At 39.8% G+C, this 72,089-nt stretch overlaps 4 protein-coding genes across 4 annotated transcripts; 1 reads left to right on the top strand and 3 right to left on the bottom strand.

The window, feature by feature from the left end:
• Positions 1–10,506: 10,506 nt before the first annotated feature.
• LOC116181340 lies at positions 10,507–11,991 on the bottom strand. Its single transcript, XM_031501668.1, has 4 exons — positions 11,289–11,991; positions 11,086–11,241; positions 10,880–11,041; positions 10,507–10,831 (listed from the first exon to the last, which is right to left on the bottom strand). The coding sequence occupies exons 1-4, from the start codon at positions 11,331–11,333 to the stop codon at positions 10,667–10,669; spliced, it is 528 nt and encodes a 175-aa protein (XP_031357528.1). The 5' UTR covers positions 11,334–11,991; the 3' UTR covers positions 10,507–10,666.
• Positions 11,992–15,721: 3,730 nt separating this feature from the next.
• Positions 15,722–20,663, top strand: LOC116180692. The gene is made up of 4 exons (XM_031500808.1): positions 15,722–15,812; positions 15,844–18,946; positions 19,349–19,353; positions 19,506–20,663. The coding sequence occupies exons 1-4, from the start codon at positions 15,722–15,724 to the stop codon at positions 20,483–20,485; spliced, it is 4,179 nt and encodes a 1,392-aa protein (XP_031356668.1). The 3' UTR covers positions 20,486–20,663.
• A 6,891-nt stretch (positions 20,664–27,554) lies between these two features.
• LOC116180651 (therostasin-like) lies at positions 27,555–28,515 on the bottom strand. The gene is made up of 3 exons (XM_031500750.1): positions 28,255–28,515; positions 28,116–28,206; positions 27,555–28,065 (listed from the first exon to the last, which is right to left on the bottom strand). Exons 1-3 carry the CDS (start codon positions 28,325–28,327, stop codon positions 27,948–27,950), a joined length of 282 nt encoding a protein of 93 aa, XP_031356610.1. The 5' UTR covers positions 28,328–28,515; the 3' UTR covers positions 27,555–27,947.
• Positions 28,516–35,919: 7,404 nt separating this feature from the next.
• LOC116180786 lies at positions 35,920–36,754 on the bottom strand. Its single transcript, XM_031500914.1, has 3 exons — positions 36,595–36,754; positions 36,449–36,545; positions 35,920–36,401 (listed from the first exon to the last, which is right to left on the bottom strand). The coding sequence occupies exons 1-3, from the start codon at positions 36,680–36,682 to the stop codon at positions 36,272–36,274; spliced, it is 315 nt and encodes a 104-aa protein (XP_031356774.1). The 5' UTR covers positions 36,683–36,754; the 3' UTR covers positions 35,920–36,271.
• Positions 36,755–72,089: the final 35,335 nt, after the last annotated feature.

Raw genomic sequence — 72,089 nt, 5'->3', positions numbered from 1 at the left:
TATAAGGACATCATTACTTTTATAAAAGAACAAGCCCAAATTTGTGCACGCACTAGCACCGTAGTAAATAAATTCGCAAGTAGCAGTAGTTCAAAAAGTTATCCCGCCCAAAGTAGTAACAGTAATAGCAAATCAAAATCTACCCATGTGTTTCTTGCGCAGAAGCCTACACCGGCTAAATGTGCATGTTGTAAAGGTACTCATTACATTTCCGCTTGCCCGCAGTTTTTGGAGATTACGCCTGAAGAACGGTACCAAATCGTGCGCGCAAACAGTTTATGTTTAAACTGCTTAGGGTCTCATAAAATAATGAATTGTCAAAGTAATTATACTTGTAGAAGTTGTCATCTTAAGCATCACACTTTGTTACATTTCAAAACTAACTCTCGTAGTAAATGTTCCACTTCAGGCACCCCTATTGATAACACCTCTTCAACTTCAAATAGGAATAGTAGTAGCAGTGCAGATAACGCTCATGGTGAGTCGAATTCTTCCTCAATCAATTGTTGCACAATTACGTCAAATACTAATGGCTCTAATAATACAGTCCTACTCTCCACAGCAAAGGTCGATGTTTTGGACGTGTTCGGCAATACTCATGAAGCTCGTTTTTTATTAGACAGTGGAAGTCACGCTAACTTTCTCTCTTTAGACTTAAGTCGTCGCTTGAAATTACCCCTTGCGAAATGTGACACTTGTAATGGGTTGGAGTTTAAAACCAAATTTACACATTCTTTACGTCCTAGAAAGAATTTTTTTTTGATTACAATGTAACTTAGATATAAAGTGCAAAGGACAGATTCTATTTTTAAAGTGCTTTTGTTTCATTTTTATGTGAATGCAATTAATACGGTGCGAGGGGAATTTTTATGCGGAGTAAAAAGTGCAGGGAGTCGGCGTTCAACCATCGAGTAGAAAAGGTGGTGATTAGTGTCTGGAAAATTGAAGTACGCGGTATACGCCGTTAGCGTACTACGATTTCAATACGCAACAAAAAAATCAAAAGTGGTAGTGTGACGTCGCCGAACGTTTTAAAATTGATATAGCGTACCTAAATAAAGTTATCGAGATATTTTACGCCCACATCGTTAGCTAAGAGTGAAATTTGGGGTCTGCGTGCCAACGTAGTTTGTTTCCCAGCATGGAAGAAGAGCCTATGCAGCGTTAGTTTTTCCCGCCGGCGTATTGTTTTCCGCCAGCGTTTGTTTAACTTAGCTTTGCGTCTTGTTTGCAAAGCCAGCAAGTATTTTTGGGTTTTTCCACATTGAGAAGATTAGATTTGGGAAAATTTGGCAGTCCACCACCACCAGTTTGATTTCCTGTAACGACAAAACCGAACGCCTGGAATGCGAGGTCACCAACCTGTTCCCAGCGGATGTAAGGCGATTAGATAAGAAGCAATGTCATTACCAAGACGAATTAAGGTAGAATTTGCAGTTTTATATTTGATAAACTTGATTAAATCGTGAAGTTTGCGTATTTTGGATCGATCTGAACAATTTTATATTTGACTTTTGGGGTTTTATGTATTTTAGGGGATGGTATAACAATTAAATTTGATTAAGGTACCAGTTAAAGGAAATGTCCGTTATTTTTGATTATTAAGCTTTACCGTTCTTTTAAGGGCGGAGATATTTATTATGTTGTGAATCCATTGACTTTCAAATAAAGGTATTAAAGATAATTAATGTTAATTCTCTGTAATTTCTCAAGGAGGTCAAGAAATTTGCGTTTAATTAAAGGAAACCCAAATTGTTGCATTTACATACCAATCTCAGAAGCATATGAGAGTAGTAACGTCAAAATAACATTCTTCCAAATTTTAGTTACGTTTTTATGATTAATGAATTTTGTACCGTGAACTAGAATAGAACGAATTATCTTCCTATTAGCACCCATTTTATTATCTGAGCTAGCGGGTTAAAGAGGTACAGAAGGTAAGTCCTAAGTACTTTGAAGAGAGAAAAAGAAGATTTTTCACACCGACACGAACCTGAAAAGAAATTATTGATATTTCGTAAAGGGAAACATCCACGGCAAAATCGCGTACCTACGTTCAGTTTGTTAGGAAACCTTTACCAAAATAACGAGGAATTGCGAGCAAGTTAAGAAAACCGCCGCACACTACAGTTCTTGGAATTGGTTCGACTAGTAGCAAAGTACACGGAAGTGCGAGCGCAGTTATAATTTCCAAAATTAATACGCATAAAAGATATTGTTTAGATATATTAGTAGTAGATCAAATTACCAATCAAATGCCTCCAATTTCCTTCGATATAAGTCGTTTTAATTACTTAGTTTCAATTCCCTTAGCTGATACTGAATTTCATATTCCTCGAAAGGTAGATGGAATAATTGGAGCCAGTTTATTTGCACAATTGTTGGGCCGAGAGCGGATTTCAGGCCCTCCAAATACACCCTTAGCTCTAGAGACTCAGCTTGGATTTGTTTTAATGGGGGTTGCACCCACCATATCTCCTTGCACACATAGTTTCTTTATCGGTTTGGAACCTCCGTTGGAGACACTGGTACAACGATTTTGGGAAGTAGAGGATGTGCCATCTTTAAATTTAGTAAGTCCGGAGGACGTCAAGTGTGAACACCATTTTCGATCTACTTACAAAAGAAGAAGTGATGGAAGATATACCGTGGCCTTGCCTTTTCAACTCAATAGTTCTTTGTTAGGGGATTCCTATGCGGTAGCACTTCGTAGATTTTTGGCCTTAGAACGAAAACTAGATATAGATGGAGATCTTAAAATACATTATGCAAATATTATTCGAGACTACCTAGCCCAAGGTCATATGTCGAAGGTTACGAACCACATTTGCTCGGAACCGCATTATTTTATTCCTCATCACGCAATCTTTAAACCTAATTCTAGTACTACTCCGGTTCGAATTGTTTTCGATGCTTCGTGCAAAACTACCTCTCTTTATTCTTTAAACGACCTTTTATTTGTCGGTCCTAAGCTACAAGCGGATGTTTGTACGATGTTGTTGAATTTTAGACTATTTGCAATAGCTCTTTCCGCGGACATTCGCCAAATGTATAGGCAAATTAACCTTTGCGAGAACGATCGCAAATATCAAAAAATACTTTGGAGATTTTCGAGCCAAGAATCAATAGAAACCTATCAACTAAACACAGTATCGTTTGGTGTCAGAGCGTCCCCTTTTTTAGCCCTTAGGATTGTTCGTCAACTAGCAGAGGATGAAGAGTCAACTTTCCCCATAGCTGCTGAAATAGTGAAAAGAGATATGTATGTTGATGACCTCGTCACCAGCATTCCAACCACGAGTTTAGCCATGACCGCCTATTCGCAATTAAAGGAATTATTTGGTAGAGGTGGTTTTCAGTTAGTGAAATGGGCAACAAATTCTCCAACACTAATAGAAAACATCCCTGAAGATGATTGCATTACTAATCCTATTGATTTTGACAGCTCCAACTTTAAAGTTTTAGGTTTGCAGTGGAATCCCAAGACTGATTTCTTGTCATTCTCTTTCGACATTACCAATAGACCTTGCACCAAACGCACTATACTCTCCACCGTTGTACGGTGCTATGACCCTTTAGGATGTCTGGCTTCTGTGATTTTGAACTTGAAACTCTTAATCAAAGAATGTTGGGTGCTCCACCTAGATTGGGACGAACCATGCCCTAACAGTATAGCACAAAGATGGCAGCTAATTAACACCCAACTTTCTCATCTTTTAGAATTTGAAGTAGGTACCTCGGCATATTGGAGTTACGAACAATCAGAGCGTAGCATTGGTAGGATTCGCAGATGCATGTCTAACATCCTATGGTGCGGTGGTGTACTTGCAAAGTATTGCTAATACAAATCAAATTCACCTTCTTTGTGCGAAAACAAAGGTCTCGCCCATAAAACTAGTCACTATTCCACGGCTGGAACTTTGTGCTGCTCATTTACTCGCCAGACTCCTGCATTTTATAATCAATTGTTATCAATCTCGTTTGAACATTGCCAAAGTGTAAGCTTTATCAGATTCTACAGTTACTCTCAACTGGATCGCTACATGCCCAACCAAATTGCCCATGTTTGTTGCAAATCGGGTGACTCAAATTAATTCTTTAATCGATCCTTTATCTTGGTATCACATTGATGGCAAAAATAATATAAGCGATTGCTTATCTAGAGGTCTAACTCCCTTGCAATTTATCAGTCACGTTTCTTGGAAAAACGGTCCTGATTGGATGAGATTAGATTTTTTGGAATGGCCAATTCGAATTGTACGCACTGAAGATAACGAATCGGAGGAAACTATCGCCTTACTGATTCCTGCAAAAGAAGAAAATCCATTTTTTTCCAAATGGATCAAATTAGTGCGTACTGTTGTTTATGTGCTTAGATTTCTTAGACGGTTACCCTACAATGTCATCATTTCCGCCTCACGACTTAATGACTGTGGAGATGAGACTTATTCGTTTGATTCAATGTAAGCATTTCTCAGTTGAACTTTCTTTACTAAAAAAAGGAATTCAACCCAAATCTTTTAGATACCTTACCCCTTTTTTAGATGGAAATATTATTAGAGTAGGTGGTAGGCTTCGTAACGCCGACTGTTCTTTTGATGTAAAACATCCTATTTTATTACCGAAGAAAGACCGATTCGTAGATTTACTTATCGATCACTATCACAGATCCAACCTACATACAGGACCATTTAGTTTTAACCGGGTCCGTTAATTTAGTTTTAACCGGGTCCGTTAACTTGCCCCCCCCCCCCCCACTGAGAGATTTCATAGTCGTATTATTTTGAAATGAATGCGCTCGTTATGCGCTCATATGCGCCACCGATAATAACTCTTGCGCCATTATCGTTTTTTATCCAAAAAACAATAATGGCGCAAAAATATCTTTTTACGGCGCATTTCAGCGAATACCTGAGAGTACAATTTCGTATGAAAAGATGTTAAAAGAAAGTAACTTTTAAAAACGTTAAGTTGACCCCCCCACTTTTTGAAAATTTGTCACGGCTTAACCGTAATGGCGCTAGCTTTAATTCAAGTGGCGCAATTGAGCTCATAACCAAATGTATCAGGTGACCTAGTTACAAGGGACAAAATACGTATTGGGGGGGAGGGGCTACGTTCACTTGGCCCCCCCAAATGTTTTTTCGGATTTCTAAAAAACGATAATGGCGCAAGTGTTATTATCGGTGGCGCATATGAGCGCATAACGAGCGCATTCATTTTAAAATAATACGACTATCAAATCTCTCAGTGGGGGGGCCAAGTTAACGGACCCGTTTTAACCTTGATTAGGCAACGGTATTGGATACTCGCAGCACGTAGCGTTATAAGACTTAGAGTGCAGAAATGTAACATTTGCTTTCGGATGAAACCCAAACCACAATTTCAGGTTATGGGAAACCTACCAATAAGCCGAATGCAATCCCCTAGCCTTTTTCCAGACTGGTTGTGATTACGCGGGCCCTGTATCGATTATTCCATATCGGAAACGAGGAGTGCGTTCAATTAAAGCCTATATTTGCTTGTTTGTATGTCTGACGACTAAAGCGGTCCATTTAGAATTAGTTAGTAGCTTATCCACGGAAAACTTTTTGCAAGCCTTCAAGCGATTTATTAGTAGGCGAAGAGTAGTTTCAGATATTAACTCCGACCACGGTACCTACCAATTTCATTGGTGCAAGGACATCCATAGATGAATTGTATAAAGTCATATATTCTCCTGAATATAACAAATCCATAGGAAACGAATTAGCTAACCGTGGAATACAATGGAAACTAATACCTCCTGGAGCTCCTCACATGGGAGGGTTGTGGGAAGCGGGCGTGCGATCTGTCAAAAGTCATCTATACAAAATCTTACGCGACCAATTATTAACTTACGAAGAGTTTAATACTTTGTTAATACAAATTGAGTGCGTACTAAATTCACGGCCTCTCTGTGTGATACTAAGTTCAGATCCTGCTGATCCACTCTGTCTGACGCCTGCTCATTTCTTAACCATGGACCCGATAAACCACTTCCCCACCGTCGATTATACTAATCATAATATTAATCGCTTAAACAGATTTCAGCTACTTGATCGTATGATACAAGACTTTTGGAAGAGGTGGCGGTTAGAATGCCTTACTGAAATGCAAACTCGATATCGCTGGAATACTGAAACGAATCCTATTGAAATAGGGACTGTTGTCCTATTAAATCAGCCAAATGTTCCTCCATTATCTTGGCCTTTAGGCATTATAGAAAAAACTTACCCAGGAACTGACCAAGTGGTCAGAGTTCTCCATGTTCGAACCAAAACTGGTGTTTACCGCCGGCCAGTAATTAAGGTATGTCCTTTACCCACGCAATAAATGTTTGTCAGTTTTCTTTAAAATAAAATTACTTTTAGTTGATCTTTCTCTTAGAATTTGATTTGTTAATTAAACGTTGTTAAAATAGCAACAATTATTTTTTGTTCAGGTTTGTTAGTTAAATATTGGTAGAATAATAACAATTATTTTTTGTGTTCTCTTTGGCATCCTGAAGCTCGAAACCGTACTTCATCCCGGGGGTAATGTTAACGCCGTATTATTTTTTGGGAGCTTTATTAATGTTAATACAATTTGAATGCGAAGAGTGGGGCAAAGAAGGAAAAATTTCCCACATTCGAAAAGCTGCATCGAATCGTGTTTGTTTTGAAGTAATATAGTTTTCCAAGTTTGAAAATCAATCCATTTTTTTTTTTTTTTTTGTAAACTCGGTTGTGCTGGACGAATTCAACCCTTCCTTATTGTAACCCTTGATCTCCTTATTCCCCCCCGTGCATTGTAAGTGGGCGCCCAGCACCGACTGAATTGTAAGTATATTTATATTTTTTCCATATATTTTGTGTTTTGAATTTATCAAAATATTAAATAGCTAAAATCCGACCCCTCGGACTGGGACCAGCTCCCTCGTGTGAGACATGGTGCTATCTTTATCACATGTTCAGAGGATTCTTTTTCCTAGAACGTCATGCAGCTTCCAGCCTTCAAAAATGTGTGTGTTAGAGAGTTTTAGGAGAATTGGGATCAAAGAAAAGTAATCAGCAAGACGATCCAATATCCAGGCACAGCTAGAGGAACACCCAAATCTGATTGTGCTACTACAGCAAACAGCTCTGAGCACTGCCTAAAGAACCATGTTTGAGACGTTTAAAACACAACCACGAGGTGAAATATTACTCCCCACTAAAATGAACAAATTACGGTAACCCACATCACACCTTACTTTAACTCCATCAGAACGACCACATAGCAGAGACCAAAATGTACCACAACAATAAGTTGGGCGTGGGTCAATTATGAGGACCGTGGAAAAATTCGGTCCTAATTTCGGTAGTTGGCACGGTGTGCGAGGTCATATTTACTGGGGTATTTCGGCAGTTGCCCCCGAGGTATTTCGCCGGTTGGACCGCGATCTTTTCAACAATATCTCCAACCCATCATCTATTTTAGACACGCCACCTTGAAATGTCCATGAACTTGGCAGGCCTACTACAACAGACCATGGTTCTGCTTACTCATATCGTTAGTGCTCCGTTAGTGCACGTTAGTGCCGCTGAAGAAATCGTTAGTGCACAAAGGGAAACTTACTATTTTTAAAAAATATTTGTGGGCCTGCTAACTTCATGCCAGCAGACCCATTTGAGAAAATCGATTCAATCTTTACACTAGTTAAACTAGCAGCGTTAGTGCTCGTTAGTACCGCCAATATAAACGTTAGTGCTCAAAGTGTAACAGCTCAAAAAGTTGTAAAAAGGGGTCTGCTAACTTCATGCAGCAGACCCACATTTGTCAAATTGGCTCTGTCCTAATGCGAATTTGAAGCGGCTCGTTAGTGCTCGTTAGTGCTTCCCATGCGAACGTTAGTGCTGCAAGGGATCCGCGTCAAAAAGGTACCAAACCACCTCAAAATTAAACTTGACTTATTGGAACCTGCCAACTTTACGCCAGTAGACCAAGGAACTAAATCCGTTTGATTTTCTACTTTATTCGGCCGGTAAGTATTAGTGCTCGTTAGTGCCGCCAATATAAAGGTTACTGCTCAAAGTGTACCAGCTTCAAACGTTTTAAAAAGGGTCTGCTAATTTCATGCAGCAGACGCACATTTGTCAAATTGGCCCTATCCTAATGCGAATTTCGCTTCGGCAGCGGTTTGTAAGATTTTGTGTCCGCCGAAGCGATGCTCTTCAATACCGTACTCCAAAATACCTCAATAACTTAGGTAAGAACTTATTCAACAGTGCACTCATATATCCTCAAAATTTGAGATTTGCAATGGCTTTTTAGAGTGGCTACTGGAATCGTACCATGCTCACACGAAGCTATCAGAAGACAGAATGGCCGAAACCAGGAAATGTACAAGAAGAAAAATCAAGTTTCAACAATGTGACAGGAAGAGAAGAAAATATCAGATCCCAATAAGTCAAGTACAAACAATAAATAAGTAAACAAGACTATAGGCAACACATAAGACATACAAGGATTTAATTAACGTTACAAGTTATCTAGAGGAGCTACGGAAATAGCAATAATGAAGAGCTGGATAAGGAGCAAACGATTTTGTATCGTTGGTTTGATTCATACAAAAATTGAAAAAAATGTAATGCCTGTCTCGTGATCATGTGTCAATTCTACATTTTTGATCCTTATCCGAAATTCATTTTTATTACATAACAAATGACTGACACATTCCACTGTTCAAAATATACACCTATCTCTAAATGCTAAAACCAAAGTTCCCACCAAAGGAATTAAGTAGGATTAATTGTTTTTAAATTCTGTGCCATATGACGTTGGATAATAGTATATTGAAAGACAAGTGTTACAATGCGACCTATTGTAATACGACTAGGTATAGGAGTATTACAATAAAGCATTGTAACACGCGTTTTTCATACTATTTTTTCTATTTCGGTGCTTTAATTTAATTAAAAAAATCATTATCAGAAACTATAGGAAACATTAGAACTAATATGTTTTATGTTGGGAACACTTTTTATGCCGTTAAGTTTTAGGTTGGCAGCGTAGTAAGACTGACATTTTGAAGTTTAAACATGGAAGTACCCAACGAAGTACCTACTTGTACTAACTAGTAACTGCCAACTTAAGAGATGAGTTACCAAAAAAAACGACTATAATCACTGTCTTTGTACAACTGTTTTCGGCCGAAAACAGTTGTACAAAATCATCATTGTGACACCGAAATAGAAAATAGTATATTGAAAGACAAGTGTTACAATGCGACCTATTGTAATACGACTATCTTGTGGCACGAGTGGCGACGCGAAGCGTAGCCACGAGTGTCCGCAAGATAGGAGTATTACAATAAAGCATTGTAACACGCGTTTTTCATACTATTTTTTCTATTTCGGTGCTTTAATTTAATTTAAAAAAATCATTATCAGAAACTATAGGGAACATTAGAACTAACATGTTTTATGTTGGGAACACTTTTTATGCCGTTAAGTTTTAGGTTGGCAGCGTAGTAAGACTGATTTTGAAGTTCAAACATGGAAGTACCCAACGAAGTACCTACTTGTACTAACTAGTAACTGCCAACTTAAGAGATGAGTTACCAAAAAAAAACTACTATAATCACTGTCTTTGTGCAACTGTTTTCACCGAAAACAGTTGTACAAAATCATCATTGTGACACCGAAATAGAAAAAAAAATTTTATTTATCGCACCAATACGTCATTCAACTTTGAGGAACTTGATTTTAACAAGTCGCTACTGTTAGTGATCCGAAAAAAGAAAATCACAATGAGTTCTATTGCCAGTTTATTTACTCGCGGTTTAGTTTGAAAAAACGCTCGGAATTGTTTATTTGAGTAGGAAAATAAACGGCCTTGCTACGAATTAGACCAACTTCCGTTTTAACATAAAATGAAACCTGCAGATAACCCAACCTTTGTTACTAATGCAATTTTCATTACCGCTACTTCACTACGCGATTGAAATCACTTATTTTTTATTTATTTATTATCCCTCTCTTGTTCTGGGCCCTCAACAGGCTTGCGCCCAATTACAGAGTGACCCGTTTATTACTTTTTAGAGTTGCCTCTGCAGAAGGTCTTAAGTTGTTCTATACTACTCCGGTATTTACCTTAAAAATTAGGAAAAACTGCAGGAAAACCTCGGAGTAGCCGACAGAATGCTTGAAAGTGATCTAAAGAAATTCCCATCTCTGCCACAGATGAAAAATTTACCTCATCACAGGTTCGAACACCCGACCTCCGAATTTATAGTCCAACGCTCTACCACTGAATCATAAAGCCGGTAAATCCATATTTGGCGGAACCTTTTGTGAAAATTAAAAGGAAAACAACACGGTAATTACAACTTGTATCGCGCGTGAATTCAAAACCTATAAACTTTTGCTGGCAGAATCCGACCCCTCGCATGCCGACCTGCTCCCTCGTGCGGAACATGGTGCATTCTTCGTCAGTGGAAGGGTGCCTGTTGATAAGACCTCTTTTTTCTTTGAATATCGTGCGGTTTCCAGGATTCAAAGGTGTGTGCAGCCGTCATTTTCATTTAAAATGAAATGGAAATAAAATACTAGAATTTACTGCTCTACTTGTATCTAAAGATATCAGCAATAGTTACAACGCATATTACGCAGTTATCGCACTACTTTCATTCCATTCTAAGCTTGTATTTGATGGCGCAGTACCAGTTCATAGAGAAACAGTGTTTCCCGTAGTCCGTGAAAAACCTGATCGCTATTTTCCACCTTCCTTCTGGGATGCCGGGAGGAAACTTAGTACTGTCAGGCACCCAATCTCTTAATGTATATTTCACCTACATCGACCGTTACAAAAATAGTGGTCACGCCTAATTAAAACTTACCCCCGTTTTTAATGGCCATTCGACGGGAGGTGTCGTACAGGAATGTATCATGCGATTTATATCAAAGTACTTGAAGCTAAGAGCATCTTTGGCTGTCATATTGAATTGCAAAATGTCCAGGCGATATCGGTTACTCAGCCATTTGTATCCCGTTATCGTCACCTAAAAATTATTCTGTACAGCACTAAGGGTAGGTCAGTTCTTACCATATCTCCTTCAGATACATCAATCTTGAACGTTACCGCGAAGATAAACGTACGCGTTGTTCGGTTATACTTGTAGTTGGTGCAGGAAACGTTCGCAAAGGTAGAATCGTAATATTCGACTTCGATACGTTCTGGAATAACGTCGTACGCATTTTGCTTAAAGAGATCTAGTTAGTGGTGTTTTTGAAAGTAATTTCCCTTACATAAAACGCGTTCACGTGGAGGAAAAGCGCGAGCAGCAACAGCATTTTTTGAAGTGACTCAGTCTCTGAACATCATTTTGGTAATTCGCTTTTGATTCGATTTTAATAGCCCATACAGACACGCGATTAACAGATTTTTACATCCGTCCAACTGTTTATCGTGTCATCGAAAAAATTCGATTTGATCTTTGCTATTATACCATTACTGTCGGAACGGTCACCAAACTGCGTTGTTGTACTATATTTCATGATACTATCGGCTGTAGGCGTTATTTCTATTAACGCCTGTGGTGCCTTCGATGTTTAATGTCCTACTTTACTAATGTAAAAATGAACCCTGAAAATAGGAAAATTGTAACGCCGCCAATAAAACTTTCAGGTTTGGGAACTCGATCTGCCGAAGAACTAGTTGTTCCTGCCTTTTTGGCATCGGTTAATTTCGTTGGTCGATCTTCTTAACGAATTAACTAGAATAATATGTTCAATATGGAATCATACTTGGAATAAGGATTAAACTTATGGAAAGAAAATGCAAATGTTGTTACACCTTGAGCCTAAACCTTGAGCCTAAACTACAAAAGAGCTGGGATTTGATAACGCGATCTCAAGGAAATCCTCTACAAAAAGCACGTTTATTGTCAGGAAGTTCTGCGGAATCTGGAGCATTTTTGGATGCACTACCAGCAAACAATTTAGGAACACTTTTAGACAACGACACTTTTCGAATTGCGAGCAGCAATTCAGCATTTTTTGAAGTGACTCAGTCTCTGAACATCATTTTGGTAATTCGCTTTTGATTCGATTTTAATAGCCCATACAGACACGCGATTAACAGATTTTTACATCCGTCCAACTGTTTATCGTGTCATCGAAAAAATTCGATTTGATCTTTGCTATTATACCATTACTGTCGGAACGGTCACCAAACTGCGTTGTTGTACTATATTTCATGATACTATCGGCTGTAGGCGTTATTTCTATTAACGCCTGTGGTGCCTTCGATGTTTAATGTCCTACTTTACTAATGTAAAAATGAACCCTGAAAATAGGAAAATTGTAACGCCGCCAATAAAACTTTCAGGTTTGGGAACTCGATCTGCCGAAGAACTAGTTGTTCCTGCCTTTTTGGCATCGGTTAATTTCGTTGGTCGATCTTCTTAACGAATTAACTAGAATAATATGTTCAATATGGAATCATACTTGGAATAAGGATTAAACTTATGGAAAGAAAATGCAAATGTTGTTACACCTTGAGCCTAAACCTTGAGCCTAAACTACAAAAGAGCTGGGATTTGATAACGCGATCTCAAGGAAATCCTCTACAAAAAGCACGTTTATTGTCAGGAAGTTCTGCGGAATCTGGAGCATTTTTGGATGCACTACCAGCAAACAATTTAGGAACACTTTTAGACAACGACACTTTTCGAATTGCAATTGGACTTCGACTTAGCGCAATTCTATGTGAACCTCACTATTGTCATTGTGGAACTGAAGTAGAATGGGGTTATCACGGTTTATCCTGCAAAAAAATGGCTTCAGGTCGCTCGAGCCGACACACTTCGTTAAACAATATTATACAACTAGCTTTAAAAAGTGCAGGAATTCCATCATTATTGGAACCCCCTAGTTGTTCACGGAATGACGGGAAACGCCCAGATGGAATGACATACGGACCATAGAAAAACGGGCGACAATTAATATGGGACGTAACATGTGTAGATACCGTTAGCCAAAGCAACATTGTTTCATCGACGTCAGCTGCTGGACCCGCTGCAGAATCCGCAGAAAAAAAAAGATGCTAAAATATGGTAATCTACTAGATCGTTTTATTTTCTACCCTTTCGGTATTGAAACACTTGGTGCTGGGGACCATCTGCAAAAAAATTGCTTCAGAAATCTGTAAAAAAAATTTTTGAAAAACCTCAAGAAAAACGTTTTATATTTTTAAAACAAAGATTCAGTTTAGCTGTTGAGCAGGGAAATGCGGCTTGTATTTTAGGCACTTTAGCGCAAAAGGCAGCATTTAATTTTTTTTTATATTTTAAGTATACGGTAATTTTTTTTATAACAATTTTATTTGCAATATGTTAATGTTCTAACCTTTCGTTAAATTTATACATTAAACAGTTTTTACAGGTAAAAAATTAGAATTTTAGTTAAAAAATATAAACATGCCATTTTACGCAGGTGGCTGGCGATTATTTCTGACGGTTACTATGCATTTAGTCCAGTCAAATTAGCTCTAAAAGTAGTATAAACTGGATGTAGTCATTGCACTGAACGAAACCAAGCCTATTCTATGTAAAAAAATCTGCTGAATCGGAATATCATAGTCCCCCGGCCAGAAACGCCCGGATCATATTGTTATAAACAAAAAACGAAGAAAAAACGGGAAAATGTCGTGTTTTTTCACATTTGACTGCCAATATCTGGTTAACTATTGCTCTGAGTGAAAAAATGAATAGAAATGAACTTGTTTAGAATAAAATTTTCTATAAAATACAATTGGTCCGGAACGCTCATTTTCAACTGTTTTCAATTGTTTTTTAGGGAAAAATGTAAAAACAGTAATTTCTAAAATTAACACTTTGTTATTACTAAGTAAAGTTCATCCGATCTTTTTGAAAATCCGTATTTAGTAACTTCTTTTGATAACAAAACAATATGACAAACCAGATCACCGTAGGTTTCATACTCATTGATTAATTAAATAAACAAGTAGAAAAAGAGATGCTTTGTCTTTCAAACTGGGGTGTTTTCAATTTTTTTTTCATATTATAACCCTAAAACAATCTTCTCCAATAATTGTCCCGATGATTCCTGCAAATCGACGGACTGTGCAATTTTTTTTTCAAAATCCGAAGAATTTTCTTAGTTAACAAATGGAATAACTCCCGAAATATAACAAAATGATATAATTCTATAATAGGCGAATGTAAAGCTCTCGGAAAGTCGTACATTAAAAAAAAATATGTCCAAATCCGATTAATAGTTCACGAGAAATCCGCTTTTGACTTTGAAGCCAGTTTTCAAAATAACCAAAAATGATTTTGCAAATCGGGTCGCACCGATCGATTCTTTACAGCGTGAACTTTTTTCATGCTTCTATTTCACCAAAATGAATGATTTTTATTAATCCGAGTGCCAAGGGTCGATTATACAGTTACTTTTCTTGTTAAATTTCGGAAGCCATTCGATTTGTTAGTTAACTAATAAAAATTCCACAGTCCATTGATTTGCAAAAATGATCGGGACAATTATTGGAAAAGATTGTTTTACGGTTCCACTATGTATAAAAAAATTGGGAACGCTCTTGTAGTCCCCCAGTTTGAAAGACAAAACATCCCTTTTTGTAGGTACTTGTTTATTTAATTAATCAATGTGTTGCGTCCCCAAACTAGAATAAAATATCCTTTCGTTTTTCATTTAATGAAAATACCCTGTACATAACCGTTTTGCCTTGCCTGTATATATTCCTATTTGTTACGTGTGCGCGCATGAGCCGCAGAAGCGCAATATGTGTACTCGTCGCGCAGAATTCGTCCGATTCTTCGCTTAGAAGCCATCGACTCAACTACGTTGAGAAGTCGCCGTTAATCAATGGCCGATTAGCCTTCGTCGTTCGCATATAGATCTCGATCGATCCACAACGAGTCAAGATGTCGCCGGGTAATTCGCAACATCGTTATTAACAAGCAGAACGTCAAAGCACCGCACATCAATAAGAAGATTTCGTTGTAACAAAATCGACAACTTCGTAGAATAGAGCAATCTTCGCCATTGCAACATCGCCTTCGTTGTTAATGGACTTCGAAACAACCCGTAAGTTCCTTTGTTTACATTATCCTTCGTAACTTTATCATATTCTAGTAGCCGCCGTGCCTACGTCAACCATGTTCAATAGAAATTCATTTACTTTGTATTTTTGATAATAAACACGTTTATTTATGTGTCTATATTCTTTCATTCCCAGCATAAACAAGGCCTTGGAAGTAGGTAATTCATAATTACAGTCCGCTTACAATCAAATTCTTTGTTATCGAAGCCCCCTTGTACGGTACATAATTTTTGGTCCTTCGAGCCGGATTCGTTTCGTTAGAAAAATCTTCCTATGCCTTAACGTGAAGGGTTTGAAAGAATTATTCAAAATTTACATTCGATTGTCGCGGAAGTTACAATTAACGATTCCGAAATTTGCATTGATAGTTTATTCGCATTTCATAGCATTGTATTTGAATGAAATATTTGCCCTTCATGTCGTACGTCGTGCTGAGTTTTAACATTTGTAATAAAATTTGCTTTCGTTATCTCTTAGTTATCGTACTTATTGGGTTTTCCAAGTGTTGCCCTTTTTTATCACGCGCTATTGCACCTCTTGTACACAAATTTATCCTTATTAAATCGTTGCATTTGCATTTTATTTTGTCGTTATAATGGCTGCCAAATTAAAACAATTCCAAGCCTTTAGAAATATTTCGTTAACCACGCTTAATACCATCCACGCCTTATCTCAACAGGCGCGCGGTGATTTATCGATTAAAAATATGTTTAATAGGTACGTGGTTTCAACAGGTCGAATCTTGCAAAGAGACCTTTGACCTTAATCAAGTAGAAATAGTATCGTTGTTAGCAGATAAACCTGACAATTTGCAACAAGAAATCGATGTAGGTGTAGATTTTCTCGCTAAATATGTGGAAATAAAAACTGTGTATTTAGAATTGTTCCCAATTTCGCGTGTACCAAATAGTAGTAATCCTCTTCGGCAATCGGTCGATGAGGAACAAAAACATTTCGTAGATCGCTTGCAAAAAATAGCTTTGCCTAAATTCGATGGCAACATTCGTAATTGGCCCCACTTTAGGGATTTATTTGTTAAATTAGTCGACGAAAAACCATACGCAGATGTGGAAAAATTTCACCTTTTGGCAGGTAGCCTTTCGGGCGAACCTCTTAATTTAGTTAAGTCAATTCCCATTTCGGATGACTTGAAACTTAATTATAAAATCGCCTTTCAAGCCTTGTTAGATAGGTACAATAATAATCGATTGTTAGCCACTTTGTATTGGAATGAAATCCAAAATATCCCGGTTATACCCGTCGAATCCGCCTCGAGCTTGCGGAAATTATTGAACACTGTTCGTGAGAACTGTGAGGCTCTCAAATTGTTGAACCTTGCCGACACTTGGGACTTTGTCCTCTTTAATGTCATTATTCACAAACTCGACTCTGCCACGCGCAAAGAGATTGAAATTCGTTTAGATAAAAAGAAAATTCCTACATTTTCAGGCATAGAGCCTTTGTTGAGCGAACATTGTTTGTCGTTAGAAGCCTTACAGGCACCACTTTTGTTGAACGTGACTGAATCTAATAGCAAAAATCCTCGTAGTTTCGAATCGGTTGGCAAACCGCAAAAATTGTCATTGTCGTCGTCTGGTACTTTTACCAAATCTCCTAGCAAGACCTCTCTGGTCGCAACTTCGTCGTCGCAGTCTCGTTCAAAACCTCCTCTCAAATGCCTCTTATGTTCTCGAAACCATAGCCTAATTAGTTGCCCTGCTTTCAACGAAAAGCAACCCCAAGATCGTTACGAAATCGCCAAACGTAATCGCATCTGTCTAAATTGTCTGGCTAGTGGACATGTCGTCGCTTCTTGTCTCTCCTCGCGGAATTGCCGCACTTGTGACGCTCGTCATCACACACTTTTGCATTTTTCGAATAGACCTTCTAGTCCTGTCGTTTCGCCATCTACAAGTGAATCAAATGGATCGAACCAATTGACCTCTTGCACTAGTCGTTGCTCAGCCACTTTCATGGCTTCCAATTCAGATCGTCCTCCCGTTTTACTGGGTACCATAGTTCTAGAGATTAGAGATCGTTTCGGTAGTTACCATATCGTTCGGGCCTTGCTGGATCCTGGCAGTCAAGCGTCCTATCTTGGTTCGAGCTTAGCAAACAAACTTCGTTTGTCTAAGCTAACCAATGCAGTGCCCATCTGTGGTTTAGGGCAAGTCGCAACCAAATCATCGTCTATAGTTACTGGAGAAATTCGTCCCAGTGATCGTACTGATCCCACATTTAAAGTAGATTTTTTCGTTTTGGATAAAATTTGTGGCAACTTGCCAAATGATAATGTCAGTTCTGATATCCCCATGCCTGATAGAGTTAGATTGGCGGATTATGAATGGCACAGGTCTCGTTCAGTTCAGATGTTACTGGGCGCAGACATCTACCCTCAAATCGCTAGCCCTGGTCTAGATAGGAGATGTAGAAATTTGGAACACCCTTTCTTGTTGGGTACAATATTTGGTCATGTAGTGTTAGGTTCGGTCAATGGCGCCGTTACTTCGTTGTTTTCGTCGCTTAGTTCGCCTTCTTCCGTTCACTCGCCTTTGTCGTCTCTAGATAAAGTCGTCGAGCAATTTTGGAACGTCGAAGAAGTTCCGCCTGCACCAGCTGCAATCACTCCTGAGGATGATCGCGCGGAATCCATTTTTAGAAATTCGTTGTATAGGGAACCATCTGGTCGTTTTGGTGTTGCCCTCCCATTCAAGGTTTCGAAACCTGCTTTCGAAAATTCTCTTGAAGTTGTAAATCGTCGTTTTCGTTCGTTGGAAAATCGTTTCGTTGGCCAACCTCTGTTGAAGTTGGACTCTAGTCATCTGACTCCATTAGTTTCTCAATTCGTTGAACAATTAGTAAATCGCTTCGCCCTGGGTTGCTTTGAGCTTCGCAAATGGGCATCCAATCGTGTAGAAGTTTTAGATTCGATTCCTTTAGATCATCGTCAGCCTCAAGCTCTTTCGTTTGATAGTGAATCTTCCGACACTGCCAAAATCCTTGGTCTTCAGTGGCGTTCAGCTTCTGATTCTTTCGCTTTTGTTGTCAATCCTCGTGACGTTTCGTGCACAAAACGCACACTTCTTTCGGAATTAGCTCGTATTTATGACCCTCTTGGATTCCTTGCACCAATTAGTTTCGTCGCAAAGTGTCTCATCCAACAGATTTGGTTGTTAGGTCTTGGTTGGGATGCAGAGCCTCCCAGTTGTATCGTTTCGCAATGGAATCAATTTAAAGTTGAATTACCTCAACTCTCTTCGCTTCGTATCCCTCGTGAGTTGACCCCGGGGGGTGATTTTGGTTCTGATTCGTATCTTTGCACATTGCATGGATTTTGTGATGCGTCTGAACGTGGCTACGCCGCCGTAGTCTACCTTAGTTTTTCGTTTTCCGATCGTAAATCTTGTACTTGTTTAGTTATTGCAAAATCTAAAGTAGCTCCCCTCAAGCAGTTATCCATTCCTCGTTTGGAACTCTGCGCTGCAGCACTCCTGGCTAAATTAGTCAAATTCGTTTTGGACACTTTTCGTGATATTGTCGTTATTGACAAAATTTTCGCTTGGACTGATTCTACAATTGTCCTCAGTTGGATTCGTTCGTTACCTAGGCAGTGGAAAGTTTTCGTCAGCAATAGAATAGCTTACATTCATGAACGCATTCCTCCCGGATGTTGGCGTCATGTACCCTCTCAGAAAAATTCTGCTGACTCAGCGTCTCGTGGCTTATTGCCAAGTCAGCTACTTTCGCATCCTTTGTGGTGGTCAGGCCCTGATTTTTTGACTTTATCACCTAATTTCTGGCCTCCAGAGCCAATAAACATTTCGCACAATTTGGAGTTGAAAGATTCGTTTAGTTCTCGTCCCATAGTTTCTTGCCTCATTCAATGTATCGGAGGCCAAGATCATTTCGTACACTCGTTGTTAAAAAATTGTTCGTCGCTACCTAAATTCAAGCCATCGTTGCTTTAATTTTACGGTTTGTCCGTAATGTCAGACACCCTGCTGATCTTCGCTCAGGTTCTTTGTCATTATCGGAACGTCATAGTGCCTTGTTGTTTATAGTAAGAATTGTGCAGGAAGAGGTGTTTGGAGACATTTTCGTCAAGCTACGCTCTGCGAAGAATTTGCCTCGCTGGGTAGCAAAATTATCCCCTATGGTGGGCGGTGACAACCTGATTCGTGTTGGTGGTCGCTTAGAAAACTCGTCGTTGCCATATGAATCCAAACATCCTGCCCTTTTACCAAAGTCGCATCGCTTGACTCAACTTATAGTTCGTAATACTCATCAAGAAAACTATCACACTGGCATCAACGCCACGATGTATTTGGTTCTTCAAAATTTTTGGATCGTTTCTGCTCGTCGTTCTATTCGTCGTTATCTGGCCGATTGCAATCGTTGCTTTCGCGTCAACCCCACTACTTATTGTCCTCCTTCGGCACATTTACCTTCCCTTCGGGTAAGCCATCTTAAGGCCTTCAGTGTTGTAGGTTGTGATTTTGCTGGGCCATTTACTATCACCGCAGCTAGATTTCGTGGAGCAAAAACCCTAAAGTCGTATTTGTGTATTTTTGTGTGTTTCGCGACCAAAGCTGTGCATCTAGAAGTCGTTTCGTCGTTATCTACTGATGCCTTCATTGGGTCAGTTAGACGCTTTATAGCCCGTCGTGGACGTTGTGTCCAAATTTTTAGCGATTGTGGTACCAATTTCGTCGGCGCGAATAGAGAATTTAATCGGCTGATGAAAAAATCTGTTGAATCCCAAGCCATCGCGTGGTCCTTTAACCCTCCCTCTGCTCCGCACTTTGGTGGGCTTTGGGAAAGCGGCGTCAAATCGGTAAAAAGACATTTAGTTAGAGTTGTAGGTAACCAAATCCTCACTTTGGAGGAATTTAATACTGTAGTTATAGAGATAGAAGCAATTCTCAATTCGAGACCTTTATGTCCCATTAGTACTGATCCTAATGATTTAGCTAGCTTGACCCCTGGTCATTTTTTAACCTTGGAGCCTTTGTCGTCGCCTCCTGATCCAGACTTATCCCACTTGAAATCCTCGCGTCTTGCTCGTTGGCAAATGGTGCAACACATGCAGCAGTCATTTTGGGCGCGTTGGAAAGCAGAATACTTGCACACTTTGTATCAGAAAAGCCATTGGGCTACTGACAAAAATCTCGTACCGGCCGACATTGGCACATTAGTTTTGATTAAAGATGAAACCACGCCTCCGTTAAAGTGCAGACTTGGTCGCATTGACAATCTTTTTCCCGGTTCGGATGGAGTCGTTACAGTTGCTTCCGTTCGTACAATTCGTGGGGTTCTCAAACGCCCTTTAGTAAAATTGTGCGCTTTGCCGTTACAATAATTTTCGTTTATTTGCTTTGTTTGATTTGTTTTATAGTAAATTCGTAGTTAGAATTTGGTGGGCGGTATGTTGCGTCCCCAAACTAGAATAAAATATCCTTTCGTTTTTCCTTTAATGAAAATACCCTGTACACAACCGTTTTGCCTTGCCTGTATATATTCCTATTTGTTACGTGTGCGCGCATGAGCCGCAGAAGGGCAATATGTGTACTCGTCGCGCAGAATTCGTCCGATTCTTCGCTTAGAAGCCATCGACTCAACTACGTTGAGAAGTCGCCGTTAATCAATGGCCGATTAGCCTTCGTCGTTCGCATATAGATCTCGATCGATCCACAACGAGTCAAGATGTCGCCGTGCAGTTCGCAACATCGTTATTAACAAGCAGAACGTCAAAGCACCGCACATCAATAAGAAGATTTCGTTGTAACAAAATCGACAAATTCGACAACTTCGTAGAATAGAGCAATCTTCGCCATTGCAACATCGCCTTCGTTGTTAATGGACTTCGAAACAACCCGTAAGTTCCTTTGTTTACATTATCCTTCGTAACTTTATCATATTCTAGTAGCCGCCGTGCCTACGTCAACCATGTTCAATAGAAATTCATTTACTTTGTATTTTTGATAATAAACACGTTTATTTATGTGTCTATATTCTTTCATTCCCAGCATAAACAAGGCCTTGGAAGTAATTCATAATTACAGTCCGCTTACAATCAAATTCTTTGTTATCGAAGCCCCCTTGTACGGTACACAATGAGTATGAAACCTACGGTGATCGGATTTGTCATGTTGTTTTGTTATCAAAAGAAGATACTAAATACGGATTTTCAAAAAGATCGGATGAACTTTACTTGGTAATAACAAAATGTTAATTTTAGAAATTAATTTTTCACATTTTTCCATAAAAAACAATAGCAATTGAAAATGAGCGTTCCGGACCAACTGTATCTTATATAAAATTTTATTCTAAACAAGTTCATTTCTATTCATTCTTTCCCTCAGAGCAATAGTTAACGAGATATTCGAAGTCAAATGCGGAAAAACACGACATTTTCTCATTCTTTCTTCGTTTTTTGTTAATAACAATATGTTCCGGGCGTTTCCGACCAGGGGGACTATGATTTTCGGTTTCAGCGGATTTTTTTACATAGGATGCGCTTGGTGTCGTTGAGCGAAGTGACAACATCCAGCCCAAACCCTAATTTGACGGGACTAATTTGAAATTTGTCATATAAGCTTTACAATATAAAATTAGTGCGAAATAAATTCAGCATGATCCTTGAAAAAATCCCTGAAGAAGTGCTTACGCGAGTACACAACGAGGTGATACAAAAGACCTCGGTAACAGCCACGAACATATAAATTGAGATGGACTGCTAATGCTAAATTGACAAATGACACCTACATGGGGACAGCCCAAAATTATTTTATTTCAAAGGTTACCTGGTAACTATGTCGGCGGAAGCGGGAGGGACGGAATGTTTACGTCATCGAGAATTCAGACATTGACGTTCAACGTTGTTTCTAGTTGCGCGGGTGCTTATTTTTCTTGAGTTATAGTTTATTTGTTTAAAATTTGTTGAATTTTGAAGTGCATAAGGACATATTAGCTGTAGATACCTGTTTGGTGCAATATAAAGACATTTACTTTGTGAATTTTGTGGGTTTTCATAGCCGTGATTGAAAGATTAGTTCATCAATTATATGCACTTTTGTATGTTATATTTAAGTATTTTTTTTAGATGAGTGGCGGTAGCACTAAAATTCCCCATCCTGGTGTAAATAAAATCTCGGTTTTTACGTTTCCCAAGGACCCTACCGTTCTTAAAGAATGGGTAAGAAAATGTTTCACATCCGGCAGCAAACTAAAATGTGCTGCGCCCTCATTGGTCAAAACGGCCAACCGATGAAAGCGTAGCGTCCCTGGCCGCAAACGTTTAAAAGCAGAGCCACGAACTGCTTCGACTGCACTTCAAGAAACAAAAAGCTCTCCACCTGCAGAACCAGGTCGCCTTGCCAGCTCGACCTCGCGCCACACTCCATCAGTCAGAAGACCTGCATCTGGGCTCACCCCAACGACAGAGCTCGCCGTGTGCACCTCAGTTACCACTTTGTACATACTATAAATATACATATTCCATAAAACGCAACAGCATTTTATTTGGCGTCATCCGCTAAAGAATGTTTAGAGTTTTAATTCTCAAAGGCTAGGTATTGGTATATAGGGGTGGTTCCTATTTTGTAGAACGCGGAATTTTATCCATTTCCACCTCTAAAATTAATTTGATTACATTTTTACAAGTCCTCATGCAATGTAAAACAGCTTACGCACCACACTCATTTTTGCAAGACTTTGATTGCTTTCAAAGGTGGAAGTCGATAAACTTCCAAGATTTCCAATATAAGATCCACCCTTATATACATATACATATACCCATATAAATGGAAAAATATACTGCAAAAACTAAATGTTTTACCCCTTTTATTAGCATTGTAACCTATGAGCAATTTTAAATGTGTATTCTGGATTACGTTTTCCCGCCTTCAAAATGCAAGCATTCTGTTGGTTTAGAGTTACCAGACAACCTTTCTAATAAAACAACCTTGGGGACAGCCATGATGTGCACTCACTTGGCGCGAAATTCAAATCAACTAATATCATTGAACTATGTTACAGAGTATATAGTTTAATGATTAATAAACAAGCATTAACCTCCCGTTTTCTAAATAAATTACTGTGACACATGTCATTTTCCAAGGCTGCAATAGTTTCAAAACTTGAGCACTAGGAAAATTCCCCTTGAAAATAACTAAAACGTGCACATCATGGCTAGGGCCATTTCTACCTCTATGCAACTGTTTAATCAGCAGTCCATCTTAATTTATAAGTTCGTGGTAACAGCATTTGCAAAAGAGTTGGAAAAATTAGAAGACTGGAAGCGCAGGAAATCCTTGAATGTCGTATCAGAAACGTGCTTATTTTCAATCTCAGAAAGTTTTTCTCCCAATTTTTTAAGGACAAAGTACTTACTCGATACTAAACAAGGATCTGATCATTATGTAAATAAGTATACGATTTGAGCATGGGAATCTCTCAACTGTTTATAATATTTGTATAGGAAAGTATTAATTAGTACAAAATTTAACAATCCTTGAAATAATAACTGTTCTTCTTAACTGTTGTCATAGAAACGAATGAAGGAAAAATAACGCTCTTGGGAATTATGATAATTCCCTTTGGAGTTAAGGGTATTATAATATACCTAAGAACTAGTCAATTATGAAGTCATAATAACATAATAACACATAACAGTATATTATTATACGAGCATATAAAGGGTGCGATTCATGAGGTGAAGTGAAGTTTGCAACACGAGCCGAAGGCGAGTGTCATAATCCCCTGTTTATGCAAGTAAAATATGATATTTTATCTAGGACTATTTAATTATATATAAAAAAAAACGGGGTCTGAATGAGTTTGAGACGTGGAAACTTCATAGCGGTATGGTTTTTGTTCGTTGACGCTACGACATTTTTTGTGCACTCATTTCTACAAAGCTGATATTCTGCCATTTTATTGCTTTGATAGTACAAGTAAAGAAAACGGTAGTCTACCGCGTCGGTGTATGTACATGCCTCATTTCTACAAGAATGAAAGTTTGTACAGTAATTAAGTATACCTAAAAATGAAGTATGGTAATAGTCTACCGAGCTAGATTGAACTTATTTCTACAAAGATGAAATTTTGTTGGAAAAAGTTGATGTCATAAGAAAAAAAAAATGGTTTACCGATCCCGTGATGTTGCTAACGTCTCTGTAGACACGCTGGAAGGTACGATTTTCCGAGCGCAGCTGCTGCACTGCTCTGCTAGAAGTACCTCTAAATTATTATATACACGAGCATAGGTAAAATAAAAATATTTCAAAACCGAACATTGGCAATTAACATAGGAAAAAGGTATTTTTGCTGATCGTTGCTCCCCATGATAATTTAGGTCTTAGCGGGTTTATAATGACTCCAATCGAAATAAAAATTTTCTTGTTTATCTAATGATATTAGAATTAGTTCATTTTCAGTTCCATTTCTCATTATTAACGATCCTCGAGATTGTTTATCAGTTTGTATTGCTGTATTGGGTCCGTCTGTCTGTTCGTCTATCCGTGTGCACGATAACTCATAAATGAATAATATCATTGACATTCGCTATTTTGTGTCAAAATTTAATGCTACTGTTCATAGAAAATCGTGAACATAATAGACCGGGAGGCAGCGTACATGGTAACTAAACCATAAGCGACAAAAAATTCGACAATACAGGCTGAAAGTACGTTGAAAACTAATAATAAAATCACTCGTCTGCCAGTCGTAAGTGGCAGCATTAACTTGGGGCGGCGCTGAATAGGTGACTTCTTTAGGTGGTCAACTAAATTACCAAACTATAAGGGTCGCGGAAAAGATTTGTATCAAGAAATCCCATTTTTTCCATAGTTTTCAAATATGCTATGGCAGACGATTTCAAGTGCAGCGTTGGTAGCGAAAGACGCCCTCCAATGTAGGGAAAAACACCCCTGAACTAAACCATGAGGACCGTATAAAAATTATACATAATTTTGTCACTACTTTAAAATATATCCTGGCAGACGATATTAAGTGTAGCTTTAATAGTGGCAGACGTCTTAGAAGTTAAAAAATTTAGGTGCAGTAAATTCCAGCGAGTGCGAGCGTGTGAGAGATAAGCGCGCGAGAGCACAACGAACAGAGATAGCTATAGATTTAGGCACCGCTTGGAGTTGCCAAACGAATTAAATTAGGGAAAATAATAAATTGTTTATTTCGCGATAAGATTGTCGGTATTTCTCGAATTCTTCTCAGACTGAGAAACAGAAAACTTGAAGAGAAAAGTAGATAGATCTTCAGCTCGTTCTAAACTATTCTCTGACTCCAGTTCCGTTGTTTGTATGCAACATTGATGGATCGATGATTAAAATCGACAAGTTTGTTTTGCTGAAACTTTTTCGGAAGTATGATTTCTTCAAGTGCTCCTAATCCATCGCCAGTTGTAGATGCTGTTTTAATCGATGGATTATTTTTTTACATCTTTTAAAAGATCCCCGTTAAACCTTTCAGCGATTTTCTGAACACATCCTCGGCAAGATTTGTGCTGTGTCAGCGAGAGAAGTACATTTTACTTTTGACTGATAGTTACTCCTTCCATGAAGGACGCAGAACATGATCTTTGGGATCAAAATAAGGAAAGATTACAATCCTACTCAATTTCTGTTTCCACTCAGAAGCAGCCTGCAAATTTCATAAAACCACTTCGCAATGATAGCTCAAAGCCTCTCTTATAGATTACTTATACCGTTCATAGGCAAAAAAGACCTGTTGCGCTTTACTTGGAAGGAAAGTTGTGTTTGCCACATATGAAGATAAGTGCTATAAATTTGTGCCAAGGGAAGATGATGTGGTAAAACTGAATTGTGCTGCAGCCACTAAGAGGCAGATTCTCGAATAATTTACCATCTTGGTATACTACCAACAAGTAGCAAAGTCATTATTAGCGCTTCTGATATGGATATTGCTGTTATTGCTTTGGGAAATGTAAAAATTGACGCTACCATCAAGGTATAGATGGAAGTAGGTCTCTTTTCCAATGACACGCAGAAATTCATAAATCTTCGAGAGATGTTCGTGAATTTGGGTGTTGATGTGGCGTAGGGTAATGCGTTACCGGTTCCCACGCATTTACCGGATGTATGACTTGTGTATGGTCCTCATGGTTTCATCGCAATTTGGGCGAATGCCACCGAAAAATGTCCGAGTTTCTACAATCCGTTTCATTGAAGTGGATGGAACTATGTGAATCAGAAGTTTAGAATCAAATGGTTTGAAAGATCTCAGTAGCCAGTATCCTATCGCTATCTCTGTTGGTTATGCTCTCGCGCGCTTATCTCTCACACGCTCGCACTCGCTGGGATTTACTATACCTAAATTTTTTAACTTCTAAGACGTCTGCCACTATTAAAGCTACACTTAATATCGTCTGCCAGGATATATTTTAAAGTAGTGACAAAAAGAGGAATTTTTTATGTATAATTTTTATACGGTCCTCATGGTTTAGTTCAGGGGTGTTTTTCCCTACATTGGAGGGCGTCTTTCGCTACCAACGCTGCACTTGAAATCGTCTGCCATAGCATATTTGAAAACTATGGAAAAAATGGGATTTCTTGATACAAATCTTTTCCGTGACCCTTATAGTTTGGTAATTTACTTGATCACCTAAAGAAGTCACCTATTCAGCGCCGCCCCAAGTTAATGCTGCCTGCCACTTACGACTGGCAGACGAGTGATTTTATTATTAGTTTTCAACGTACTTTCAGCCTGTATTGTCGAATTTTTTGTCGCTTATGGTTTAGTTACTATGTACGCTGCCTCCCGGTCTATAAGTACCAGTTTCCATACCATTTTTTGACAAAAAAAGCCCGGTAATTTGATAACAATGCAAAAAATTTAATTGACTAATCTGTTGAGAAACGAGATGTTTTTGTTTTCAGTCTATGAATTTGAACGTTTTTCGTATTTAGGTTTTTGTGATGCAACGCTTCCAGCTCGGTAGACTATTACCATACTTCATTTTTAGGTATACATAATTACTGTAGAAACTTTCATTCTTGTAGAAATGAGGCATGTACATACGCCGACGCGGTAGACTACCGTTTTGTTTACTTGTATTACCAAAACAATAAAATGGCAGAATATCAGCTTTGTAGAAATGAGTGCACAAAAAATGTCGCTGCCTCCTGGACTAGTGCTGCCGGTTTCTGGTGTAAGGGCATTGCATGGTGACGTAATTTGTGCTTCATACCGGTGGCTAACTTCCTGGACCTGTTCAGAGTTCGTGTTTTTCCCGCTTTCGTTAGCGCGAGAGCTGTCGATTTGGGTGCACCACAAGAGGAAGAGGAAGATATGGTAGAACACATGCTGTGGGGATGTAAAGAGCAACGGAAAGCTGGAGTGAAGTAGTGGAAGAGGACGCGAATTATTTTAGGAAAAATGAAATTAAAATACTTTAGGTCATCATTTATATTCATCTTCCTTTCGCATGCCATATTCCGTGCACAATTTGTATCTTTTACTTACGTACGCTTTGTTGCAAAAACTAAATTATTATTACAGAGTGTGAACGATCTTTAATGTTAAAATAAATCACATTGTCTAAAGCTTGGGGCTCATTGACCTTCGACTCTTCCAAAATAGTCTAAATTATAGTTACCAAGAAACCTAATTAACATTTCATTATGATGATTTCATTTAATTTAATCGAGTAGCCTTGACGTACTTCCTGTTTGGACTTCCACCAAGCGACTCGCAATTTTTCTAAATTTAGCTACACTATACAAATATTGCCTAATTCTTAGTGATATCACAGCTGATTGAGAGGAATTCTTCTTTGAAGAGTACTAGCATTCGTGGTTCGTGCACACAGTACCAGATATGACGCACCAACACTTGTTGCACCCCTTCGACCATACCGTTCCGCTTACGCACTGCTCCGCTTGCTTACTTTCGGCGTGCTGGCTGCAAAGGAATTAGGTCAAATTCCTAAAAAACACCAAGTGGTCACCTACCATTTATTTATGCGGCACACTAGCTCGTTATTTTTCAGGCAGTAGCAGTGGTTGCAGTCGTTCTGCATGAACTCTTGCCCTGACTTGCATTCTGGAATTTGTCACGTTTAGAAGAACTTCCGTAAACGAGCTGTCTTACCAAATAGTTCACGGGCCGGTGAACAATCTGCAAACGCAAAAAGAAGCACAATTACCAACGCTGCTAGTTTCATTTCAACGTCGTCAACAATCGCGGGTTTAAAGTCTACTGTCTTGTAATCGAGCAAGCGTGTATTTAACTGGTGAACGTTAGCGTAAGATATCAATGGGGGGAAAACCCGAGGAACGGGTTCAGTTTTACGTTTGTAAGAACATGGGCAACTGGTTTTTCTCGAACAGCTCGACTGATTATTCAAACAAGACAGACGTTCATTCATAACAAAATGTTTGACACTTTCAGACATCGGAAACCCCAACTCTCGGCTCGGTTGATTGGTGCTCGGATGATTGTTTATCTTGGTGATTTATGCAACAGAGTCAATTGGTTTTTACCATTACTTCATACACGCTTCTGGCGTGGTTGTCCACAGGTAAACGCGAGACGTGCCAAATTCATCATGGTCAAGAGGAAATAGCACGCAGTATTTTATCAAAAATAGAAATTGGTCATTAGTTATTCCCCAAAAAATCTCCCCCTCCATTTTGAGCTGATTCCAAATTGTCCCCTTCGTTCTTTCGTGCCATGCCATAACTCTTGAAGAGTAACAAAATGTTTGTTTAATATATTTCAGTAGTAAGTAAAGCCACCACCTAGGGCGTTGAATTTTACCCAAGCTTAATTAATCTAGCAACCTTGCAAATTGGCCAATAATCAGGGCGATAGAAAAACTTCGTATCTTCCACTTTGATTCCTGGAAAATGTTGAGTCCACATTCTTTGGATTAACGTTTCCAGAACATTCGTTATATTTACCTCTCTCGAGGTAGCAACAGTAAAAAATGACCATGAGTTAATGGATCCAAGTCTTAGTCCGCCGAAAAAGATTGATTGCAAAATGGTCTTGAAATTAATATTATTTCTATACGCGCTGTGCTAGTCCTAAATGGTACCAAATGTAGTCTAGCATTACTCAGAACACCCTGAAGGCGATATTAGAGTATTTCACACTCGCTTCCAAAGGACCATGATTCCACGCATAATATTTCGAGGTGATAGCAAAGAGTACTCAAATACTCTTTGGTGATAGTACCAATTGAATCATCGAAAAACTTTGTCAATCCTGAGACTTCTTTCCTCTAAAGTTTTAGATTTTTGATCGCTATATCAATTACAAAGTAATCGTCTAGCAATAAACCGTCGTTTATTTCTGAATTTGGAAATTTTTACTTCAAATGATCCTGTACAAATGAGTGCCTATAACGGGTATAATATTAAAAATTGATTACTGTAAATGTATCAAAGTACGAATGGCGCCCTAGGATACGCCTAATACATATAGCCTAGCGAACGTTCCAGAAATATCGATAGACACCGAATTTTACGGTAAGACATTCAAAGCGTAATGGGTGTGTATATTTTCAATTACACATAATGCATTTTGGCCTGAGCGTGGAGGAAATAATGTCTACTAGGTTTTGTAAACGTATCATTTGTTGTAAGTTTAAGAATAGAGGGAATGTACTTGGGCAGGAGAATGTTGTATAATGTGCAGCGGGGAGAGAAAAACGGTAAATTTTAATCAAGTGTAAATACTGGCGAGCCGTTAGGCGAGCCTGTCATCTCCTAGAGCCAGTAAAAACTATTACTTGGCGTATAATGTACAATATTTTATTTGTTACTCATTTGTAAACGTAAATAATTAGTTCTTAAATTGATTTTGAAGAAATGTCTAAAATATCATGTGATCCATGTAACAGAGACTTCGCATTAATTCTGGCCAATGAAATTACTAGATTACTAACTTGTAAAATTTTTACAGGTCTGCTGTCAGTTTTACTCTGCTGTCAGTTTTACAAGTCTGCTGTCAGTTTTACAAGTCAGTAGCGTTTAAACATGACGTTTACCCGTTTGCGTTTTGTCTTGTTAATCAACGTTTACAACTGAGTAACAAATAAATAAATTAGTCAGTCGATCGAGAAATGTTTGTATGATTCTTCTTAAAATTCGGTAGCTTAGTAACGTTATGACGTCACAAATATGGCCGTCTCGTTTCATGTGTAAGGAGTCAAAGTATCATACAAATTTTGATTCAGCATAAAGCTATATGATTAATGTTTGGGATGATATTTCCCTCCCGTCCCGTCTCGTAGATGTCCAAATCTACAAACGCACAATTTTACGTTTCGCTCTAACTCTAAAGGCGGATCCACATATTTATTTGCGTTGTGTGTTGAATTTGACACAAATTTGCTCGTGTGTGCCGAAATTTTTGTCAATGTGGACTGTGCGCCGCACGAAAACTTACAAAAATACAGTCCACATTGACAAGAATTTTTACGCACACGAGCAAATTTGTTTCAAATTCAACGTGTAACGCAAATATTTACCAATGTGAACCCGCCTTAACGGTTTGACCGGTAGAAGGCCGCAAAGTTGGAAAATGCGGAAAAATCCCTTTTCGCGAGTGGCTCTCCGGGTCGAGAAGTTTCCAAATTCGCATTAACCCCAGAATCTTACCGCCGCACGAACACGCTCTGCGCCCCCCCCCCGCGATCTCCAGAAAACCGCAAAAGGAAATCAGGTAACGTTTTCGAGCTACGAATTTTTTCCAAAATTTTCGATTTTTTCGCTTCTTATGGAAGCTATCGGACGGATGCCGGAACGGCGATGTCCTAACTCGACCCGTACGGAAGCGGCCGCGTACCTCGACGACGATGTTCCCCAGTGAAATTTCCCATGTGCCAAATTCTCAGAATTGATGCGAAATCAGGCAATATTTTAATTACAGAACAATAAAATCAAAGGAAGCTGAGGCGATCTTCGGCCGAGTAAATAAAATTGCAATACTCTTCGAAACTGCGCACATATTATGAGAGCTCATCGGCATGGTCCATTAATATCCTTTAAATGCTGCGATTACTGAAGCTATTTAATCAAGTACGAATTGAACATCCAATTGTAAACCTGTACTGAGGCTGAGATACCAAAGAGCGCTGACCTTGCCCTAGGGAAACTTTTATTACGCAAGTTACAGTCTACAAATTTTTTATGGGTTGAAAAGAGTCAGTTTTTAACAAAATTATCGATCGGAGTTTTTACGATTCACTGGTTTCTGTGTGCGTCGTGTCCGTTTAACGGTTTGGGCAAGTAACCGGCGCCAGTCTGTTATACTGTACTACTGGGTGGGTCCTGGGGAAGTTGTGAATTTGCAAAATTAAATGGCCGTGGGTAATTGATGAATTAGCATCATTTTGTGGGTGGTTTTGTAAATTTAAAAGATGACTAGGGATTCATTCAGGCGACAGTTTTGCCGCCGTCGCGTCGTAGCGCTTACGGCGGGTGGCCAAGAAAAGCAAATTCGGTTTTGAAGCTTGAAGCACGAGAACGACATGTAAGCCATCCAGAACACAGTTTTTTGGAAGCAATTTGTTCAGCGTTATTTTTGGTGACCGAGTACTGCGCAAAGTTTCGACAAAAGGTGAAGTACCGGAAGCAGATTAATTACGAATCGATTGAACTTAAGCCAAAAAGCGGTTCGCTAACCTAATTGATGAATGCTTTACAATGGCTCAAGAAAAGTTATACGCAAAACCGTGGCAAAACTAGCGGACGTTTTCCGACGCAAATAAAGAGTTAGTTCGGTAGCAATGAAGGAACAAGTTAATAGCGCGTCTCATTTGTTTAGGTTTCGTTTTTCGTTTTTGGTTTTTTTCGTTTAATCGTTTTTTGTTTTTTCATTTTTTCGTTTTTTCGTTTTTTCGGTTTTTCGTTTTTTCGTTTTTCGTTTTCCGTTTTCCGTTTTCCGTTTTCTGTTTTATAATTGTACCGCTTCATAGTGAAAAAGAACGGAACTGCCGGTTCTAAAGGCAGCTCTTACACCCTATGTATAAAAAAGCTAGCCGATGTGTTTGGGGTGCGTTGGGTCCGTTTCGTGTTTTTGGATTGGTGAGTATATAAGTAAAAATTGAGTGGGAGAAAAGAATCTTCGCTGAACTGTCAAGTCGAACCTATGTAAATCGAGCGCAGCGGCATTTTAGATCGCGTAACATATATTTTCGACTAAAAATTTCCACGCGAGTTCGTATAATCGAGGGAGGAGCTTTCACAGTCGCGTAATCGTACCTGATTTTTTATTGCTAAAGTTGAAATTGAGCCGCGTAATCGCAAAACTGTGCCGCAAATTCAACGAAATTATTGTTATGGGAGTTTAAAGCCTTTGCAGGTTACGTAAAGTAATATAAATTTGCCTTTTTATTAGGCGTTGAGCCAGATGGTCAAAAATGGACGATTTGGTTTCCTTTCCGTGGAGTAAGTGTAACCTACAAATTTAGATTCGTCATGAAGGTAGGATAAATGTTTGGTATAATACTTCGTAAAATTCGGTACTCTCGAACACCAATCAAGCACACGCTGCTCTTAGTTACGGGTGACCGACTTAACTGTGCTGATCGATTCAAATTAATTTCCAAACGACAACCCGATGGCGTATTTTAATTTTATTAAGGTTTTTAGGTTAGTTTTTAATAGACTTCAGTAGTTGGGGAGATTTTAAGATTGGTCGTTTCCGTCGTTACCGCCAGTATTGTTCCACAATGCTCCAACCGCGCTAGGGCTTTCTTCAATTTAAACGGGGTCACCTTAGATTTTACCTTTAACCTGGAGGTTTTAGTGGCCCATTTTTACACAAATGTTCTTGTATTTTTTGACCAGTTAGCGTCATCTCGTTGTGAGTGACTGAGACGTAAAACACCACTCGTAATGTTGTGGTGGAGCTTTCCTCTTTTAACACCGCATGGTGGGGAATCTAGTATTTTGCAAGTTCCCCCCTACCTGGATTCCGTCTGTAGAAGGCGAGCGGGTGCTTTCTCCAATTCCTCAAGTTATCCTTTCAGCGGCAGGCTTACGGTATTTGTGTTGTCTATATTCCGTGTTGTTGATTCTTGATACCCTTCCTTGCATTCGTCCTTTTCCTGTGATAGGGTTGCGCCTTGATTCCTTAAATTTCCCAGAATTTAGCCAGCGAGCACTCGTATAAGATGAACATAGGGGTTTTGCATGGGCACTCCTTCCCTGGAGACCAGTGTTTGCTCTGAACCCATCCAACTCATTTCCCGGTTCTTTCTTGGCTAGTAGATTGTAACCATCCGTTTCTGCGTTCAATGTAACCATAGGAGGAGCGCCTTCAGTGTGCTGACAGATAGTGCGAGTTGATACCATTGCGATTGCGGAAAAGATCACTTCGGTTTTTGTCGTTGTAATGACTTTAGCAAAGATGTGGAAGGCTTATGAAATTCCAGAGGCTCAAGATAAAATTTCCGGAATTAATTATCTAAACGTATTTACCTGAATAGCTTTTGCTAACTTTAACATAGGTAAGGATATTTTTTATATTGCCGTTGTTTACAATATTTTTCGTTATTTATGCTTGATCTATTAAAATACCCTCAAATTGAGCAGTTGCGGTGGATCACCATCCATCATCCGGCACCTCAGTATTACCTACTTCGAGTTGTGGAAGTTCGAGTCTCCCTCCGACCCAGGCTACCCACACTTCCCTAAAGGTCCGTGTCGGTGGGACGTACACCACCACCACCACTTAACCTAACTTCGCTATCGAAATGTATCCAAAGAAATACACACTCTCGAGTCTCACACCAAAATATGAAACAGCCACGTGCCGATTTACAGGTTGTTAGCTTAACACTGGCTGTTTTCTGTTCACGAAATAAATTACACCCTACGGTAGTTTACAGGGGGTTGATTTAACTTTGCTTACGTATCAACGCGAATGCTCTAACGGTTATCTCGGAACCATCAATTTCCCACTAGTTTACTAAACTCAACTAACTGCAGTCATCTAAACAGATTCATTAATAGCCATAATCTGAGACAATCACGCCGTATCACACGTCTCACAAGTGCCTTAAGTTTTAAAACGCATTTGAAAAGCCAGGTCCGTGTATATAGTCAAAAAATTTAAGAAAACCTGTCAAATAATGAGCCCGCACTGGATAATTTGCCTGACGCCCTAACCCAATTAAACCACACAACAGTTTAACTTCAGACCCTAAACTGAAAGAAACCAACCAAACTTCAACTACCAAACTGAAAAAACAAGTGCTCACTCACACCCATGTGTCCTTGTGACTATTTTGGATCGTGCCTAATTGGACGCGTCTTGGGAAGAAGCCAACTCCGACCCTGCATAAACTGTACTTAGCGACACCACTTCCCTAGATACCCAGGCAATAAGTGCTGAACTTAAAATATGGGACAGAAACCACCCGAACGTTACTCTGCTAAGTAGCGACACGGTTTGAAAACCCTACAGATGGAACCTCATGTGAGCATCATACAAAATCTACCACTGCACCTTTTTTGAAATTTGCGCACCATCAGTCGCTTAAAACGTGGGAGAATAAATTACAACATAAAATTCAAGTATATTCTCTCTGAATGGGGCAGTCTATTTCGTATTCGCAACAAGCAATTTAACTTTATTTAAGCTTACACCGTTGCTATGTTTGTCGGATAAAGTTTACACTATTGTTCGTATTTATCGTAACAGTTTCGCAAGTCGTCCTTTGAATATGAAGTTTACCAAACTTTAAACGGAAGCCCGCTGGCGTATTTGAATTTGATTTTGAAAGGTTTTTATATTATTTTTTATTAAATTTAAGTAGTTGGAGATATTTTAATAGTGCTTTAAGTATATCGTATGGTCGGCCTCATTAGAGGGTTGGTCTCTAAAATGTTGCCCTGTTGTATTTTAAATCTATCGTTTTTCAATAAACTTGGTGCTCTATTGTTTTCTAAGTCAATGGTTTCCGGATCATTGGCCGATTCACTGCGTGAAAAAGTTATTTGTGCCAGTTTGGCGGGTGATTAGGCAGAATTAATGGGCTACACGTGTCCGTTTCTGATGGATAGAGTTCGTTTCGTATCGCAGCCTGCCAAACGGTTATGCCAAAATCTATAATAATATTTAATAATAATATTTATATATTTGCAAAATGTACATAATAAACTAAGCACAGGAAGCAACATAACGTCAAATACAAGAAGCTGGAAGACGAAGACTCAACGATGAAGACATTACGGTAACATTAAACGATCTAGGGACGCACGGAGTGAATTACAGTTTAGTGCTGAGCCGGATTGTAGAAAATAATAACGTGAAGCTGATAGGACAACTTAATGGCCTAATTACTAGCCCCTGGACTAGCCAGACAACGTTAAGCGATGCCATTTAGAATACCACAACCGCTATGTGGAATTGCGACTCTATGTAGATTTTATGTACATTCCGTGTAGATTCCGTGTAGATTCCGCATAGATTCCGTGTGGATTCTATGTAGATTTCCTGTAGATTCCATTTAGATTCAGTTTAGATTCTGTGTAGATTCTGTGTAGATTCTGTGTAGATTCTGTGTAGATTCTGTGTAGATTTTGTGTAGATTCTGTGCAGATTCTGTGTAGATTCTGTGCAGATTCTGTGTAGATTCCGTGTAGATTCCGTGTGGATTCCGTGTAGATTTTGTGTAGATTCCGTGTAGATTTCGTGTAGATTCTGTGTAGATTCTACATAGATTCTGTGTAGATTCTGTGTAAATTATGTGTGACCTGTGTGTATAGATTATTACGGCTAACCACCAAAATAGCGATACTTATTCCATAAGTTTATTATTTATTAGAAAGCGATGAACGTCCTATAATTATATCTCGATCCTTCGAAAGCCCTAGCTAAATTTACACTGCGCGGGTAAGTTTTATGTACATTACGTGTACATTCTAAGTATTTTCTTTACAGATCTTGTGTAGAAGTTGCTTGTGCACAAATTCTGTGATGATTCCTGCCTAGGCTGTAGACCGGTTGTAACCTTTGAACTAGTTAAAGCAAAGTATAAACCGCAATGAGAACGTGTGACCCCATTATCGCTGTCCTAAGGGTCAAGATAACAAAAATGTCTCTAAATAACTAAGCACTGAATTCCACTAACATCATTGAACGGAAATTTTTAGTTCTTCTCCTTGTGACAATCATCATAAGAGCACACCCTTCCAATGCTTCTGCACCAGCACTTGCCGCAACCGTCTTGCCAACTGGACCCGACTATGCAATTGATGCGTATCACCGGTTCATCTGGACTAAAGACTAGGTTTAAAGACAGAAAATATGAGCGAGATTGACATACCACTTGGATAGGTCACAGTTCAGCGTGTTATTCAATTGGGCGATGCACTGGCAGGGATAGGCCCCGTCTAAAACATACGTGCCATTTTCGCTGCACTCTGAAAGAAGTACGAAAATTGGGGGTAGTTTAACGATTTCAATTTTTACCGAATACGTCTTCGTGATTTTCGCCCCGACCGTTACGTAAATGGAAGAAGGCGAATAGGCCAACAATTAAAAGCACTTTCGGTACCATTTCGCGCGACAAAATAAGAATCAGCGTTCGTTACATAATACCGTTCCACTTAGATAATCCTTGAGCTTGACGTGCGTCCCACAGATGGCGCCCGCAACAATCTCGTCAATGACACTACTTTTCATTATAAATCCCCAATTACCTGCAAGGATAAAATTGTGTTTCGGAGGCGGGGCGGTCGAGACGCAATTAAAATGCTAAGCACATGAAGGTTATTCTTGCTTAAAGCGTTTTAAATGTTCAACACATCCCCTAAGCGGGCATAAAGAAAATAAATTACAAATTGTGTTCCGCAAGATTAAAGTCTTATTTCTTTTAGTACCGGCAATGAGTATAACTCTTCGGAGGTTCCGTACCATCGTTTTAATCCGTGGCTTCAGCTATAGCATCCCCTTAACTTATATAAACGTTAATTTCTTTATTGTTCCATTCCGGGGATTTATAAGTGCACTCGTTAATAACAAATTACTCGGCAGTCTTGCATCCCAATTTATGTTGCTTTAGCGACTGAAACGGTTCTGCTTTAAACGATACATCAAAGCTTTTCCAAGCCAACGTGATTTCATATAATTACTTTTGAAAGCGTTGAGGGTGTAAGGAGCTCGCGTCTCGGTGTAGTTTTTAGCATTTTTTTCTTTTTCTTTTTTGGCTTTTGCTGTACTTGTTGCTAAACAAACTCATCTTTCACATCTGTCGCGACAAGGTCTTCTTTGAACGTGTCAAACAGAGCCGGACTGCTCAATTATTCTTTATTTCTTTTCCTGGGAGGAGTTTAGGTATATGTGTAAGGTGTACTGGGCTTTAACTCCATTCGATTGGCCAGAGGTCAAAAGTCGCCTTGTTTAGTGAAGTAATAAATTATAACAAAATAATCACAATGTAAGCATCTTATGGTGGTGGTTATACTGCCCTCCTGGTTTGCAAATAAGATCGGCTAGCTTTTACCTGACATTCGTCCATTGAAAGGAATCTTCCGAGCGATTCAAACAACCCCTTAGGTTTAATCTTGAATTGAATGGATAAAAGGCCTCAGAGAAATCAGAGGGATCAGGGGGTTCCGAGGGTTAGAGAAATCAAAGGTATCAGGGAGATCAATGGGAACATAGGATTCGGGTGGTTTACAACGATCAGCGGGATAAGAGGGGTTAAGGCGTTCAATAGAATCAGATGGAACAAAGAGTCAAAGGGATCAGAGAGTTAGCCAGATAGACCAGACCGTCAAAAAGGGTCAAATAAGTCCTATGGATTCGTAGATTAGAGGGATCAGTGGGATCAGGCGAATCATGAAATCAGAAGAGTTGAAGGGATCAATGGGAATCAGAAAAAATAGAGTTTAGAGTGATCAAACAAATCAGAAAGATCAATAGGTCCTGAAGGTTCATAAAGAGATCAGAGGGATCATAGAGTTTAGGAGTATGCAACAGATCATAAATATCAGAAGGTTCACAAGATCATAAAGATCAAAAGGGAGAGAAGGATCAAAAACAAATAAAAAGGGTCAACATAATCTAATGGATGAGAAAGATCGGAAGGATCAAAGGTGTCAGAAATATCGGTGTCGGAAGGATCAGACAGATCGGAAAAATCGAAAGGATCAAGGAAAAATCGGAAAGATCGGAAAAATCGGAGAAGGACCTGCAGGATTGGAGAACAATCGGAAGGATCAGAATGATCAAAATATTTCCGGGAGCAGGGGGTTTGGGGGATTATCAAAAATAAAACAGGGCATAGGGTCAAAGGCAGGCACTAAAGGGTTCATATGGGTCAGAGTCTCAAAGGCAGTAGAGAGACCAGATGAATAAAAAGATCAGAAGGATCCGAGAGATAAAAATATCAGAGAATTCACAATGACAAGGGGATCAAATTGATCACTCATGGAGATCAGGGTGGCCATAGCGTTTATATAGATCAAAGTGGTCGTACAAAAGGATTAGAAGAACCAGAAAGATGAGAAGGACCAAAATGATCAAAAGAATTATGGAGATCAACAATATAAGAAAGATCATAGGAATAAAAAGTATCAGAGAGACCGGGGAATCAAACGTATCAGAGAATCGTAGAGAACAAGGTGTTCCAAGGATTAGAGAAACCACAGGTATCAGAGAGATCAATGGGAACAGAGGCATCAGAAAGATTACAGTCAGCGGAATCAGATCGGTTAGGGCGTAGAAAAGAATCAGAGGGATCATAGGGTCAGAGGGTGGAAGAGTGATAAAAAGGATCACAGAAATCAGATGGATCCGTGGAACACATAGGGCGATAAATAAAGATCAGAAAGATCAAAAAAGTCAGAAGGGATTAAAAAGATAAGATGGATCAAAATGATCACATGTATGGAAAAGGTTAGAGGGATCAAAATAATTCGAAAGATCAGAATTATCGTAAGGATCGGAAGGATCGGGAGGACCGGAAAGATCGGAAGGATCGATTAAGAATCGGAAAGATAGAAAGATCGGAAGATTTGGAAAAGTCGAGAGGATCGAAAGAGCCAGAATGATCGAGATGATTGAAATACAGAGGAATCAGAAATATAACTGGTCATCGGAATCAGAGGGTTTGAGAGGATTAAAGGGGTTAGAAAAAATAAGACACGATTGCATCAATAAGGCTAAAAGGGACCATATGGATCATGCGGATTAACGGATCCAAAAGCACAAAGAGGGATCATAGAGTTTAAAGAAATCGTAAAGATCAGACGAATCACAAGATCAGAAAGATCAAAAGGGTCAGAAGGATCAAATGGATAAGAAGGACCAAAATGATCAAATGAATGATAAATGTCAGAAGAATCAAAAGAAACAAAAAGATCAGCACTATCAAAAGGATCGGAAGGATCGCAAAGATCTAAAAAATCGAGGAAGAATCGGAAAGATCGGAAAAAAATTGAGGAAAGATATTTTATTTTATAGATTATTAGAGATAAAATAATAAGAAAGGTGAGAGGGATAAGAAATACTAGAGGGATCCTAGGGGATTAAAAAATGTAATGGATCAAATGGATCAAAGAAATCAGACGAATCAGGGGAATCCGAGGATTAGAGAAACCAGAGGTGTCAGGAGAATAGAAAAATTAAAAAGCTTACTGCCATCGGAAGAATCAGAGGGGATAGGACGTACAAAGGGATCAGAGGGGTTAGAGAGTGAAAGAGGATCAGAGGGATCATGTTGATCAGAAGAATCTGTCCAATAAGGTGGGTCACGGAATCCAAATGCATCCGTAAGATCAAAAGGTTAAAATGGACTACAAGAATCAACGGATCAAGAGAAACGACTTGGGGAGAATAAACAGATCATAATGATAAGAATCGCAAGGTCAGAAAGATCAAAAGGATAAGTAGGATCAACATGATCAAAAATATCAAATGTGTGAAAAAGGTCAGAGGCATGAAGGGGTTCTGAGGATTACACGAAGAGGGAGATCAATGGCAACAGCGGAACCAGAAAAATTACCGCGATCAGTCCGATCATAGGGGTTAGAGCTTTCAAAAGAACCAGAGGGTCTAAGGGACCAGATGTTGAAAGAGGTTAGATGTACCAGAGCGATAAAAAAAGGTCTGAGAAATCATAGGGATCAGTGGGGTCAAATGGATCACGGAATCAAAGGGTGTCAGGAGTCATCATGGGTCAAAACATAAAAAATAAATGCGACTGTAAGGTCAGACTGCTGAAAGGGATCATACGGATCAACGGATTAAAGGAAACGAAGATGTCAGAGGGGTCGACATAGCGTTTAGTGAGATTAAACATAATATGGATCAGAAGGATCACAAGATCAGAATGATTAGAAGAATCGGAAGGAGAAGAAGAATTAGCAAAATGTGAAGATCAATGGGAACAGAGGAAAAAAAGATTACTGCGATCAACGGGATCAAAGTGGTTAGGGCGCTCAATAGAATCAGGCGAAAGAAGTCAAATAGAACGGAGCGATAAAAAGGAACAGAGGGATCCATATATCAGAGCGACCATTGGGATCAGGTGAATCACGAAATCAGAAGAGTCGAAGGGATCAAATGGAGCAGAAAAATTAATGCAACACTAAGGTACGAAGGTTAAATAATAATAATAATAATAATAAATAATAGGGATCAATGGGCCAAAAGTATCAAAGTGATCAGGGGGATCATAGAGTTTACTGAGATCAAGCGGGTCAAGATCAGAAACATCACAAGATAAGGAAGATCAAAAAGATCAGAACAGTCAAAATGGTAAGAGGGATCAAAATAATCAAAAATATCTGAATTATCAGAAGGATCGAGAACGAATCGGAAAGATCGAAAGAAATGGGGGAATGGCCGGAAGGATTGGGAAAGGATTGGAAGGGTCAGAAGGATCAGGATGATCAAAATGACAGAGAAATCGAAAATACTACTGGAATCAGGTGAATTAAAGGGTTTGGCAGGATTAGAAGCATCAGAGGGAGGATAAGATTAGAGAGAATAAAGGATTCAGAGGGGTCTGAGGGTCAAATTGATCAGATGGACCAGATGGATCAATAGATAAGAGAAGTAAGAAGGTTAAATGAATCAAAGATTCAGAGGGAGAAAGTTATTAAATCGATCAAAGGATTCGTAGGGATAAAAAAATAATCAGGGACTAAGAGTTAGAGAAATCAAGGAAATTGAAGAATAAAAGGGATCAAAACATCTAAGAAATTAGACGAATCAAGGTGATAATAGCGTTTATGGTGATCAAAGAGATCATAAAGATGAGAAGTATCACAGAAGAAGAAGGAAAGAAAGATCAACAGAACCAGAAGGATTAGAACGACCAGAAATGAGGGGGCAAAAGGTTAAAAGCGGCCATAGGGATCAAAGGATCAAAGAAATTAGACGAATCATAGAGGTCAGGGTGAGTATAGCGTTTAGGGAGATCATACAAATGAGAACAGTCACAAAAATAGAAGAAAAGGACCAGAAGGATTAGAAGGACCAGAAAAACAAAAAGGATCAAAAGAATCAAAGGAATTAGACAGTAAGAGGTTAAGAAATATCAGAGAGGTCGGGAGATCAAAAAATGTAAGGGATTAAAGGAAGTCAGAGGGATCAGAGCGATTAGAAACTTTAATGTTCTAAGAAGACGTCAGTTTATTTGCGTTCTATTTTAGATTTCTTGCAGTTGACCCCATCGATGTAAATTTGTTAACCTTGTTTTGTTATATTTACTTATTTATCTGTAGACTTTCGTGTATTTTCTATTACCGAGCTTATTGAACTGGGAAAGTAAGTCAATAGTGTTAAACTCGTGGCAATCGATCTGTACACTCTCCATCGGTTTACGAAATAAAATTCCGAAAATGTGAAATAGATTGTTACCGTAAAACTCTCTGAAAGTTTGCATCAAATTTACCCTGTTGGGAAGCACATCACACTGCATTTTCACAATAATCTCTCAAACTTTTCTTTTACAAATAAGAAGTTCCATTTCAAAATTTACGCTTCGTAGATCCATTCGGCACCTCTATCATAAGACAGGAAGCGTCAGAAATTCACGGTCAGCGTAACTATAGCTGCTCAATACTGAAAAAAAAAACTGTGGTGGAGTAATGTGTGTTGCCTAAGCGTGGAGCATCATCAACGTAAAGCCGGCAATATTTTATAAATTTGGTTCAGACTGAAAGATCATCCAAGCAAAGGTTAAGGTAATCCATCTTGAAACTTTTTCAAGCAAATTACGGCATCCGTTACATAAAGTGTACTATCAATGTTAACGCCTCGCTAGATAGGTTTAACGTTCTCCCAGGTAAACTCATTTTGCTCCACAAAACTGCACGCTTCCCTTTACAATAAAAATACTCGGCCCCCTTCTTTTTGCCTTTTGATTTATTAACTCGTCTGCACGGCGATGCAATGGTACCTGCGATGCGTTTTACTTAATGCCGAGAATAATATGGCGACGCTTCGTACTTGGTTTATTTTCCGGCGATCGATCGTCGAGTTCAAGATGTTGTAGACGGTAGAAGGATCACGTAATGAAGTAGCTTTCATAAAAAGATCGCAATCAGCGATACTGTTCGTGTTATACACACGCTATATTTTGTGTAGCATTTTATCTCACTGTTTGGAGCCATGGAGGAAAATATGTGTATACGTTCAAAAGAGAGAGGAATTGTATTTTTGACCTGTTAATGAACAATTAGTTCGCCTCGTTTGGGTTTACACCTGCTTCTAGGAAGCTCTATAAAAGCGCTCAAAAGTTCTTAAAAGCCAGTAACGATTTAAGGATGTTATGGTTTTTAAAATTTTGAACGTCTTCGTAAGTATTTAAGAGACTTTCTGACAACCAAAGGTCTTTCATTGTCGCAGAGTCCGTTCAATTTTTGCTTTAACCGCAGGTATTACGATATCCTTCGCCATTACGAAGAATACACCTTTCGATGGTTCGATTTGGTCTACGTTGCGTTTTGTCGCCCCGAAGATTCATACATGCTAGTTTACTTACATATAAATCCTTCATAAATCGTTTGTTGTTTAGGAATGTGGCTATTTTTGCTTTGTAAAGTGGTTTCTTGAATTAACTTTAACGATTATATTCGTTATTGCCATTTATATCGACAGTTCGTTGTCGAGTCAAAGTTTTGCTTTTGCAATCTAACCATTGCATGTTAATCTCTCCCTCACCCTTGTCTTTGTTTTTATCAGACTGCAGATTATTGGCAGAGAGCGCCCTTCTGAATTCAGACGGTCGTGGCCAGGATTCAAAGGTAAAACATTTGATTTCATCCCGTGTTCTTAACTTTAGAATGCACTTTGGTTCGGTATGTTATTAATAATTGTAATTAATATATATATTTTTGCGTGATAACTCCGTTATTGATGCAGAAGTATATTTCGATAATTATTTTATGACGTTTTTGTAAATTACTTTTGAATTTATTTTAATTTTGAGTAAGACATATACTTTACCTTCTATTTGTTACGTTTGGAAAGCATTTATTATAGTTTATATTTTCTAATTATTGCCATCGATTTCAGTTTCTACAGTTGTCGTTTATATTCAACCCATGCAATTTCATTATTCTCTTAGCTTTGTCAAGAACAGAAAAAGGATCCCTTATCATAATCTCCATTATTACTCTTATTAATATGATCCTATGAAACCTATGGTTCCATTTAACCTTATATTCCCCTGATTTGTATAACATAACTCTTCTAACCTTCTTGACGCATATAACCTTTTTATTATTTAAAACTTCTATCAAAAACGTCAAACTCTTTTTATCTTTCTGATCTTGTGATCCTTCTGATCTTTACGATTTCTTTAAACTCTATGATCCCTCTTATCTCTTTGTGCTTTTGGATCCGTTAATCCGCATGTCCCCCATACGGTCCCATTTAGCCTTACTGATGCATTCATGTCAGACTTCGTGTCTTATATTTCCTAATCCCTTTAATCCCCTCAAATCGTTTGATTCCGATGATCCTAGTAATATTTCTGATCCTCTGCCATTTCAATCATCTTGATCTTTCTAGCCCTTCCGATCCTCTCGACTTTTCCAAATCTTCCGATCATTCTCTATCTTTCCGATTCTTACACGATCCTTCCAATACTTTCGATCTCTCCGATCCTCCCGATCCTTTTGATAATTCTGATCTTTCTAATTAGTTTGATCCCTCTGACCTTTTCCATACATGTGATCAGTTTGATCCTTCTTATCTTTTTAATCCCTTCTGGTCTTTTTGATCTTTCTGATCTTTATTTATCGCCCTCTGTGTTACACGGCTCCCTCTGTTTTCTCTGATCCTTTTTATCACTCTTGCACCCTATGATCCCTCTCATGCTTTTGTACGCCCTAACCGATCTGATTCCTCTGATGTCCCCGTTGATCTCTCTGATTCCTCTCCTTGGAACACCCTGATCTCTACGATTCTCTGATCCCCAAGTTTCTCTGATACTTTTTATTCCTATAATCTTTCTTATATTGTTGATCTCCATAATTCTTTCGATCATTTTCACATCTTTCTGGTTCTTATAATCCTTTTGTATGATCCCTTTGATCTATCTAAACGCTATGACCACCCTGATCTCCATGAATCCTCTAATTTCTTTGATCCTTTGGTCGCTATGGTTCCTTTTATCCTTCCATTTCCCTGATTTCTCTGATTTTTTATCCATCTGGTCTCTCTATTATCTTTGACCCTCTGACCAATATGAACCCTTTAGTACCTCTGACCCTATGCTCTCTTTTATTTTTCTGACCCCCGAGACCCCCTGATTCCGCTGATCCCAGAAGTTTTATGATTTCTCTGTTATGTTGATCATTCTGATCCTTCTAGACCTTCCCCGATTTGTCAGATCTTTCCAGTTTTTCCTTGATCCTTTCGATTTTTGCGATCTCTCTGAACCTTCCACACTTACGTTAATTCTGCTCTTTCTGATACCTTTAATCTTTCTGACATTTCCCATCCATTTGATTATTTTGATCCTTTTGATCCTACTCACCCTTTTGATCTTTTAATCATCGTCCTTCTTATCTTACTGGCCCTTCTAATCCTTCTGGTCATTTTCTTCTTCTTTTGTGATTCTTCTCATTATTGCGATCTTTTTGACCTTCCTAAACGCTATTATCCCTTTGACATCTATGATTTAATTTCTTTGATCCTTTGATCCCTATGGCCACTTTAATTCTTCTATTGATATCGACACCTAATTCCGTGATTGTCTTCGACATTCAACGGTAGGATCTAAATCCCGAAACCAGGGGCGGGTTACCTATCTTGCCGGAGCGAGATTACGCTAATCAAAGCTCTTCAGTTTAAAATCTATGTGCGATAAATGAGATACGATTCGTAATTTCCACATATCTTGTTTTTAGTTAAATTTGCCTACAAGGCCATGTAATTTTCCATTTTGCTTTTAACAAAAGGACTTTATTGCACTAAAGATGAGTCACATCCTGTGTATTTCACCCTTTCTTAGAATCTTGGTACCTGTTTACTTGACCCATAATTCCCAAACCTTAATCTCTGCCACTGTTATAATCTTCCTGCTGCATATAACCCAGGATAAAACCTTTTTATTTCTTGCGTGGTAATTAAAAAAATTATAACTCTGTTATTGATGCAGAAGTATATTTCGATAATTATTTTATGACGTTTTTGTAAATTACTTTTGAATTTATTTTAATTTTGAGTAACACTCAATCTCTTAGTCTAGCTTGTTCCCCCTCGGTAAGTATTTTTTCTCATTCTAAATTTTCTAGTAAGGTAAGTGGGACCTTTACTTGTTCACTTTTGCTTTGTTGACTAGCCGTATGAATCCCCCGAGCCAACCTCCCAAGTCAAGGTGTTCTCGACCTTCCAAGGACACTGGGGTGCATTGTCGATAACGGTGCCCCTCGGATACCGGGCGACCTCCGAGTGGTGGCCCCTTTCCTTTGGACGGGGCTGGCAGCCAAGTTATTTTCTCTATTACGAAGCGTTATTATTGTTACTTGTCGAAAGACTCCCGTAACTTTTGTAACGATTTGATAGATGGCTTCATCTATTGATGGAATTAAACCAATTTTGCCAGCGCCTTGATTTGTGGGTTTACACTCATCTTTATTCTTGCTTCGTAAGGTGTATCGAGATACACGTCAATTAAACAAAGGTTGAGGTAGAACGCATGGAATTTTAATTGCCATCTTCTGAATATATTGATCTGTAGCATGATTTGTGAATTCCGAAGTGATTAGTTGCGGGGATTTTGGCCCACAGTATGATTATTGATTGTCTTCGTGAGTTTTCGGAATTTTGCAAGATTCGGGATCTTCTCCTAGAAAGAAATGGCAATTTTGTAATCCAGTTAGCACTTGAAATTTGTTGCTGATATAAATTGCTTAGAAATCGGGGCATCCATTTGGTTGGTTTGCAGAAAACAGACTGGGTACTGTCTTTCTGCATCATTGGGCGTATTTTGAAACACGCGGCAATTTTGTTAGTAACTTACGGAGTTTGCAACATGTGCCTAGCTAGATTAATTTGTTGTTCTTGTTCCGGCTATCCGATTCGAGGACACCTCCAGGCGGGAAGTTTGACTGGGGCGGTACATGTTTCACAGCATCACGCAGGTGTTGCGACTTGCGAGGCCCGCTTAGCGAGATCACAAACCTCGCGTAGAGCAAAAGGAAACATTCTGGCTTGATTCCGATGCTCAGTAACCGCGAAAGCGGGGATTTCAATTTGGCTCTTAGGAGTTTGAAGGAAGAGGTGTCAGAAGAGTTCAAAACATAAAAAATAAATGCGTCTGTAAGATTAGAATGCTGAAAGGGGCCATAGAGATAAACGGATCAAATGAATCAAAGAGATCAGAAGGGTCATAGAGATTAGTGAGAATAAATATAATATGGATCAGAATGATCACAAGATCAGAATGACTGGAAGAATCAGAAGGATAATTGGGATCAAAGGGGTTAGGGCGCTCAATAGAATCAGAAGGATCATATAAGAGGGGTCAGAGTGCGAAAGAGGTCAGATACACCAGAGCGATAAAATGAACCAGAAGGATCCGAACATCAGAGGGCCCATTGGGATCAGGTGAATCACGAAATCAGAAGAGGTGAAGGGATCAAAGATATCAGAAAAATAAAAAAAATTAATGCAACACTAAGGTCCGAAGGCTAAAATGAATTATATGGGTCAATGAGTAAAAAGTAACAAAAGAGATCAGAGTGATCATAGAGTTTAGGGAGATCAAGCAGGTCATAAGGATCAGAAACATCACACGATAAGAAAGATCAAAAAGGTCAGAACAGTCAAAAGGGTAAGAAGGATCAAAATAATCATAAATATCTGAATTATCAGAAGGATCGGAAAGATCGGAAGGATTGAGAAGGGATCGGAAAGATCGGAAGAATCGGGGAAGGAATGGGAAAAGATCAGAAGGGCCAATAGGATAAGGATGATCAAAATGACAAGGAAATCTAAAATACTACTGGAATCAGGTGAATCAAAGGGTGTGGCAGGATCAGAAGCATCAGAGGGAGGATAAGATCAGAGAGAATAAAGGATTCAGAGTGGTCTGAGGGTCAAGTGGATCAGATGGATCAATCGATAAGAGAAGTTAAGAAGGTTAAATAAATCAAATTGATTAAAAGAGCCAGAGTGATGAAAATATCAAGCAGTTCAAAGGGATAAGGTTCAAAAGAACCAAAAAAATAATCATGAAGATTGGAAGAGTTATAGAAATCAGGGGGATTTGAAGAATAAAAGGACCATAGGGATCAAAAGAATTACAGATGGACAGAGCAATTAAAAGAGCTTACCTTAGGAAGGTTGCGCTTGGTTGGGATTTCAAAGTGTAATAGGGATTTTGGCCCGTAGTATGATTATTGATTGTCTTCGTGAGTTTTCGGAATTTTACACGATTCGGGATTTTCTCCTAGAAGGAAATGGCAATGTTGTAATTCAGTTAGCACTTGAAAGTTGTTGCTGATGTAAATTGGTTAGAAATCGGGACATCCATTTGGTTGGTTTGCAGAAAACAGATTGGGGACTGTCTCTCTGCATCGTGGGGTGTATTTTGAAATATGCGGAAATATTGTTAGTAACTTACGGAGTCTGCTAGATTAATTTTTTTTTGATCCTATATCTTGACCGAGATTTGGAAGCTTCACGTAAATTGGTTAATAATAAAGAACCTTGCCAGTTCATTTCTAATTGGAGGCTTAACCCTGTTGTTAATTTACTAGTTGAAATCATCTCGTGCTAAAGGTTACGCTTTTGGAGAATTTGTTGGTTAGAAATCGGAAGATCCATTTGGTTGGTTTGCTGAAAACACTTCTAAGCTTCTAAAACTGAATAGAAGCCAGACTAGCAAGATCGCTGGTGTCCTTACGGAGCAGCGAATGGTCAACCATCACCTGCACAACATTGAACTTGTGGGAGTGTCCACGTCCTGGTTCTGTAGCGGGGCAGTAGAAACAACCGAGCATGCGGTCGGTCATTGTGAAACCTTGATCAGAGACGGACATCTCCTTGGCGACAGTTATCTGGAACCTGGGAGGGTGAAGCAACTTAGGCTCATTGAGAAAAACGGGCTCTTAACCTACTTTCGAAAGAAGAGGGTAGGCACAATTGTCTTTTGGTGTGCCTAAATGCTGCATGATCGGACTCCTCATATGGATATAATAGAATAGCCGTAGAAGAGAACCACTTCACTACCTTGACCCATCACCAACGGCTATACTTTCCCTTTATCGTCGTATATAATTCAAAATTTTATTTTATAGCAGAAGCCATATAATTCATTTTAAAGCTTCTGACAATCCTAAATGTAACTTAAACGTCAAAAATAGCAAGCTTAGGTTCTGCAGTCGCGATCGCTTCCACAGAACCAGCATTATGTTCTGAACGTCATTTTATTTCGTGCTCTGCGTCCCATTTGAAATAAGAGTCATGTGTTTCACATTATCTACCCTTGCGCTTAAAGTAATCACTTTCTCTACCTTTACGGTGAAAGAGTGTCTCACTCAATCATGTAAGAACCACTTCGCCTACATTTTTCTTTCTATTCTCTCTAATTTTCGGGAGTTTGTTTAACGTTTTAATGTTCTTTAAACGACAAACTTTACGAAATACGAGAACTCGGTCAACCGTCCCGAAACTAATGATCACTTCAATAAGACCGAGAACTGTATTAATATATTCTAGTGGGAAGTCATAGTTGTTCGCAAAGCTCCTTCTAAGGTTTCCCCGAGGTGGGTATTAAATTTACTCTGCCTGGCTTACGTCGCATCTTCAATTAAAACAATCGGAATTGCTATTCCAATGAACTCGTTAATAAATTTGTGTAATAGAGACGGAAATTAGTTGATATATATTAGTGGAGAACAATATGTATTACAACTAATAGTCTCAGGCGAAACTAGTTACGAGACCCACGTGATAATCCCCTGAAACCGAGTTAATTAAAGTTAAATTATTGGCGGTCGCAATCGAAAATGAGGTGTACTTGAATGGCTTTTGGGAGTCTGGGAGATTAACACGATACGGTTTTTTGTTTGGTTGTTACAATTCCGGAATAGCTTCAATTAAACTAAGTAACTATATATAAATAGCGGATCTACTGTTCTGACATGAAGGTTTTTTAGATTCAATCAAATTTTGACACCGGATAAACTGATAGGAACCGGATCTGCTTTTTGGTAGTTCACTGGTCTTCCAAAATTAAGTAGGTACGGTCATCGACAAAAGTAATGAGCTCCTAATAGGTGAATTGGTGGTAAATACCTCCGTCAGCGAATGGGAATCCATCCAAAGAAGTAAAGTAGTGGGAGACAGGTTTTTCTAACAGAACCGTGGGAAATTCGTGTTGGCCGTGAGCGAAGTTAAGTCGACCACCTGTAATATATAGTAGGGGTGTGAAAAGACAATTCGGACTTAGACGTGAGACGGGGTTAACTCCCTGAAAAATGAGTGTAGGTTGGTTTTATATTAAGGTGTGATATCGTAATAATCAAAAACTTTCACTATTTTCTCAAAAATTACGTTCTACTACGTTAACGAAGTACTTGTAAAACAAATGCGCGAATGAAAGATTAGCTGACTCTCAATTGCAATTGCGAATTAAAAACTATTACGATAAATACGAACAATAGCGGAAGTTCTAAATGCGCGAAACCAAATGCCGTGGTCCTAATAACTAAAGAAGACTGGACTTTCCAATGAATTTATCATATGGTAATGGAAAAAGTAACATCGCCTTTTGCTATGGATACAAAGGTTTGTAAATATATATAAAATTTGATTTATTGTATATAAATGTGAATATGAATGTGAATGTGAATATTTTTTAGTTTAGATTATTTTTATGCGACCATGCGAACCAGAGGTGTGACGATATTGATTTTTTAAACATTGAGAAAAATTGTCCTAGAAAAATTTGTTTAAAATCCTTTTTTTGCATCAAGCTAGCCATCGGAACAAATTTGCAAGGGAATAACATTGGTTATTTTTGGGGCATTGGTTAAACCGAACGGCATAGTAACAAATTCAAATAACCCTTTGCCAGGGGCAACAAAGACTGTCTTAGGACGAGAAGACTCTTATAATGATAATAAAGACTCCTTTAAAATGGATAATAAAAAGGAATCCTGAAATTCTCAATTTTCTTATAATCAGTCAATGGTAAGGGGTAAGCGTCAGGAATGGTAAGATAATTTTAACATTTGAAATGTTTATGGTTTCGTATAGGTATGTGGTATATGGGTGCGAAGTTACAAGTTTCCTTCAAGCAGAAAAGGCATCGGTGTCGCATCAAAAGACGATTGAACCGTACTCGACCGTGATGAGTAGGCGTAGGAAAAGTAATCCAGTAATCCGAATCAAGCAAAATCTCGAGGATGTCGGTCTTTTTACTCCACGGTCTAATTATAGGGTTTAGCGTTTAATGAATAAAGAGATAGCTTGTGTTTATTTTAAATAATAACTGTATTGTGTCACTAGCCCTTCCCTATCTATTTCGCACCCCTTCACATTTCGTCTAATATTTCTTTCCTCTCCTTCTTTTTCATACCCCGTTACGTTCTCATATCAAATGTTGGGAACTTCTCCCCGTGCATTCCAGATTTTCGGTCCTTTTTTACTAGTTTGACTTCCACATTTTCCCTGCTTCTCTCTCATCACTCTAAACCCTACCCCAGAACCGCACTAGCCAAAATTCGAACCCACGCAGCACAGTTTCAAACCAAGTTACTTTTTGAGTTAGAATCGGCTCCATATAACGCGCTCCTAGCACAGTTTCGAACCTAGTTACTTTTCTCGTTACTCTCAAATCTAGTGACTTTTTGATTTAGAATCGGCCCGATGCGCGCTAGCAGAGTTTCAAACTTTTCTAGGGACTTTGCACAGCTAGTGACTTTTTTAGTTTTTGAGTTTCCAAACCTAGTTACTTTTCTAGTGACTTTTTCGCATCTAGTGACTTTTCCCATGTTTTCTTTTTGTACATAATGTTAAATAACTCTGAGCAACCAAGACCCTTTCCCTCCTACACCTATTCTACGTCTTTTCTCTTCTTAGTTTTTTGTTTATTTCTCGCTTTTCCATTATTTTCGGTACATTTTCTTTTAGAACTACAGCGTACCATGTACAGGGTGGCCAACTAAGAACGCGAGGTCCATCGTAGAGGCTTGCGATAAAAAAGTTCACACAGTTGGATCACTCCACCCTTCCCCTCTACTGGTAGTCATGATCTTTTCATTGTCAGGTTTTCTTGATACTACTTGGAGTGTATACTTCCGTCTTATTTTTCAGGTAACCCTATTTCTTCTATCTCTTGTTTTGATACCTCTTTCCTTTTCCATTAATATCCACGCCACCTTGCTGCTTTCCACTTCTGGTGTCCTTGTAACTCTGATACTAACTATGATGTAATCTATTACCGATTTCCCTCTTTCTCTCACGCATGTGTTTTTTCATCACTCTGTCAGTCTCCATGTTTCCATTTATTATCATACACCCTCGCCTTTTGTCAAGTCTAATGGCGATTCTATCCCTCTTTATTGCATTATTTATCTTCGGTGTTCTCTCTCCGATTTGCCCTTGGCCATCGATACTAATCCTCTGTTATTCCCATGTCCATTAACCTAGCAGAGCGTCAGCAGAACACAATTAGACATATTGCATAATTAGGTGCTAATTAAGTGCCCTATCCCCGAATTAAACGCTCCTTTTTTTAACTATGAAATATTCTACCAGGTTCATATGAACTCAGCATACCACTACCTTAAAAACCCAAGAAAATGAAATGTGAACTTACTATAATTAGGTGCTAATTAGGTGCTAATTAAGTGTCCTATTCCCCAATTAAATGCTCCTTTTTTTTAATTATAAGCCTGGCAGAACATGTAATAATTTTTAAAAAACAGAGCATTTAATTCGGGGTATGGCATTTAATTAGCAGCTAATTAGCACCTAATTATAGTTAGTTCACTTTTCATTTTCTTGGTTTTTTGAGGTAGTGATCTGATGAGTTCATATGCACCTGGTAGAACATGTAATAATTTAAAAAAAAAATGAGAATTTAAATCGGGGAGAGGGCACATAATTAGCACCTAATTAGCACCTAATTATAGTTAATTCACATTTCATTTTCTGGGTTTTTTGAGGTAGTACTCTGCTGAGTTTATATGAACCTGGAAGAACATGTAATAATTTAAAAAAAGGAGCATTTAATTCGGGAATAGGGCACTTAATTAGCACCTAATTATGCATGATTGTGTTCTGCTGACCTTGCTTTGCTAGGTTCTTGGACACATAATCTTTCACACTTTCTTCGTTCTTCTTCGCTTCACTTCCTCGTTTTTTTTTCTAATCGACCTTTACCCTTCTTCCATCTTTCGTTCTTCTTTTTCAGTTTATCGCATCTGACTATTCTTCCGTCGCTTCTTTCTCTTTTATTTGGTACAGTTTTATCTGTAAATTGTTCCTTCCCTTTTCTCTTCTTTCGCCTATTTCTTCTAGTTGTACAAATCTTTTACAACGGGATTTCTGTTTCTCACCCTCATTTTCTTTAGAATCGTCCCCTTTTGTCTCAAACGCCACGTTTTTCCTATCTTGATGGACCGCAAGCATGACTGGACTTTTCCTAAAGAGAAGAATAGTGGCACTAGTCACTAGTCAGTCAAACCCCCAACGACGAATGTTGAACCTTCGGCAATTACTGAGATGCTTGGATTTCATGGCCGTGTATCATTCCTAACAGTTTATATGTGACCAGGATCCATGTATTAAATACGTCTCATAAATATAACGTAGATGGAGAATTCTGCATAGCACACCAATTTCTCCGAATAGACTAACAAACGCGAGCACTCAAAACAAACCTCCAGCAAAGAGAACCATGTGCTGCAATGAAAACAAAACGCTGCTTCTTTTGATGATCATGGAAAACTACTCTTCACGCACTGTAATTATTTCAATTACGAGGTCATTCACGGTCATTGTTAAATTGGTAGTTTATTAGTAGCCAGCATCTTGGCGTTATTCACTAATTTCCACTTTTTCTCAACAAACGTCTCTCCACGCCATCAACAACGTACGTTGTAGAGGTGGTAAGTGAAATCACTTAACGTGCGTCTTTTAACTAATCTCATAATAAAAATATCGTAAAAAATAGTCTTTTATATGTACCAATTCTCATTAATTACATTGTAGAGAAAAACGAATCTAAATTGGATCACAATTAAAACCTGTTACATCACACGTGCTCACAAAAATGCAAATGCAAATTAAACGATTTCATTTACAGCAATTTAAATATAGCTAACTTCACCTGCTTTGCGTTACAATTTGAGGAATTGAGTATACTTTTACTTTGTCACATATTTACTGTTATACAATTCACTCATAGACCTAACCGACATTAGTTTAGTTGTAACAAGGCACTGTTGTGTTGTTCCAAAGCAACAGGGAAATGGATTGCTCGAGGACAAGCATAGTTCCTTTCATGTAGAGGTTTTGTACGGCAATTATTTGTACTTTCCCTCGCATATTTAAGCACTTTTAGAAACGTCCGGAATTGAAGATTAAAATCGTTAGCAGTTGGTGTAATCAATGTTATTTCATATTATACCTCGTATTATACCGTATACGCTGGTGTATTAATTTTTCTTATGCGATTATCTCACCGAACTGGTGAACTGGTGAGAAACCATCGTCGTTGCCGACTTTGAACTTTAGTCATTGATCGAATATCTTCCATATAAACAGTAAAGGATACGCATCCTTGACAGTCTACGACCTTGAAATAAACGTAACTGATATTATTATGTTATTTCAAACAATAGATGGATCCTGTTTAAGTAATAAATTACCAGCACCAAAAATAGACGACGTCCCCATTTAACTACTATCATACATTAACGCTCTAAGTAGAAAAAACGCACAGGCCAGCCAGGTGTGCCTGTTATGGAGGAGAACTACACCTGCTTCCCTCATAATGAGCCATTAGCGAGTGCAGCCTGTTAAGTGCGCTCAAGTGTAAGTAATGCACCGCTTGTAAAATCTCCCAAAGTTTAAGTCCGACGCGAGGAAATCTGAATTGCTAAGCATGTCGCAGAGCAAATTATAACTTCTGACATGGCGTACATAAATAGGTGGCTCAGTTACTTTGAAAAACAGCGGCTCGCAACGTTAAACGATTGTGGGACGGGGCGTCGTCGGCTCGTTTCCCGCCATTACCGCAAACATACGCCGTTTACGTAGGACACGTCAAAAGTAAATAACCGTATCATTATTTTCCTTACTTACTAACGACCTTAGCACAATCAACGTCGTGGTTTCTCATTTGCATGCTAAGCTAACATAGACATAACGTTAACAAACGGAAGGCATCCGACCTTTCAACATTCTATCATAGTTATATACACACAGACACGAAGTCCTCATATCCTTTCCAAGGCTATAAATTTTCCGTGCAGTTTGCAGAAACACTTTTCCCTTAAAATTTAGCACCAAATTACTTTCTACCCGTTCAACGTTATAAGTTTAATAATTTTCCATGCGTATTTTGCGGTTTGTAAGGCAGTTATGCCCTGCCAATTAGTAACGTTTTCGAAATTAATCTCGCACGCTTCGAAACAGAAAACAAGGGCTGCATCTAAGCCGAAATTTGATGTCGTTTTAAATAACTCCCAGACTTGTTATATTAATACTACTAACTTGTACGGGGATGCTATGACGAGAAAAATTTGTTTTTGATTGGATGTCAACGTGTCCTGTTGATAATTGATTTATCCTGAGACCCACCGAAACAAGCAAAGATTGCAATTTGGGTCTAAGACTAAAATTTAGTGAAACTTGATTGATATATTTTTAGAATTTTAGGTTCCCTGAGGCCTGCAACCCCAGTTTTAAGGTCTGGAGTAAACCTCCAATTTGTCTTCAGGCTTTGACTTCATGTTTATGAATCAAGATTTGAGTTTCTAGACCTCACTTCACGATCCATGTTTCAGCCGTTGGCTTCAGGTTCACCATTTACGTTTTGGCTTCAGGATATCATCTCAAAATTTGATTTCAGACTCTGGAATCAGACCCTGGCGCCAAGATATTTCCGCGAGCTTTGTTAATTTTAGGCTTCAGTTTCTGGCTTCAGGCGTAACCATCTGGATTGAATGTCAAGACTTGCATTCGGGTTTTGCTTTAGTTCTCGTCTTCAAGCGTATAGCTTTGGTTTCAGCACTCGGCAATTACTGCAAGCCTTGACTGTCTGCTTTGCTTCCACGTACTAACCCAAAGTTTGGGTTTCAGTCTTTGAATTCTGCTTGCAGATTTTGGATTTGAAGCTTAAAATTAAATTTTTGGGTTAGGTTGGGCTTTAAGCCTTGATTTAGCCATTGGCCTTTGGTTAATTTCGAGTGTAGAGCCGAAAGGGTCTGTTTTAGGTCAAGATTTTACCCTGCACTGTTTCCCGATGGATTCAGAATTTAATTTGCGTTCATGATTTGGTTTCTCTTTTGACTTGAAGTTACCAACGGGCAAACTATCATTTCAAGAATGAATTTCGGACTCTGGTGTGTCTTTGGCTTTTCTGAATTTTTAAAGGCTTCAAGCATCACGTATCATCTTGTACCCATGGTTTCAAAATTTGGCCTCTAAACTTAGACTTCAGTTTTGGTTTCGAGCTTCGAATTTTGAGTTTCCAACCGCAATCATGAGCAACACATGTGCCGATACCACCAGCGTGAACTTGGATCAGAAGATCCCGACCATCGAGCATTTGGTGGGCGCACTCCAAACACTGAAGGGCACCACCACCGGTCCCTCAACCTTCTCCGGAGACCACCTAGAAGACCCCGTTGCCTTCTTTGAAAGCCTGGGGAAATTACTGCGCCAAAAGCGTCGTCCCATTGCATGCCCAGCACGCCCTGGCCGATTAGCAACTCCAGAAGGCGGCCGCCAGCTTGTCTCCCCATGACATACCACGGAGTGTGACATTGGGTTACGGAGCACTATCAAATCCTGGGTGAACGCTGAATTCTACAACCGCGGTCAGGAGAATGAGTCCGGCCTGCTTTTCCTCCAGCGCATTGCCCATTTCTCACGAACCTATTGCACCTTAGGGTGCGACGGTTCATGAATCTACTAGCTCCCGAGGGTGTGATAGAGGTGCTGCAGTTCTTGGAGGTTATCGAGGAAGATACCAGACTACTAGACGCCAGTCCTTCCAGGAGGGAAACTTCCGTACCCTCTTGCCAGTACTGTCCCGAGGACACGGAGCCACGTGACCCAAAGAGCACAACAGGGAAACGGTTCGGAGTGCCCGCCCTTCCCCGACCATAGTCTCCAGCATACATGAGCCCCCACCAATCTGGTGTCAAATATAGCCACCGCCTCGCCCTGTTTGAAACTGGAATATCTCACCAGTTTGTCCACCGTCGGTTGGTCCACCACATCCGCACAGGTACCCAACCTACGACAGTACACCTAGCCGCCGAACTTCAAACCAATCCAGGGGATCAAGCAATAGACAAACTTCCTGGTGGCCGACGACCTCGCAACGCCCATTATCCTGGTTCAAGACTTTCTGCTCCGCAGCAAGGACGGAAAACTACCCACTAGGCCCGCTCCTCCGATCCAACCGAGACACCAAAACTCGTAGAGGTACACAATGGACTACCCACACTACTGATGCTCCGGTTCCAAGAACTGCTCCACACAATTCGAGCCAACTTCTCAAAGTGAAACGTCCCGTCCACCGCCTCGACCTCGCCTTTCCGCTTGCCGCCCTTCTGCTAGTCGCCGGCCAAGTAGGCCACCCAATAATCACCTTCTTGGCCGACCAGATTTTTGAACCGAGCACCTCCAGGTACCCGCCTCTCATCGTAATGATCCAAAACGTTTCCCCGTGGACCGTCGCGAAAAATCCCCCCTACGACTTATCCATGAGAAACTTCGTAAGCTAGGGCCGCGAAGGTGTTCTCTACACTGGATCTCAAATCAGAATATTGGTTCCTCCCACGCCGGAGTATGGTGGCGCCTGCTTCCCGTTTCGAGTGATGCCGTTCGGGCTCAAACACGCCCCCTTCCATCTTTCAGAAGTTGACGGCGCAAAAGGTGCTCCCGGTAATCCTGAGTGGAGTATTGAATTCTTGGGAGGAACGCCTCGACAACCTGAGGATGATGATGGAGCAACCTTAGCAACACCAACTACGCTTCGCACAAGATAAGTGTCATTTTGACCATGCTACCTGGGCCAAGACCCGCAACACGCAGGCCACTCGGCAGCTTTTTGGGCGTAAGCAACTGGCTCCGCGACTACGTGCAGATTCTAAAGAAGAGGGTCCGATTCAAGTAGACGGCCAGAATGTGCTAGCCGTCTTCAGTCAGCCCCCCCCCCCCTCAGTCAATCACGTTGAGATGCCCATATCCGTCAAACACGTCCGGGAGAACCAGAAGACCAACCCTGGCGCTCAACAGGTGATCCGAGGGTGGCGGCGGATTTGCAACGAAGGCCAAAGGACGTTCTTGCGAGAGGACCTGTACAAACACAGTCTCCGAGGTCGGATGGGCGTCCTCCCCACCGCCGAATATCCCGGAATAGAAGAAACCGCTAGGGCCATCTCCCAAACATACCACTTCTCTAAGTTGGAAACAAGGGCTCGCGGCTACATTCTCTGGATCTGCACCGCAGTGAAGAGAGGCCCAGTCCAGGACGCGACCCTCCGACCCAGACAACCTACACTGCCCTAGCAATCCTTCTCGGTAGTAGTCGACCACACGCGCCGGGTTCCCCACGGCCGAAGATCGCTATGAAGCCGTTCGGCAGCCTGCATCGAGAGCAACACCGATAGAGAATCCGTTACGCCAATTACGGTCCCGCGGTCACCCAGTACCAGGTAGGGAGGACCCCGGGAATCATCTGGGAGATGAGGAGGAGGCAGCTGCCTAGGAACCTCGTCCGACTAACCGGAGCGTTCTTTAGTCACAGGATGGCGACGGCGATGACGGGAGATCGCCTCGTGAGACGCGAGGCTGAGAGGCGCTGCCCACGGGGAAGCTGGCCCGGACCGGTCCTCTGGAGGGTCCTACGAGGGCGCTTTCAGGGCCCGGCTACCCGATGGAGCGGAGATCACACTGCCGGTGGTACAAGGAGCTGAAGACGAGGGCGAACAAGCGCTCGAGGCTCTGCTGGAGAGGGCACTGGAGGCCAAGCTGGACTTCTCCGCCAAAAAATCGGAGGTTGTATTTTTCGGCAAACGCCAGCAACAGAGGGGGCTGACGTTCCTGCTGGGCGCGGACTGTATCCGCTGCGGGGAAACCATAAGGTACCTTGGAGTGCCCAGCGAGGGCCGACTCAACTATAAACAGCACGTAGACCACGTTACGGCGAAGGGCAAGAACGTCACCAATCGAATAGGCGCCGCAGCGAGGCTGACATGGGGAATACGCCCACCGGCGCTGAGTGCAGTTCTCGAGGAGCCAGCCAGCCATCCTTTACGCGGCTGATATTTGGGGAGAGAGCTGCGGAGTCAGGGAAAGGCGGAAATTCCTCAGCGCGCAAAGGATACTGGCAATCCGAGCCGCTCAGGCGTACAGAACCATGTCGACCGAAACCTCGCTGGTCCTGAGCGACGTCCTGCCGCTCGACCTACTGCTGAAAGAAAAGATCGACCGCGAAAACGCAAAAAATTCGCAAGACCCCAAGGCGGCGCGCGTCATAAGAGCAATCGTCTACCCGCAGAGACGTGCAGAACGACACCCCACCGACCGCGCCGGAACCCTACAACTCCGGGAGGGCGAGGAGACAGCCGAGCTGCGCGTGTACCATCGACGTGTCGGTCACGGAGGAGGGAACGGGCGTGGGAGCAGCGATAGGGCTCGGCCAGGAGGCGGAAATATTCCTTCCCACAATTAAAGCCCGGAGGAAAACCGTCTCGCGACAGCTGGGCCCGAGGGCCACCCAACTCGTCACTGGCCACGGCAACAACGAGGCCTCCCTCAGACGAATAGGAAAGAGGGAGGACCCCGAAGGCGAGTGCGGAGCGACAGAAGAGGACGGCCAGCACATCCTTCTCGCCTGCCCACTCGAGGAACAGGGCCAGTAGTCATATACGGCCGGTTCTAGACCACTTCAAGGTAATTCGCCACATCACCTTGGAAGATGAATTTCCAGTCAAGGTGACCTTGGAAAGTAGATCAAGGTGAATTTCAAAGGTCAAGGTGACCTTGGAAAGTGGATCAAAGTGAATTTCAAAGGTCAAGGTGACCTTGGACAGTAGGTCAAAGTAAAGTTCAAAGATCACATGAACCTGACCTTGTAAAGTAGGTCAAGGCGAGGTTCAAAGGTTAAACAAAGGTGACTTTGGAAAATGGGTCGAGGTGAGGTTCAAAGATCAAGTAAAGGTGACCTTGGAAAGTAGTTCAAGGTGAAGTTCAAAGGTCACATGAAAGTGACCTTGGAAAGTAAATCAAGGTGAAGTTCAAAGGTCACATGAAAGTGACCTTGGAAAGTAAATCAAGGTGAAGTTCAAAGGTCCCACGAAGGCGACCTTGGAAAGTAAGTCAAGGTGAGGTTGAAAGGTCAAATAAAGGTGACCTTGGAAAGTAGGTCAAAGTGAAGTTCAAAGGTCACAATGTAGGTGGCCTTGGAAAGTAGGTCGAGGAGAATGGCACTAGTCCCCTTGCTCTCCTCTGACAGTGGTCCAACATGCCAAAGCTCAAATGTTACCCGGTAAGTTCAAGGACGTATTATTAAGATATAAAGTGGGCCTGCGTTCATGCATAATTCAGTCAGTCGGCGTCTTGCGTTTATTAAAGATGGATTTCTCCGATTTAAATGGTAATACATTGTGTGCACCGTTTACTTGAACTCGAAATATCGAAAAAATACAAATTTATGGAAGTTAATGTAATTAATACCAAGTACGGGGAAGGGGTAATGGGTAGATACAGACAAATTTTAGTTTAAGTTCGGCAACCTTTAGACTTTACACGAATCCTTAGGCTTTGACCGGAAACCAACTTTTAGATTTTAAACGGCAGGGAATGGACTTTGTCCGACAACCTTTAGACTTACATCAGCGTATAATGGACTTTGACCGGTCAGCAGCCTTTGGTTTTTGAACAGCAGAGAAAGGACTTTTACCGGTCCGTAATCTATGGACTTTGATCGATTTGGACTTTGAACAGTGGGGAGAAGTGTTAGTTACCATTTTTGTAGGAAATAACTATCAATCCAATAAGTTTTAAGTTGACCTTGATATCACTCCTGAATATCATCATCACCTTGATAAGCAACGTTTAAACGTTGAGCAAACTGTGTGGACTTTGATCGGCTACAAACTTTTGTATTTTACCTTCGGATTTGAACGATGAACAATAGACCTTGACCGTTCCGTAACCTTTAGACTTTATACGAATCCGTGGACTTTGACCGAAAACCAACCTTTAGACTTTGAACAGCTGCGAATGGACTTTGACCGACTTAGAACAGGCGTATAATGAACTTTTGACCAGTCAGCAATCTTTGGACTTTACCCTATTGACTTTGAACAGCTGGTGGACTTTGATCGGTTGCTTGGCCTACTTTTCCAATGGAATTTGACCGGTCAGCAACCTTTGGGTTTTGAACAGCGGAGAATGGACTTTGTCCCGAGCGTCCTTGAAATGTACGCATGCATCATTTTAACACACAATCTTAATCATTTAGTTGGGCTTTCAACGATTTAGAACAGGTATGTAATGGAATTTGATCGGTCAGCAACCTTTGTACCTTGAACAACGGAGAATGGACTTTGAACAGTGTGAACTTTGATCGGCAGCTTGCCCTACTTTGATCTGACCTTGAAATGTGCGCATGCGTCATTTTAACGCACAAGCCAGTCTTCTTCCAGATCGTGACGAGTGTACACGCGGAGTGATATGTGTCTTGTGCAATGACGTGTTTGTGTAAGAGGCTGTGAACATGTACGGATTATCGCCTTGATGACTGTGGAGCAAATTAAGATAAGTAAAAAGTAAGAGTAAAATTAAAACTTCCCGGACCAATTGACAAAATAACTTCCGAAATACCACCAATTGCCAAAGTTTGATCTTGCACCCCGGACCAATTGCCAAAATTTGACTTTGCACCCCCCGGGCCAATTGCCAAAATTTGATCTTGCAGCCCCCCGGGACCGATTGCCAAAATTTAACCCCGGGCCAATTGCCGAAATTTTTACTTGGGCCAGTTGCCGAAATTCATCACGCCCCTCCGCGTTTTAAGTTTTTTAGGCATATGGTGTAAATAACTGAGTCAACATCGCGATTTAAATAGCAAGGACGGCGATGCCTATATCGAGGGCGCCTAGCCGCGGCGATTTAGCATAGGAAATATGTAAATAATGTAAATACATAAACGCGGGGCAGGAAAGTGAAGGCTGGAAACAGGGCGAACCCAGCAGCTGCCATCCAGACCACCCTCCACAGACAATGGCAAAATCCAACCAGCAACCATCCACCCTTCGTCTCTACCCCTCCAATTCGTAATTTGACTCCTATAGGAATCTGGAATTAATCTAAATTTCTATCATGAGAGGGCGCTAGTTTCGGAGACGTAATGTTTGTTGACATTCCCACCAGTATAATTACCATCACATTCCCACTTCCTTCCAAACATTATATGAACAGAAACCGCACCAGAAAGGGAGTCTTAGAATCTTTGCCCTGATCCTAAGTATCACATTCCTGTTCCCTGGTTAGAGTAGCGATTATAGATCGCACTCTGACAATAATGTACCTGTCCCTCCATTAAAGTGGATGTCTCGGTTGTAATACTGCGCTCTTCCCAGTTACCTTTCGCGAATTAAGAGTGTCTTAATTAGTGGTGACCTGGATCTCCGATATCGAGCTATCCCGAACGTAGGCAACCCAACATACACAGTTTGTGTTGTTGTGTAGGAGGGAGGATTTATAGTCGTTAGGTTACGAAGAGGCTAAGGGTAGCCTGTAACATTCTGTAATGATTAATGTGTATTAATCTACTCACCTAGTAATCACTCAAGTGCAAAAAACGCGTTTTTGCACAGAATGCGGCCAACATAATGCAGCATGTCGAAGCTTTAATGTGTATTTCTTACAATCGAACAAGTTTCGGTCTCTACATTTACATAACACTAGATTCACTAGGCAAAATTAACCCGCCAACATCTCAAGTACGTCCGAATACACGGATCACGTCGCGCCGCATCCTATCAAAACTTTAGCCTGTTGACAGTGCGTTCGAAATATCGTTTCGTGCGGAACCACCGCGGTCGGGGTCCTTCGAAATTTGCATGGACGACAATGGTGCATTCTAATTATTTACAAAACCGGGGGAAGGCATTCGTCAATTTATTCAAGCTGTTTAAACACTGACCGTTGAACAAATTGGACGTGATTTCGATCCGATTTGCATAGAATAAACGTAAACCACGGAATAATTGACAAACGTGTCGTTGGAAAACGGGGCCACGTCAAAAAACAATAGGAATTGTTGCGAAATAAATAGATCTGTCATGATACGTTCCCTGTAGATAATTTATATTGCGAGGGTGGTTACACACAAATACAAGTGGTGGCGGAGGTAACAATTCGTGCATTCGAATCGAATTCGAAACTACGCCGAGATTGATATCAAATTAGCTGTCGGATTTCCGCATACTAAGACAAGAATTGTAGTTTTTAGTACACGCAGTATTAATATACAATCTGTACAAAATGCAAAATTTGAGACAGGTGCAACGTACTCACTCTACATGCTTTGCAGAGTCTATAGGACGTGTAGAAATCGAAAGAAACAAATTTGCACCAGTATTCCTAGTGCTGCTGGAGTGATGTTTTGGTCTCAGTCGATAGCACTGACCCGAACAGGATTGACACAGTCCTTCGTGATAACCTAAATATTCAACTGGCTCTTAACAAGGGTTGTTTGAATCATTCGGAAGATTCCTTTCAAAAGCGTTTGCCCGGCAAATCCTAACCGACCATTTGGAAACCAGAAGGGCAGTACAACTTTCCGTTTTAAAGAAAGTTGGGTGATGAGAAATGGGAGCTCTCGCAAGGGTACATGAGAGAAGTTAAGTCAAGCAACTGTAAATTAACGCCAGGTGGTGTTAGTTTTGTGCGTAGAGTGTTATTATTATGTTTGAAGCATTCGAATTGAGAATCTCGGGAAATCAAGAAAAAAAAATTAACAGCGCGGCGTGTTGTTTGCAATATGTACCACAACCATCTTTAAAAAGTTAAGTATACACACTGTCTTTAAAGTCTAAACCACTACATATTTCTCTGAGCATTCTTCGTGCCCGCTTCGAGTCTCCTTTTCTTCACGTCTCCTTGGAGTATTAATTGCGCCTCTTTCGAGTCTTCTGCACAACTCCTTTCGAAATATCTTCACACCTTCTTCGACATATACTCAGGGTTTTTTTGAGATTTCTTCACTCCTCCTCTGAGATCTGTTCACGCTTCTTTCGCGCTTCCTTGATACTCATGATAGATTTTTTTCAGACCTTCGTTATAATCTTTACCCTTGTTTCGAGAGTTCCTTGCGCCACTTTTTTACATACCTTCTTCTATTCTTCTTAGTCCATTTTTGGAGTTTTCTTCACGCTATCTTTGGGCCCTTCGTCTGCAATTGAAGATTCCCGATCCAAAATTCTGAAACCTGAGATGATGAATTATCAAACCCACATCCTGCATCCAAAACCGTGGTATTTTAAACCGAAGTTTAGATCTTGATCCCAGATCTCGGAGACCTGACTTTGGACCTCTACATTTAGTTGAATTTTTAAAATTGTTTATTCTGGATTTAGAGATGCAATTAAACCACCCGCAAAAACCTATCTATCAAACAACCTTCACCTTCACAATTGTAATTATTTTCCTAGTACACATCCGGCTCCTGTCACAATGAAAAATCTAAACGTTGACCTTAAATTAATAATTTGGGAGACCCAGTAGCCTCGATCAACTTGCGAAAATTCCAAGGAATTAACTACACACATTTTAATTAACACCTTGGACACGAAAAGAAAATTTTGATATGAAAACTTTATTTAGGTCGCAGTTTGGGTTCGGTTAAACACACAGTTTAAAAGACAAAAACAAAACTTATTCGGCAAAAAATGGAAAACAAAATTAAACAAATGTTGAAAGAAAGAGAGGTGTTTAGAACCTGTTTTTTATACACTCGCCGAACGCAGACGTTCTACAGACAATTAAATCTTAATTACTTATAGTTATTAAATAATCCAATCAGTCTGGTCGTAACAAATTTGCGATATTCAGGCGCCCTAAAATTGACACACACCCTAAACGCTTCCGGAACATCAGTTCTTCTTGATCACACTGAACTTGATCTGGCTTGTCCAATTTGATAACAAAATTTGTTGGCTTTCTGGACGGTAGAACACTTTTAACTTTTAATGAAAAGATAACTTTCACTTTTAACTTAACCTCAGCTTGGTTAACTTCTTTTACACACTATCACAATACTGATGAAATACGTTTTCACATACACAGGTTGAATGGCCAAAAATTTAACGTAAAAAAATGTACACGCTCTCCAACCGTTGCAAAAAAGAAGGTAAAAAGGCCCAATCTTTGCGTCGTCTCCAGTAGCTATTTAAGAAAACCACCACTCCCACCATAAAATAAACTCCTTCATAAATTTTGAAATAAATCGCCAATCACAATTAATTTAGATAAACGCCAGCCACGACGATACGCGCCAAATGTCCCCAGTTCCTCACATGAAACGCGCAAATCTTCGTAAAACTTGCACTCTGTTATCAGTAAAATAACACGTGCGCTAATTAAATTTCGCCTAACAATCACACAAATTTGACCAGGTTTTCACTTACAAATTGAAATTAAACCATATACTAGCTGCCCCATTATTACTGCTGGGTCTAAGGTCACAATAACGTCTGCAGGACGTAGTTTACAAAACATTATATCCATCGCATTCCCTGTTCTAGATACCGCGTGTTGATACCTTTCAATACCAGTTCCGTACGTTTCTAGATTCAGGATTCGAACTCTGAGGGATGAATTCGGGACATGTATCTGATGCAGGGTCCTATACCTTTGACTATATTCGATCCTTGGTTCTACACCACAACTAACAGATGAATCTCAAAGGGAAACACAGAGAACTATTTGTTGAAGTTTTGTGACATGTGTTTACGAATCCAGTAAATTTAGAAGTCTTGTGTAATTTAGGCGAGCCGATTTCGTGATTTAAAAACAAACAAGTGCGATTAAATTTTGTTTTTAATCTAATTTTTGTGACTCTTTGAAGGGATTTTCGGTGATGAACAGTGGGGGACAGCCTCATTTACTTTATTTGTTAGCGTTGAAGTTTTGGGTGACGTTACGTCATACTTAGCCACGCACCGGCTGGTTCACAAAACAATATAATCTTGAGTGTTCTACTGATTCTGTAAATTCGATAAGTTCTATAAAAGATTCAGATCTCGTAGATTATTCCGAAAGTTTTTAATGCAACACCCTGTATATTTGAACGTAATTTTGTTGCATTTTCTTTCCTTTTCAGCAGTAACATCACCCTTTGACAGCGCTCTTCGGCTATTTCTTCGAATCCTTCAGGTTCTATAAAAGATGCAGATTTTGTAGATTATTCCGAAAGTTTTAAATGCAACACCCTGTATATTTTAACGTATTTTGTTGCATTCTCTTTCCTTTTCAGCAGTAACATCGCCCTTTGACAGCGCTCTTCGGCTATTTCTTCGAATTTCAGGCTTGAACTCGTCAGTTGACAATGTTCAAGCTCCGGTAAATTCTGCAAATTATGTTGGTTCTGCGGTCCCCGAACGTTCTTTGCATTCTTTTCACTTTTAGCTTTTGTAAACCACGCAAAAGGTGAACGGCTTGCTGATGCTACGGATTTTCATTTTATTCGGACCATATCTTTTTGCATTATTCCCCCACATATACTTCAGGATGACCGATAGGATAATTTTCATATTAATCAAGTCATAGATTATCCTTATTTCGATAGTGACCGAGGTGACTCAATCGTTGCTGCTTCACGAATCATTCTGTAATGGAGCTTTGGCGTACAAGCTGACCACGTCATTAAAACCAACAAGTGTCACAGGTTTTTATTTGTAAAGGTTACCGTAGCAAACGGATTGCATTAACTAATAGATCCTTGAACTGCGCCAAAAAACCACGCTATTTGTATACCTATACAGTATTCATCAAAGTTGTGAGGTGAGGCGTCCATCAGAAGTGTAAATTGTTCCCTGAGCATCACAGAATATTTAGGGCGTGAGTGACAAAAATTGAAACATGAAAAACTTAATTAACCACAAACAGTAGTAAAGCCATATTAACGCAAATTTAACACAAATTAGCTTTAAAGTGACGAGAGCGTTTGCACATTAGGGCGGAAAAGGACGACACTAAACCGATTGGGATTTATTACTAATTAGACACCTCAAAATAAAACTACGTTAATCCAAAGTTGCACATCCGCTCGCCACAACACCCCGACCCCTCTTACCTTTAGTTAAGACTTTTTAGTCCGACAGCTCTATTCATTAACGAATCCAATTTGGAACAGGGATTTAGTTAGCGATGATATAATTCTGTCAAAATGTAATTAAACCGTAATTTTCAACTACCCCTTAGACGATCCCTTCGCATAATTTTGGAGTTAATTCGTCGGAGGAAAAAGAAGCGACGGCGACGTATATACTTACGACGGAACTAGTGCAGAGTTTGAATTACGTTTATAAACCCACACATGTTAAGTAGTCCGATTCGGGGGGCGTGTAGCGCGTAAATGTGCGCCGTGGTAACGTCGTGACGCCAGGAGGACGCCTGTCAGTGATACCCGGAACTGTGCGGCGGTCAACACGCGTTCCGCTGACGTGCGTCGCGCCGTTAACCTTACGTGGGAAATTACCTTCAGTGCAGATCTGCTCGAGAATTTTCAGATCAGGTACACTGTGTTGGAATGCTAATTAATTAACTTACTAGTTGGGTAAGATTTTTCTCCCGAAGCGCTCGCTCAAATGAATTATGCAGTTATGCTTTCTAGCTTTGCGTTTACCTTTCTAGAACATCATTCATCTTTGAGCGAAGTTGTTTAAACAATGAAAAGTGAAAAATTATATTTTATTTTACACATGAATTTTAAATTAACCTTCGGGGACTGTTAGTGCCCACGCCTAACTTTTTTTGATGTTTCGTTCTACATTGAACACGACACCCCCAACCCTTAGAAAGATTCTGTGAAATACTAGTCTATAACTCAGTCCGCCGTGTTTGTAGAAACTTAACTGAAGTTGAGTTGCGATCCCTTTTATTTGTTCGTGTTGAAAGACGATTACGTAGCCTAACATTTTAAGCATTGGTACTTATTTTAAACTTTGCTAGTAGTTACTCTACACAAACATCGCCGATCCTTACAAATTCATCTCGTCAAAGTTTTGAGCTTCAAAAATCATTGCCGATCCGTACAGGTTAGTGAAGTCGAACTAACGCAGCATATCTATCTAAATACTCAATTGCAATTAGGCGAACGATAATTAAATCGTGTTTTGATGGTTATCTGTAAACTAAAGCTTTATAAAGTTAGCAAATAAATCATAGAGCGAATTAATTATTTCTGGCACAGTAATAAATTAACCGTTCGCTTCACATTGTATCCTTGGCGGCATCCATTTTGATCTAGTGACCAAATCCCAGCTATATCGGTTTTATCTCACCATATTAAGTGTGTCTGCTTAATTGGCTATCCTTACCGACTCTGTCGAACAACACTTTTTTACATGAAAGTGAGGATTCTGACAAAAAAATCCCGATTTCTCCCGGCAACAAATAAGTGCAACTATTCCAATGGGAACTTAACAACAAGCAAACTTCCCCCCCCTTTAACGTATATTTATACACGGTTTCGTTTATTTGATGGGTCAATAAATTTCCTTCCAATAAAGCTGCCTCATTGAATTCGAGCAAAAATCCCCGTTTGATTGTATAATAAGGCCTTATTGAATCCCTCGTCTAAAAACGGGCGGTAACTTTTGACACATCATCTACCCACTGTATAAATTGCACACGAAGTAAAACCCAATTAGAAGTTTACGTACACGCGAGTGAATTTAATCAAAAACTTTCACCTTAACAAAATTTATTAATACGCGGTCCAATCTATTTACAGAAAAAGTTTGCGACGTAATTATTCCCGGACATTAACTCAAAATCCTCTTAAGTCGCGCGAGGGTTTTGGGGCAAGGCTTACGACGGAGGAAATCGGAGGGGGTGGGAAAGGAGCGATTTGTTCATTTCCGTCTTTTTATTCGATGTACTGATTCCGATTTATACGCGTTTGAGTAGCTATTGCTACTGATCAGATTGAATTTGTCAAACGATCTCTGTTTGCGAACGGCTGTTGCTGATGAATAGAGAGCGGCTGCATGGTAATGAATAACAAAGGATGCGTTCAGGTGAATTGCAGGGCGTAATTTGATGCACGTACCTTACCCTGCTCCATTCCATTTTACAACAAATTTACCACCAAATAATCAATACTTATACAGATATTGTGTTATTTGGATATGAAACAATATTTTCCTTCTTCTTCTTAGCTTCTTAGCTTCTTGGCGGATCTTGAAATCACAAAATTTCCTTCAGATCCCAGAGCATTGGATTAAACAAACTTACGGGGTAGCAACACCTTTATAGTTCGATATCTTTGGTTATTACAATATTAGGATCATGTAATCTTATTTATTTATGTATTATCCCTCTCTTGTTCTGAGCCTTTAACAGGCTTGCGCCCAATTACAAAAAAAAAATTACCTCATCTCAGGTTCGAACACCCGACCTCCGGATTTATAGCCTAACGCTCTACTATTGAACTTGTACACCACGTATCTTCTAGTGGATAGTTCGGGGGATGGAGCTACCTGATTTCGTTGTAACTATGACTCTTTTAAGCTTGATGTTGCTACTGACGAATTATGTTCCGTTGTTGCTGCGTATTCTCCTTCGGAGGAAGATTTCCAGAATGAATGTTTCCTCGCTAGCTTGGCTACTTGCTTGTGCTAAGGTAACCAGGTCAATCCATCTTGATGCGAGTTCCTCTTGTATGAATTTCCAATTTTTCTGGGTCAGAGAGCCTGGGAGGTAACCCAAGAAGTGAATATAGCTTTCGCATCGAGGGGCTGGTCAGAGCTGGTGTCTGTAGTAGTATGGGCGGGTCTCTAGTTGCTATTTTCTTTCAACTCTGGGTCGACGAGTTGTCCCTTTCCGATACTGTCCGTCTTGGAAATTAGATCAAGGTGAGTCGCGTGTCACGTGGAAGATGACCTTGGAAATTAGGCCAAGGTGAAAGTCACTTGTAGCGTGGGCAAATTAGTGCAACAATAGATCTGGTGTTAATTTACATTTTTAAAGGTACCAGGTCAATGGCCATATTTTTCGGTGTTAAATTATATGTTCGGAGTCATCCAAGGATAATGACCTCAATTGTGGTGTCGAATTACATTTTCAATGTCATTCAAGGTCAATGACCCCATTTTTTGTTATTAAGTTACAATTTTATTGACACCCAAGGTCAATGACTGCATTTTTATGTGGGGTCGATTTACATTTTCGAGGTCATCCGAGAAAAACGAACCCTTTTTTTGTTGTCAGATTACATTTTGAAGGTCATATAAAGGCAATGCCCTCATATTTTGTAGTATCTAATTACACTGTCGAAGTCATCCAAGGTTCGGTGTCAAATTATGTTTTCAAGGGCATACAAGGTCAGTGACCCCACGCGTTACTCGTATTAATGTTCGAGACGTTTTTATGTAGTGCCTAATTGGCCAATCCAGGCCAATGAACCCATTTTTGCGTTATCAGATTTCATTTTCAAGGTCATACAAAACCTTTGTCTCCATTTTTAATTGGCGTCTAATTACATTTTTCAAAGTCATCCAAGGTCAATGTCTATAAATAATCTACCGCTTTTGAGGTTGTCAAAGTTCAATGTCCTCCATATTTGTGATGTCATATTTTATTTTCGTCATCCAAGGTCATTCAGGGTGGCCTTGAAAATTTATGGGGTCAATGAAGAAATGCGGTCATTGACTTTGTATGTCATCTAAATTGTAATTTGACAACACTGAAATGAGGGTAATTGACCTTGGATGACATTGAAAATGTGATTTGACACCGGATTAGTCATTGACCTGGGATGACCTCGAACATGTAATTTAACACCATGGAACTAATGACCTTGTATGTCCATAAAAATGAAATTTAATCAATTGAGGTCATCCACCTTGTTCATTTAACACCCCAAAAAATATAATATGATTATTACAGCTTGCCTTTTGAGTTTTACCGCGATCTACTTTCCAAGGTCACCACTCACGCAGCACGCGACCTTCACCTTGGCTTAATTTCCAAGGGTATCGCCTACATTCCCGCCTTCCCAGTCATTCGGGCACCGACTTCGGGTCACTCCGGGTTAACTGCAACCAAAACAAGATAATCTCGACGCAGGTATACTAGTGGCGATAGACGTCAGCGTTGGTGGAGCTCGTTTTATTTTCCTATATTCCCGGTTATGGTTATTATCTGCGTTCAATTAAGGTAAAGAATTTTACGGCGGAGTTAAATGTAAACTTATCACATTTCGCGAAGGAATTTTTTTGAATTAATTACCTTAAGCTATCTGAAACGAAACTTTCCCTTTTGGTTCTCTGTGAAATTTGACTATTCACTAAATAATGTGCTAGTTAAAAAGTTGCACCCAGTGAAGAATATCTCCTGGTCATTAGGAACGATAACAACCCCCAACGTTTCGTTTTTTTCAAAATTTTCCCCGGAGTCTACAATTTCAAGTAATTTTAAAAAGAAACCGTTTTGAACTTGCGGCCCAGCCGACGTCTGATACTCGTAAGAAATTTTATATTGTACAACAAAACCGGATCCGACGGCAAACGTCCACTCCAAGAAACATTAATGGAAAAGGTATTGTGACCGTTTGTATCTATGTACCCATTGCAAATCTAAATTGTTTTTGGATCATGAGATTTTAGTACTTTAGCATCCTGAGATTATGGATCCCTGAGATATTCGACTTTGAAGAAAGTGGATTTCACGAATTTTTACTTCTAGCACCTTAAACTCTTAGAATACTTAAAACATTTAGTTTCAAGATGTTAGATATGGGTCCTACAATTTCATGCCGATAGAAGACTTAGTTATTAGCATCAAATTAACTACGAATAGACCCGTCCCCACGGTCAAAGCGTGGCGATGAAAGGGGCGATGGCAAATTGCCCCGGCGGCCGCGAGCAATATGTCTCGCTCCTACACTTTCTACTTAACCATTTTCCTCTTTCTTCGCAGCTTCGATTCAATTTCCTAATTCGTTAGCTATATAAACAAAATACTCTTATCTAAACGCGCACCTGCGACAACACAACATCTGCTTACAAAAT

This window comes from Photinus pyralis, unplaced genomic scaffold (genome assembly GCF_008802855.1).
Source record: "Photinus pyralis isolate 1611_PpyrPB1 unplaced genomic scaffold, Ppyr1.3 Ppyr1.4_LG9, whole genome shotgun sequence".
In the NCBI taxonomy this organism is placed as follows: Eukaryota; Metazoa; Arthropoda; class Insecta; order Coleoptera; family Lampyridae; genus Photinus; species Photinus pyralis.
Note: the sequence above shows the minus strand (reverse complement) of the source record. Positions and strands in the feature narration are given on the sequence as shown.

Coding starts and splice junctions, on each gene's coding strand:
- LOC116181340 (XM_031501668.1), bottom strand. CDS start 11,333: ATGCTGTTGCTGCTCGCGCTTTTCCTCCACGTGAACGCGTTTTAT. Junction 11,242..11,288: donor TCCACGTGAACGCGTTTTAT/GTAAGGGAAATT, acceptor GATCTCTTTAAG/CAAAATGCGTACGACGTTAT. Junction 11,042..11,085: donor ATGTATCTGAAGGAGATATG/GTAAGAACTGAC, acceptor AATAATTTTTAG/GTGACGATAACGGGATACAA.
- LOC116180692 (XM_031500808.1), top strand. CDS start 15,722: ATGGCTGCCAAATTAAAACAATTCCAAGCCTTTAGAAATATTTCGTTA. Junction 15,813..15,843: donor CTTATCTCAACAGGCGCGCG/GTGATTTATCGA, acceptor TATGTTTAATAG/GTACGTGGTTTCAACAGGTC.
- LOC116180651 (XM_031500750.1), bottom strand. CDS start 28,327: ATGAAACTAGCAGCGTTGGTAATTGTGCTTCTTTTTGCGTTTGCAGAT. Junction 28,207..28,254: donor ACCGGCCCGTGAACTATTTG/GTAAGACAGCTC, acceptor GACAAATTCCAG/AATGCAAGTCAGGGCAAGAG. Junction 28,066..28,115: donor GTGTGCCGCATAAATAAATG/GTAGGTGACCAC, acceptor ATTCCTTTGCAG/CCAGCACGCCGAAAGTAAGC.
- LOC116180786 (XM_031500914.1), bottom strand. CDS start 36,682: ATGGTACCGAAAGTGCTTTTAATTGTTGGCCTATTCGCCTTCTTCCAT. Junction 36,546..36,594: donor AAATCACGAAGACGTATTCG/GTAAAAATTGAA, acceptor TACTTCTTTCAG/AGTGCAGCGAAAATGGCACG. Junction 36,402..36,448: donor AACTGTGACCTATCCAAGTG/GTATGTCAATCT, acceptor CCTAGTCTTTAG/TCCAGATGAACCGGTGATAC.